General features: G+C 42.5%; 4 long non-coding RNA genes and 1 pseudogene across 7 annotated transcripts; 1 reads left to right on the plus strand and 4 right to left on the minus strand.

The window, feature by feature from the left end:
- Positions 1 to 2,819: 2,819 nt before the first annotated feature.
- LOC147577088 (uncharacterized) lies at positions 2,820 to 4,091 on the minus strand. The gene is made up of 2 exons (XR_015256009.1): positions 3,640 to 4,091; positions 2,820 to 3,289 (listed from the first exon to the last, which is right to left on the minus strand). It is a non-coding gene; the product is annotated as an uncharacterized LOC147577088 (long non-coding RNA).
- Positions 4,092 to 4,204: 113 nt separating this feature from the next.
- LOC147577089 (uncharacterized) lies at positions 4,205 to 17,075 on the minus strand. Of its 3 annotated transcripts, XR_015256007.1 has the most exons (4): positions 14,775 to 17,075; positions 11,639 to 11,725; positions 9,885 to 9,993; positions 4,205 to 4,441 (listed from the first exon to the last, which is right to left on the minus strand). It is a non-coding gene; the product is annotated as an uncharacterized LOC147577089 (long non-coding RNA). The 3 variants fall into 3 exon arrangements; XR_015256008.1 differs by lacking the exon at positions 9,885 to 9,993; XR_015256006.1 differs by lacking the exons at positions 9,885 to 9,993; positions 11,639 to 11,725; positions 14,775 to 17,075 and adding an exon at positions 8,510 to 9,229.
- On the plus strand, positions 7,490 to 9,854 carry LOC147577090 (uncharacterized). Its single transcript, XR_015256010.1, has 2 exons — positions 7,490 to 8,608; positions 9,103 to 9,854. It is a non-coding gene; the product is annotated as an uncharacterized LOC147577090 (long non-coding RNA).
- A 10,176-nt stretch (positions 17,076 to 27,251) lies between the features above and the next one.
- LOC147577091 (uncharacterized) lies at positions 27,252 to 42,778 on the minus strand. 2 transcript variants are annotated; one of them, XR_015256005.1, is made up of 5 exons: positions 42,591 to 42,778; positions 38,356 to 38,457; positions 35,958 to 36,019; positions 34,113 to 34,232; positions 27,252 to 27,399 (listed from the first exon to the last, which is right to left on the minus strand). It is a non-coding gene; the product is annotated as an uncharacterized LOC147577091 (long non-coding RNA). The 2 variants fall into 2 exon arrangements; XR_015256004.1 differs by lacking the exon at positions 27,252 to 27,399 and having other exon boundaries at positions 34,010 to 34,232.
- Positions 42,779 to 57,547: 14,769 nt separating this feature from the next.
- On the minus strand, positions 57,548 to 57,785 carry LOC147577092 (NADH dehydrogenase [ubiquinone] 1 beta subcomplex subunit 1 pseudogene; annotated as a pseudogene).
- Positions 57,786 to 72,089: the final 14,304 nt, after the last annotated feature.

Here is a 72,089-nt window from a genome sequence, read left to right on the forward strand (position 1 = left end):
AATTTACCTCTACTTATCAAGGTTCCCTTAGCTGGTTTGAGAATTTAAGTGATATGAAACAGATTAATAGAAGACAAAACCACAAAATTTAACTATGTGTGAATGGAGGCTGAATGCTAAATTTGAGAACAAAAGGCAAACAGCTTTTTCACTTATTATTATTATTTTTTACTAAAAAAATGTTTTTATGTTTATTTTTGAGAAAGAAAGAGAAAGAGGGGTGGGTGGAGGGGCAGAGACAGAGGGAGACCCAGAATCTGAAGCAGGCTCCAGGCTCTGAGCTGTCAGCACAGAGCCCGACGTGGGGCTCGAACTCACCGACTGGGAGATCATGACCTGAGCCAAAATCAGACACCCAATCGCCCAATTGACTAAACCACCCAGGTGCCCCAGCTTTTCCACTTTTTAGACAAAGGAACAATCTGTGAGGAATTAACGTGACAAAGAAAATGAATGTTTGGGAGCTTCAGTTAGTAAGGAAATCTAACAGAATTTGGGCTGGGGAGGTAAATTAGTAAAAGTAACAAGATGGGTTTCTATAGCTTTCTTGGCTCTGAATTCTGTTATCTCTGGTGACAAGGATGACTCCTTACTTCTTGGTACAGGGAGGGTGCATTTCACATGGGAGATTTATTTCCTGCTTTCTGGAAACAAAGAAGGCAGGTCAGGGAGTTGTCTTGCCTGGGCTGTTTCTTAAGTACTTTTAATTCCAAACAATCAACTTGCCAATGTGGTCCATTTACAGTCACCTACCCTTGGCCCCTCCATGTTCATTTGTGGAGATTTGGGCTTGGGAGTAGGCAGATACCTTTGGACCTACAGTAGTCCCACCCATGACCCAGCCTGTCCTGACACTTGCCCTGTTCCAGGTCTCTGGCTACCCTAACCTGTGGATGCACCCATGTACAGACTGCAATTTTTCAGCCAGCCCTTGGCTACGAGGACCCTGCAGGTCTGTGAAACTCAGGCCATTCCCAACCACCATTAATATCTCCAGGGGGTAGAAAGCCCACCCTGAATATCTTTCTGAGGGGTCAGCTTTCAACTGGCCACAGTCAGTCTCCATTTAGACTGGCTGCCTGCTGGGGTCCCAGACTTACCAGTAATTAAAGCTCCCAGGTATCTCTTGTTGGAATATACCCTGGTCAGTCGGCCTGCCCAGCCCAGTCCCAGGCAACAAAATGCAGATTCCCCCAGCTTTGCCTTCAGAGGGAATAAACACATTTGTGTAGGTTAAGTGTTGGAATTAGGCAAATGCTATGGACCCCCATCATTCTGCTTCTGAGACCTAGCCTTTCCCAACTCTTGCTTATTTCATTTCCTGGCTACCCTAAACTGTGCTGCCGAGGCATGTCCAGTTCAAAACACTTGAGCCAGCCTGAGGTAACCGGGGACGACCACAGGTTTAGTGTGGAGGGGACAACCCTGAACTGGAGCTCACCAACCGTGAGATCATGACCTGAGGCGAAATCAAGAGTCAGATGCTCAACTGACCTAGCCACCCAGGCAGCCAATTCTTGAAAAGGGAGGGCACTTTTATCATAGGATTTTAAGAAAAAGGAAAATCTCTCAGAGCCCCAGCAATAATGCACTATCCACCATTTGCAGCCAACGAAAAACTGTCGCGATCTAAGCTTCTTCAGTGAACTTGTGTTCAAGCAATCCTCCCCAGTTTCCTCCTAACACCTAATCAAACCCGGGGTGCCTGGGTGGCTCAGTCGGTTAATCGTCTAACTCTTGATTTCAGCTCAGGTCATGATCTCATGGTTCGTGAGGCGGAGCCGCACATCAGGCTTTGTGCTGACAGCTCAGAGCCTGGAGCCTGCCTACGATTCTGTCTCCTCTCTCTGCCCCTGCCCCCTCACACTCTGTCTCTCTCTCTCAAAAATAAAATAAACATTAAAAATAATATAACAACGGGGCGCCTGGGTGGCTCAGTCGGTTAAGTGGCCGACCTCAGCTCAGGTCGTGATCTCGCGGTCCTTGAGTTCGAGCCCCACGTCGGGCTCTGTGCTGACAGCTCAGAGCGTGGAGCCTGCTTCGGATTCTGTGTCTCCCTCTCTCTGACCCTCCCCTGTTCATGCTGTGTTTCTCCCTGTCTCAAAAATAAATAAACGTTAAAAAAAAAATTAAAAAAAAATAATATAAAAACCTAATGAAATCTGACCTTCCCTTTGTCTCTTCAGACTTGCCTATGGCTTGCCATAATTTGCCTGTCCCAAATTACAGTGCCTCTGTTATTCCCAAATAAATTCATTTTGCTAGTAAAATAATTGCCTGTTGTATCTTTAAGGTTTATATTAAATGATGTCGGAGAAGTGGATCCAGAGAAGATCCCCAGCAACTCAAAGGCCTGTGAGCAAACAGGAGTAGGTACCCACAGAGCCCACTAGGCTAGCTCACTACTTTCTAGTCGACCTTGGAATTGGTATTGCCAAAATTAAGTTGTCAGGACCTCTATTTAATGGTCTTAAAGAAAATTAAGTGTTTATATAAGTCAAATATAGTCCCAAAAATATAGCAGTGAACCTAAATGTTTTTTTCAGTTCATAGGATCTGAATCTCTGATAAACACTAATTTAAACTTGTTGGTTTAAGAAAAATAGGCCTGTCTTTAGAGTTCAACATTAATATAATGCAGAGAAACAGCTTTTTCTACCTGGGTTACTAATCAAATAAATCCATACTATCTTTATAATACAAAATTTGTCAACAAGAGAAGTAAGATGATGGTTAGCTGTTTAGTGCCTAATCCCGAGTATATTTGCTGAAAGCAAATAATGTTAATAAATGTTAATAAGACCAAATTTTATACTAAGTTAAACTAAATGATGGATATTTATTGAATACCCAAACCATTTCCAAATAACATAAACATTAAATGCTAAACATAAGTGCCTATACTCTTGGCTTTTTAATTTTCACAGAGACACAAAAAATATTTGGATCTATCAATAAACATGTTTAACCTTGAAAAGACTGAAATACATTTACAAGTTTGCTAATCCTACTGCAGGGTGCTAACTTATGATGGCATATGATTGCCTGCTTCCTAGTTTTCACTGAAAAACCCCCAAGATTACAAATACTGTAAAATACTGGAAGAAGAGCTGAGAACACATAATGAACAACGACAAAAAGAACACAGAATAATTAGCATACATTATAAACTCTGCACAAACTGCACATTTACTGCTGAATTCAGGCAATGCAGCAGGCGTCCCTTGGAAGATGAGAAACCACGTGCTCCCATGAGACCTTTCTCCTCCTCTGGAAGGGTCGACCAATACTTCCTGTTTTTCAAACAGAGCATTGATGAATTATGATTAACAGCTATGTAGAAAATACCTGTATTATGTATATCCACATAAATAATAGATAATATACTTTCGGTTTTACCTACTTTATATTGTAGATTACAGTAAAACCTTGATTTGCAAGCATAATTCATTCCAGAAACATGCTTGTAATCTAAAGTACTTGTATGTCAAAGCAAATTTCCCCATAAAAAATAATCAAAACTCAGATGACTCCTTCCACAACCCAAAAATATTCATATAAAAATGATTACTATACTGTAATATAATACAAAATAATAAAGAAAATAAAAAATATAAAGAAAAATAAATTAACCTGCACTTGCCTTTGAAAACCTTCGTGGCTGGTGTGAGGGAGACAAGAGAGAGGAGGGTTGTTGTGCAGGACTTTCACTGTCACTAAGAGAATCGCTGCTCTCTGTTGGCTCAGTGGAATCCTTTTCTTTTCTTGATTTCAGCTCTTTTCTTGATGCAGCTTTAATAAGGAACCTATCCAACGCGCCTGCTTTTGCCTCCTTTGGAGGAGTTCGTGGAAATGTGACATTGGCGTTAAACAGATTCATCGCTCGCACTGCAACAGCCTTATGCGGTGGTGCCTTTCTACAAAATTCTGCACTGTTCCCCACATTTTACACATCTCCCTAATCTCCTCTGAAGTGAGGGGTTCCTCCATCTTTTTTTCCTCTCCCTCTGCAGACGAAATGCAGACATAGACTTATAAAATCCCGCAATTTCGGCCATGCGCATACCTCGTTCGTACTTCTCCATGATTTCCTTCTTAACTTGCACCATAATCATCTCCTTCTTACTGCCTTTCTTTTCACCCTTTTTCTGCATGGGGGCCATTGTATATGCTCACACGGATGTTGACTACAGTACAGCATTAATAAACTATTGTCATATACTGTATTTAATGTAAGTGGCAATAAAGCAGCAGAGGAAAGGGTCTGTGGAAAAGCAGACCCTAAGGAAAGCAAAGGACTGTCCACAGGTGCTTTGAAGTGACAAAAATACACTAGTGCCAGTGGTGGGCACCTTCCAATGTTCTGAAAAATTACTGATTTCTGCCAAACACTGTGGCCTGAGACCGAGGATCCAAGCATGGGAGATGATCACCCGCAATCCTGCAGAGAGAAAGAGAGAGTGAGAGAGAGAGAGAAGATCCATTGGCTCAGTTGTGATCATGTGACATTCAGCATCACATACTACTCGTATGGCAAGACATTGCTCGTTTATCAAATTAAAATTTATTAGAAATGTTTGCTTGTCTTGCAGAACACTCACAGAACAAGTTACTCGCAACCCAAGGTTTTAATGTATCTCTAAATTAAAAATAATTTCATAAAATACAGAACAGTATATTCATGGCATATACTGAATATAGGAAATACACATCAGTTTATTAAACTTCTATTTCAGTTATTTAGATGGTTTTCTTTTTTTTTAATTTTTTTTTAATGTTTATTTATTTTTGAGACAGAGACAGAGCATGAATGGGGGAGGGTCAGAGAGAGAGGGAGACACAGAATCTGAAACAGGCTCCAGGCTCTGAGCTGTCAGCACAGAGCCCGACGCGGGGCTTGAACTCACAGACCGCGAGATCGTGACCTGAGCCAAAGTCGGACGCTTAACCGACTGAGCCACCCAGGCGCCCCTAGATGGTTTTCTATATACAGGTACATGCTGGACCATAAAGTAGACTAATTTCTTACTTTGGAATGATCCAACATGTTAGAAAGCCCCCACTCTTATATCACAGTTGGCTGAGGAACAAAAGTGTCTGAGCGCCAGCTGAAGAGGCCAGAGTGAACACCACCACCCACCTGTCCTGTCCGCCCACAGTGGGAACTCCTCATGACCAGGCTGTCATCGCTCTGGGATAGGCTCAGACTTTATTGCCTGGTCTTTTCAGATTGGCAGCCAGGCAGCAATCTTTGTTTAAAGGACCTTACTTCCCCCCTTTCTTACAGCAGTTTGCAGAGCCGGGAATTCTGTTGATAGCTTCCCGGCTACTTATAGCTCCGTCACCAGTTTAGAAGTGGTTCCATTTTTCAAATCTTTACTCTGCCCATGTGACTTAAGAGAAGCCTCTTCCACAGTAACGTGGGGATCCTGTTGCCCTGGCCTGTCCTATCACTCCCAGTCTAACGGAGCACTGTCAGCATGAGCCCACAGATGCCAATGAATCTCATACTACCATTTCCAAAGAAAAGCCTGTGTGTGTTTTGGTGTTTGTTTTTTAAACTATATAGGGGCGCCTGGGTGGCGCAGTCGGTTAAGCGTCCGACTTCAGCCAGGTCACGATCTCGCGGTCCGCGAGTTCGAGCCCCGCGTCGGGCTCTGGCCTGATGGCTCAGAGCCTGGAGCCTGTTTCCGATTCTGTGTCTCCCTCTCTCTCTGCCCCTCCCCCGTTCATGCTCTGTCTCTCTCTGTCCCAAAAATAAATAAACGTTGGAAAAAAAAAAGAAAAAAAAAATTAAAAAAAAAAAAAAAAAAAAAAAAAAAAAAAAGGGGCGCCTGGGTGGCGCAGTCGGTTAAGCGTCCGACTTCAGCCAGGTCACGATCTCGCGGTCCGTGAGTTCGAGCCCCGCGTCGGGCTCTGGGCTGATGGCTCAGAGCCTGGAGCCTGTTTCCGATTCTGTGTCTCCCTCTCTCTCTGCCCCTCCCCCGTTCATGCTCTGTCTCTCTCTGTCCCAAAAATAAATAAATGTTGAAAAAAAAAAAAAATTTTTAAACTATATAGAAATTTCTATTAACCTCGGGTAATGCATAAGCAATTAAGCTATCCTCTGAGAGTAAATCTGTAACAACCATCGCACATCATATCTAGATAAGCTATGTAAGTTTTTGAAATTTGGAAGCTGATAAAGTTGAAATTGTCGGCAAAAAAAAAAAAAGTTTTTAAACAAAACCACTGGAAATAATAAGCATGAAAGAAAATGGGCATATATGAAAAGGAAAACAGGATTTTTATTTTTTTATTATTTTTTTTTTTTTTAGATAAGGAATGGTATGAAGGACATCCTTGTGTGTGTGCATTTTGGGGTGGGAGTGGGGGTAGAAAAAAAAGTAATTTTTTCCTCAAGTAAATACATTGTTCCAGAATGAGAAAAAAGATAGGACAGATCTAAATAGATATAGAAAGTTGTAGGGGCACCTGGGTGGCCCAGTCAGTTGAGCGATTGACTCTTGATTTCAGCTCAGGTCTCTGTCTCCCCTCTGCCCCTCTCCTCTGCTCATGTGCACTCATGCTCTCTTTCTTGGTCTCAAAAAAAAAAAAAAAAAAAAAAAAAAAGAAGAAAAAGAAAAAAGGTGTAGAAGGTTTGTGTAAAAAGAATCTTGAGAAAGGACTTTTATATCTGGTCAAGTTGGCTAAAAGTTAAATTGTTATTATAAGGGTTTTAAAATTAAGCCTTACTACCAATAACATACTTATGTAAAACTAAAAATGATCTCTTATCTGTTAAAAGGACAAAGTTTTCTTGGACTATTGGTCTGCTTTTGATAAAATATTGTGAAAGGTTTTACCTTTTAAAGAAATCTAATTAGAAAGCAAAGATTTTGTGTTTTATCAAAATAATTTCTTGTACTTCATGTGAATCTTTACCATCAGGTGTTTGATTACTCAAGTAAACTAAGTCTTCTGGATATTAAGAGAGCTAAGTTTTAGCAACAATGATGTAACAACCCATTGTATTTGCCTCTGAAATCTTTAATTGTCACTTTGATCCAATAGGCAAGTAAATATTGTTTCAAAATGGTCTGTGATCCTACCCGGTCAAGTGTCCAAAACCTTTTGATACTTTTTGACAAACTTCCCCAAATCAAATTCTAAAATTAAGTTCTTTTGACCTAAAAGTGACTTGGAGAATATAAAAGGGGAGATGTTACGCTAATTAGCATTATTTGATATGTTATATTACATGGGCAGCAATGTGAAATAAGAATACTAAGCCTCCTTTTTGTGGTATTTGTATATGCATACATTATAAGTGTTCCAGAAATTCTATAAAATCCTGAAATTTCTAATGTCCTGCTACAATGTTATCAATCATAATTCTGGTTCTCTTGAGATGTTTTTCATGGAAATAACCAAATTTCTTTGTCAGTGATCTAACGAACTCTCCTCAGAACTCTAACCGTTGCTATTTGTACGTCTTTTGTCAGCTACAGATGATTGTTTCAAGAGCTTCCTCCTGAAAGCGACTCATGACGAAGACTTTGACAAATGCTCTGGAACACAGGTTTTGATCAACTGAAGATCACAGCACTGCACTGATAAGAATTTCTAAAACTGTCATGGAAAACTGACTGCTTTCATATTCTGCTTTCCAGAGCTAAAGGTCCCCTTTTCTCCTCTCCTTTAAAGCTCTCTATAACGTAGGGTAATTTGGTAAAGTGTACCTTTACAACAAAGGTTGAAACACCTACCCTACCCAATCCCTCCGGATTCTGAAACTCTTCTCCAGTGTTCTCATGTTTCACGACCATGCGTGTATTTGCAGAGACTTAGTAAGAATCTTTTCTCCTTGTAACAGAGCTCCCACCCCCACCAGGCCCCTGCTCTTTGACCTGCAGTCGATAAAAGGAGATACACTTCGACACTGGAAAGGCCTAATTGCTTCTACTAAAAGGACAGCACTTTGGTCGTCATCACACTGCTGCTCCCAGGAGATGGGGACCTTAAACATCGCACCTTGCAACCTGGGGACTTCATCTACTGGAAAAGACATCTCCGCAAAGACACTCTTCAACTCCACTGGGAAGACCCATAGCAGCTACTGTCAACCAATGCTTGTGCCACCAAACTTCAGACTCTTGGATTCATGTGTCACATCTAAAGACAGCACCAAACCCTGGCTGGACCTGTACCCCAACTGGTGACCTGAACGTAAAGATTTCTAGGAATTGAAGCCAATGACAGCTGAAGGAGACAGCTTTCCCAAGATGGCCAGGCCAAGCCAGTATACCTTTTTCTCCCCACTGCTTCTTACTTTGTTATTTCCCCCCCACCCCCCTTACTCTTGAAAACGCAATGCTCTTCTCCATATTTCTCTGTCTAGTGCAAAAGGCAGAAACCTCTGAATGTTGGATCGGTTGCCAGAAATTCCAATCTGTTTATGATGTCAGAGGCCCCTTGGCCTTACCCGTAATTATTTTCTCTTCAGTCCCCAGGCCCACTGCTGACTTACCTATAAGCCCATGGAGGTTACCTGTCGGGTTAGGCTGTTACGGCCAGGTGTTCTCATGCTGGTTTCAGCCTTTCCCCAGTTGTAACCGTGCCAGCTCAGGTAAACACCTCAGCCTCTGTCAGCCCCCCTTCCCTCACTCCCCGCATCTTTTCCTTACCTAAATACAATCTGTTTCCCTGCACCCAGGGGGAAAAAACCAGGTCTAGACTCCCCTGTGAGGTTTTTAGAAAAAAAATCCCTTTAGGAGGGAATAATCTCTCACAGAATGTTACCTCAAACTTTCTGAGCCATAACTTGAAAGGGTCAGTCAGGACATTCGGCTAGTGAATCTATCAATAACCAGACCTGAGCTGGCGTCCCCGAGGCTCCACCTGGTTCCATTTGTGTTTGTTCTGGACAGCACTTCTCAGGGGCATATGAATGTTGGCAGCTGGCCACTTGGAGGTCAATGCTCACTGGAACATTTCACTGTCCCTGTTAATATGCATACCAAATCAGAAGCCTCCCCTCCTGTCCACTCCATTGAGCCTCCATGGCCGCTACATGGGAACTTCCAGGACACATATATGACTCTGGTTTTCCTCCCTGGGCAGAGACTTTCTCCCATACATTGGAGGAAATGCCAACCAATGCAAGATCGGGAATCTTTCCCAAACATTAGGAGAGCTAGCTGGCCCCACAACCAAAGCACTAACAGCCCAACGATGATCACTGGACTCTTTGGCTACAGTAATTTTGGATAATGGCACAGCCCTTGATTATCTACTGGCTGAACGAGGAGGAGTCTGGACAAGAGTGAATACCGCCTGCTACACGTGGATAAATTCCTCTGGGGAAATAAATACCTACCTGCATAAAATCAGAGAATAAGCACTTTGGCTGCAAAGAATTCTGCCTAATGACCTATGAGCCTTAGACCTATTTAACTATCGATTTCATCTTTTTGAAACTAACAAATTTCTGGAACAGGAAAAAGAAAGAAAACTCCAACTGGCCTAGACAAATTCGAGCTCAACCACCAGGGGGACGCCTGCACAGCTGAGCCATAAAGTGCTGGACAGTTACCTCAACTTCATTATAAGGTTAGAATCTCTGCCCTGGGGCAGGAACATAAGCTTCGTTAACATAACCTATGGTGCATATATAGGTATGTTTTCTAAGTGCACATGCACAAACCTATGTTCGCCTTTTATATGCAGTGATGAAACTCCCCCTCTGAATATTCATCTCAAACCCCCAAGTTAAAAGAATTGGTTCAACCCTTCTTGGAGAGTCATGGCTTTGGAAGTTATTCCCCTTGATCTCCTTAGTTGCTGCAAATAAAGTTTCCTTTGTGTGACAACTCCATCTGGTGTAGTCCATATCTGCAACTTACCAAGAAGCAAATGTACATCATTAATTCGGTCACAGGATGGGACACCAGTCCTTCCGAGGAATTCAAAATCTCCCCACTCTCTTTAGGACAAGATCCAAAAGAGCTAACTCTGGAAAAGAGAATGCTAGTGTATGTGGATGACATCTTAACAGCCAGCCCCACTCACATTCCTGACAAAAATACTGTGTTTATGTTAAAGTTCCCAGCCAGAAAGCGATAGAAGGTATCAAAAGAAAAGGCCCACATTTCTAAGCTGTAAACGACCTGGGGTTTATTATTTCCAAGGGACAAGGAGGCCTTCCCCAAGAAAGAAAAGTGGCAATATGCTAGCTAGCCCCACCAAAAACCCTCCAACAACTGCATGGGTTTTGGGGTATGGCTGGGTTTTGCTGTATCTGGATTCCTAATTTGGGGCTAACTGCAAAATCCCTTGATGATAAACTCCAGGAAGCTGAGACAGATCTGAGTGGGATAAATCATGTGATCAAGCCTTCGATACAGTGAAAGCCATACTTACGAAAGCCCCGGCCATAGCATTACCAGACTATGACAAGCTGTTTGATTTGAATGTGCATGAAAGACAAGGAATAGCTACAGGGGTGTTAACCCAAAGCTGGGCCCTCAAAAAGAATGATAGTTTATTTCTCTTAACAGATGGACACAGTGGCAAGTGGTTGGCCTCCCTGCCTGAGAGCCATAACAGCCACATGCCTCCTGATGAAAGGTGAAAAAGCTAACCATGGCTCAGCCTATGACAGTTTGGACCCCATATCAGATCTCTGGTTTACTGGCAACCAAGGGGCATCAGTGGCTGTCCCAACACAGAATACTGCAATATCAAGCCATGCTGACAGATACCCCTCAGATGCAGCCGAAGCCGGGTCATACTTTGACACCAGCCCACCCTACTTCCTGACCTTGATCAACCAGCCACCCATAGTTGCCCAGAAGTAACTGATCAAGTTTACTCTAGTTGCATAGATCTCCAAAGTGAACACCTGTCCAGTGCAGAAGTCTGGTTTATAGATGGCAATACTTTTATAGAGAACAGGCAAAGAAAGACAGGTTATGCAATGGTGTCCCTGAACACCTTCGTAGAGGCAAAGAGCCTGCTCCCAGGCACCTCGGCCCAAAAGGCAGGATTGCACTAACCAGAGCCTTGGAGTTGGGTGAAGACCGAACACTAACTATCTACACTGATTCTACCTATGCCTTCTCCACAATCTGGGCCCATGGAGCCATATGGAAAGGAAGGATTATTGCATAGTGGAAAGAAAGAAATCAAACACAGCAAAGAAATCCACACCCCACTAAAAGCAGTGCCCAAGCCAAAAAAAGGTGGCAGGAGTTCACTTTAGGGGCCACAGGAAAGGAAATTCAGAGGGAATAAAGGGAAATAAATCAGTTGATGCAGGCACTACCCACTCTGTGCCTTTATATAAATTCACTCCCATACGTTCTTGCAGGGAGATAAAGAGCTATCAGCAGTCCCTAATAATCAGAGGACAGATGGTAAATAACAAATCTGGATACCTAAGCAAACTGCTTACGGGTTTCTTCAGAGTGCAAGTGACTCAATTTGTTATGGCAAAGAAGCTTTACGCTCATGGTTGGCAAAGGTTATAAACACTCCAGGGATAAAAGAGACTACTGAGAAAATAGCAACCAGTGCATCTACTGCAGGACAAACCAGGCCCCTCTAGTCAGGGCAGCTCAGATTTGTGGGACACTACCTGGGGAAGACTGGCAAATACCTTTTGCTGTCATGTCCCTGGTCCCTGGGGTTTCAAATACATCTTGGTATTTGTAGATACCTTCACTGGATGGGTTGAAACTTTTCCCTGCAAGACAGAGAGGACAAATAAATCACCACGGCCTTTTGAAAAGAGAATTTCCTGACTTGCGTTACCCAGGTTGGGGTTCTAAACTCACTTCTAAGGCAGCAAAAGATCTGCACATTCAATGAAGTTTACATTCCACCTAGAGACTTCAGTCCTCTAGAAACACAGAACGGGCTAACAGAACCCTCAAAAAAAGACCCTGGCAAAGTTATGCCAAGAAACAGGAAAAATGGTTAAAATCATTACCGATAGCTCTCAACCAGGATAAGAGCCACCCGAAAGGGTAAAGTAAAACATAGCCTGTTCGAGATGACTTACGGGAGGCCCTTTCCTGAGAGCTCCGTCTCTTCCTCACCATCAGACCCCCAGGTTTCTCTGGCCATGAAACATGTAACTAATCCCCAATGCATGGTGGAGGCGCTCAATGCGTAGGGAAACTTTTGCCTCCCTCTACCTACTAAAATTAACCTCTCTCCTAGCAACCTGGGGATTGGTGTACCTCAACACTTGGAGGAGTGGGTCACCACAGGACCAACGACACCCAGTATGGACAGGGCTCCGCTTGGTACTAACAACCACACTTTCTTCTCTAAAACTAGAAGAGGTCGTGCCTTGGATGCACCACTCCAGAGCAAAAATGGCACCCACACCAGCGGCTTGGGAGGAGACGCCACCAGCACCAGATGACAAATACAAACACACCTGGGCGCCATTCGCTGACCTGGCACTTCTGTCCCAGCGGCACCCATGGGACGAATAGGGGTCCTCACGTCTGTCCTGGAACCATTTTACTCTGCACTAGCTCTGCTGTTCTATTTCTTCAATCCTATTGTCCATTCAAAAGCCCCTCGAGTGGATGAAATCATTTCCTCTGCTGTTATTCACCATAAACACTCCAGCTCATTGTTCCTACGTAGGAAAACAGCTGATAGAGATAGTTTTCTAGTCTTCTTTCCTCTGCCCCCACTAACAACACCATCGCAGCCTAACTTTTTTTGTGGTATTACTGAAGACATACAAAAACTATGGAATTTTACTAATTATTGGGATTTCCCAGAGCAGTCTGATATGAGGCTTAGGGCTTATACTTCCCTCATAGGAACACCTGCTCCTCTGGATGAGTCCTTCAGGAGTGAAGCTCATAAATGAGATCCAGAGTCCCAAACCCACTAACAGGTGTCCAAATTGCACCTTCAATCCCGTGAAGAACACAACAAAGGAACCCGATAAATCTGGTTTAGGGCCGTTCACAAGGTATACCAATATTGCTCCTCAAACACATTAATCCCTAACATTAACTGCGAATCAGATAACAGGGACACAGACTTTCAGTCCCCATTTGGCCTGATGGTGTCCGGGTTTCCTCCAGCCCTCAAGGCCTTCCAGGGTGTCTCTCATCCCAGGGAACCCAACATCATCGTGTGCGGCCCCATCCTGCCAGGGGCAGTCCAGAGTTCAGATTTCTCCACCTCTGTCCTGGGCGGGGGCGTGCCCATTGGTGTCGAGTGGCACTCTGCATCACACGGGTGCCCTGTATGCCCAACGACCCCCTGTGACCCAGTCTTTCCAGACCCTTGCCTTGTTCCAGGTCCCTGGCTCCCCTGAACCCTGGGGCTGGCACATAGTAGGCATCCCTTCAGCCTGCTGAGGACAGCCAGTCCCCTTGGGCCATCGGAGCTCTGGTGGGTCCAGAACCCCCAGCATGTCCCGGCCATGGAAGACGAAGCCCACGTCAGGAAACTTTTCCTGGGATGGCAGCTTGAACTTGGCGACCGGCAGTCTTCATTTGGACTGACTGCAGAATAGGTTCCCAGGCTGACTGGTCAGCCAGGCTCTTTCTGGAGGCCACCCAGGCAGCCCTCCGAGAAGGTAGGGCCGTGGGCAGTCCACACTAACTCCAGCTCTACCTAGAGGGGGAAGGGCGGCTGTGCCCCTCAGCCCTTGGAAGCCGGCAGGTGTCTTTTGCCACCCACCCAGGGCAGATACCACCCCAGGGCTTCTCCACACACCCGCCAGGGTCCAGGTCCCGGGCTCCCCTGAACCTGCCTGGCCTGAGCAAGTGCTGCACGCACCGCACCGCGGCAGCCCCCTTCGGGCACCTGGACCCCCGGGGCAGCTCCCAGAGCACCTGCATAGCCTCTTGCCAGACAAAAGCTGCCCCTCAAGTTCTTGCCACCGCCATGGCCACAGCTCTCAGCGGGCCCCGGTCGGCCTCCATGGGAACTGGCTCCCTCCCCCATAGGGGCCCTGGCGCCCAGAGCAACCAAGGCCCCCGGGGGCTCCTGCTGCGGGAAGCCCAGGCCACTCACCCAGGCCCCTCGCTCTCCCAAAGTAGTCGTCTTTCCTCCAGCCTGGCCTTCAGGGGCAATACAGGCGCCCTGGGGTCAAACACGGTTTGGAACCGGGCAGAATCCCGCTTCCCCGCGGAGGCCTGGCTCCTGGCACCCTGGCCTCGCCCTACGGCGGCCCTGTTCCGGGTCCAGGGCTCCCTGGCCCCCGTGACCTGCCTCCGAGCGCCAGTGCAGTGCCCCGGCCACACCTGGCGCGCCCGCCTCGGGCGGCAGGGGGCGCGCCAGGCCTCCGAACAAGGGGCCAGTCAGGAGGCGTGTGGCGCGGCAGGGGGCGCACGGCTCCAACCAGCTCGCTTGGACTCGGGGTGCAGGGAGCCCACGGTGGCCAACGCTTTGCGCGGCCGAGGCGGCACGATGACATGGACAACAGGCAGTTTCCGTTTGGCTTGGCCGACCGCTGGGGTCCCAGGTGTGTGCTATTCCAGGGCCCCTTCCGCCCCGCCCCCAGCCCCCAGCGGGAAGGGAGCCCGGGCTCTCCCGGCTCCGCCCTGGGCGCGAGTTGGGGGCGGGGGGGCGGGGGGCGTTGGGGACGGGGACGACGTGTGCCCCGCTGAACTGTCGCGCTTGGACTCAGGCACGTGACTGGTTCCAGCAACAGCCCGCTCCCGTGACCGGCTCTGCCCGCATTCCTGCCCTGTGCCAGGTCTCTGGCTCCCCCTGAACCGTGCCCGTGGGCCCGTCGGTAAGGCAGCACTCACCCCATCAGCCTGCTCGGGCCAGCGGGGAACGTCCGGGCCATCGGAGCTCGGGTGGGTCCACAACCGGCCTCATCGCCCTCAGAGACGTGGCAGCCTCCCTGCCCCCAAGTCTTGCGGGGGTGGCAGCTTCAGATGGGCCGCGGGCACACCCCATCCTCCTAGGCTGTCTGACCGGGTCCCACGCTGACCAGTCGCCCAGGGCCCAGGTGTCGTCTCTGGACGGAGGCCAGCCAAGCGGCCCTTCAGGCAGGTCCTGCCAAAGGCAACCCACGCACGCACCCTCCTCCAGCTCTCTGTGTAGGGGGGAGGCGCATGCGTAATGGAGGACGCGGAAGTAGGCAAATGCCCTGAGGCCCGGACAGCCCCCCAAATGGGCCAAGGCCTCTCCACACCCTTGTCCTGACCCAGGTCTCGCTCGCAATGCCCTTTAAGCAGGCCGCTTGCGCCTGCACAGTAAAGGCCCCAGGACCTCACCAGGGCAACCTGGGTCCTGCAGGCCCACGGAGCTGGGGCGAGCCCCAAAACACCTACATGGCCTTCCAGCGAAGAAACCTCAACTCTGAAGTTCCTTCTGCCATGGGCAGCCTTCAACCGGCCACACTCAGACTCCACTCGGGCTAGCTACGTGATAGGGCCTGGCTTCTCAGCAACCAAGGCTCCAGGTGTCTCCCATTGCTGGAAGTCCTGGCCAGTGGTCCAGGCCCCCTCCCCGGCAAGGCGACCCACTTTCCTCCGGCCTTGCCTTCAGGGGCGAATGTGGGCTTTGCTGTCAAAGGAGGCATGGCACCAGGCAGACACCGGGTATCCAGATAGCCGTCTCCTGTGCCCCTGCCTCTGCCTCCATCAGCCCTGTTGCAGGTCCCGGGGCTCACGCGACCCAGGCGGCCAGCGGCGCGTGCGCAGTCCACTCACCTGCCCTTGGGACCGGCCTTGGGCTATCCCCGGGGGAGGTGGGGGAGCCCCAGGCCCAGGAAGCTCCTGGACTGACCCACCGCCTGTTCCGCGTGGTCTCAGGGTGCAGGGAGCTCAAGCCAGCAAGTGTCTGCCTCATGCGGTCCCGGGCTCCCCCCAGCCATCAAGGCTCCCCGTGTCTCAGGGAAGGCCAACCCAGACACCTCGTGGAACTTGCAGGACCCCAAACGCCTAAATGGCCTCGAGGCATCCAGAGCCCACACACCTCAGGGCTTATATCCCAGACCTTTGGGGACTTTCAGTCCCCATTTGGAGTAGCTGCTCGATTGCCTCCAGGTTTCCTCCAGCCCTCAAGGCCCTCCGGGGCGTCTCTCATCCCAGGGAACCCCAATATCATTGTGTGCGGCCCCACCCTGCCAGGGCAGTCCAGAGTTCAGATTTCTCCACCTCTGCCCTGGGCGGGGTGTGCCCATTGGTGTCGAGTGGCACTCTGCATCACACGGGTGCCCTGTACGCCCAACGACCCCCTGTGACCCAGTCTTTCCAGACCCTTGCCTTGTTCCAGGTCCCCGGCCCCCCTGAACCCTGGGGCTGGCACATAGTCAGTAGGCATCCCTTCAGCCTGCTGAGGACAGCCAGTCCCCTTGGGCCGTCGGAGCTCCGGTGGGTCCAGAACCCCCAGCATGTCCCGGCCATGGAAGACGAAGCCCACGTCAGGAAACTTTTCCTGGGATGGCAGCTTGAACTTGGCGACCGGCAGTCCTCATTTGGACTGGCTGCAGAATAGGTTCCCAGGCTGACTGGTCAGCCAGGCTCCCAGGTGTCTCTTTACTGGAGGCCACCCCAGCCGCCCCCCCAAGCAGGTCCTGCCAAAGCCAGTCCCCACTCCTCCACCTTTACCTGCATAGGGGAAATCGTGCGTGGTTTGTTGTGTTGCACTTACCTTTATTTTGCTGTGGGATATTGGTTCACTTGATCGAGAAAGGTGTAGAGGTTGAACTGACCAGATTTAGTTTTCCAGAAGATGTGGGTTATGATCTCTCCGTTTGACCGCTTTTTCTTCCCAAATGGCTTCATTCCTATACGGTCTGTTCCTCCACTGTCTCCGAATGGACCACATCTACTTCATGTTTCTTTGCTATCAGCAAGGTATCCCCAGCAGAGAGGCGCTATTTCTCAGTAATTTCAGCAGTCAGAAATGAGGGAGCCTTGTGTTTTTCTAGATTTGACTATATACTGACATACATATTTGAGTATGTACTGACATATTAATAAACAAACAAACACTGGGGGCCCCTGGGAGGCTGTCTGTTAAGAGTTCGACTTCAGCTCTACGCATGGGACTTGATGCTGTGGATGCAGATCACTTCAGATCCTCTGTCCCCCTCTCTCTTTGCCCCTCCCCCATGCACACTCTCTCTCAAAAATAAACATTTAAAAAAATAATTTAAATTTAAAAAAATGTGTCTCTACCGGGTACATTTCTGACACTAAACGTGTGAGTGTTTTCCCCCTACGCCAACAAATTTTCCAAGTCTCCAGATTCCAACATGGTGTTTTAATTCTACCCTATCACTACCCAGAGTGTTAGACTCTCTTCAAATATTGGTCACAAGTAATGGGTTCCCAGGCTATTCACCTTCTGTCTGACTTGGTTACAAAGTCAGGGATTTGCACAATCCCAACCCCTCAGGTTAGGTAATTTGCTGCAATGGGTCACAAAACACAAGGAAACATTTTGTATGTTTACCAGCTTATTGTAAGAGATATTACAAAGTATATAGGTGAACAGCCAGAAGAAGACATGCAAAGGATGAGATCTGGAAGGGTCCTGAGTGCAGGAACTTCTGTCCTCATGGAGTTTGGGATATACCACCCTCCTCCCAGGTGAATGTATTTGCAATCCAGAAGCTCTCCAAACCCCATAGTTCAGGGATTTTTATGGAGGCCTCATCACTAAGCCTGATTAACTCAGTCTCCAGCCCCTCTACCCTCCAGAGGGGATAGGAGGGGGTGGGGCTGAAAGTTCCAAGCTTCCGATCATGGCTTGGTCTTGATCTGGCATGGCTTGGTCTGACCAGCCCCCATCCTAAAGCTGACTAGGAGCCCACCAAGAGTTGCCTCATTAAAACAAAAGGCTCTCCTACCAGGAAATGCCAGGATATTTAGGAGCTCTGTAAAAGACACTCCAGTCACCCCCATCACTCAGAAAATTACAGGAGTTTTAAGAGAGCTCTGTGTCAGGACCCGAAGGCAGAGACCAAATGTTTTTGTGTGTGTCACACATATGTATATTTTTGTACATGTATATTTGAGGCCCTCCCTCCACATAGATATGATGTTGCATACTCTACACACTTCTTTCCTTCTCTTTTTTGTGTGGAATCATATGTTTTAGATATCATTTCATAGCGCCTACAGAAATCTTTTTCATTCCTTTTTATAGCCACATAGCACTCCATCATATAGATGTATCCTGCCTTGTCTTATAGACATTGGGTGGTTTCTCATCTTTTGTGTGCAGTGAGTGGCTTCATGCCTATGTCTGCTCATATTTTTGCCAGAGTGTTCTGAGAAAGAGTCGCATAAGTTGGACTACTGGGGCACAAAATAAACTCCTATGTAATTTTACTGAACAAATTTCCCTCCATATGGACTTTACCAGTTTGCATTTCCATGAGCAAGATCTGAGTGCCTGTTTCAGCACAGCCTTGCCAAGAGTGTGTTGTCAAACCTTTGAATTTTGTTAATATGGGAGATGAGAAATTGTATGTCAGGATCAGTTTAATAATCTATTATTACAAATGAGATTGAGCCTCTTTTCATATGATTAGAAGACACCTGCATTTCCTTTTCTTGTCAACCATCTTCCCAAAGTTCTAGTGCATTTTTCTGAGGTTGTTGGTATTTCTATTCTGTATTTCCTAGGTCTGCTCATTCAAAGGGTCTAGAAACAAATGAGCACCCCCTAGACCCAGAGCGTGGCTTTCAAAGACCATTTCCCACTGGGAAATAAAGGCTCTTTGAAGGAAATGGCTGCTTCCAACTCTGGGATAAAAAATACAAGGTATAAAATAAGCCTGGAACATCTTGTCAGATGAGCTAGTAAGGAAGTTATCAAAGAGATTGATGTCAAAAGTGTTCAGGAGCCAAAGTAAAGAGGAGGCACGGGTCAAACAGAAGACAATCTGAGCCTCTAAAAATTCAACGGATCAAAACACATAAAATAAATTAAATGCCCAAGTCCACAGTGGCACTTAAAATATTATTTGGTGATTGTTGCAAAGCGTTAGGAAACAAATTCATTTGGAAACCTTGAAAATAAAAGTAAAGAATCAGCTATGTATGTTGTCTTTCCAGTACCTCTACTTGGGGAAGTGAGGTATATGAGAGGAAGTGTTCTGTATAGAGGTATTCCAGCCAATACATCAAGAAGAAATGACAAATTTAGAATATCACTAATTTTCAGAGCCTAATGGAATAATGGATCTATTATTAATTAACAGCAGCTGATGACAAGAGGGGCAACCAGTCATTACGAGCCTGCTAGTTGAAGAAGACAATACGATTCATGAAGTAGTCTGGCCAAACAAACAAACAAAACCAAACACAAAGCAAATTGAACCTCTAGACCCAACTATAGGAGTTGGCAAAGGAAAATGTTAAATACACCATGAAGAATGCAATCAGCCAGATCTAGCCAGCACTAATACACTTTCTGCAATGACAGATATATTTGCAATGTCCAGTACAGCAGCTGTTAGTCAACATTTTGTGCAGACCAATCTGTAAACCAAGAATGAGCTTTTTCTTGCTCCAAAGCTGCTCCTAGGAAACTCTCCATGAGGCAATGGGTGTGGACTGATGCAGGGGCAGCAATGCAGCAGGAGCAGGTGTCGAAGGAGGAGCAGGTGTCTACCAGGTGTGAGCCACCTGCTTACACATCTTGTTTATGCCTTCTAGACCCGCTTCAGTCTGACCTCACAGAGACCACCACCCTCTGACCATGGACTGATGCTGCATGTGACTGACCTCATGCCTTGGCTGATCAGAGAGCATCCAGTTCGTAGGCTTACTTGATTTCCCATAGTCAAACATTCAGCTTCTATCAGGGCTTAGTAGCAAACTAGAAACCTTTCCTGGAAAGAAGAACAATTAAAAGCATAAGAGGGCATGGCTTTGCTCCAAAACCGTAACCATCCATGCTATGATGTTCCTACTGTGGCCACCCTGGAGGCTCCGTCTGGTACTTTTACTTAGCAAAGAATATTCAAGTGTTATGACAAAAGGACCAAGTGGCAGGATGGCTTATACCACAGCCTGGGTTTGCTGCATAGTGTTTTATTGCTGGGAGAGACCACTCAAAACCGACTTCTTTACAGCCAGTGGGTTGGAGTAGCACACTCAGATATGGTATAGTTTTGCCTTCAAAATCCAAAGAAGCTAAAACTATAAAACTCTTAAGAGAAACCGTAGACACACATCTTCTGGGCCGTGGATTAGGCAATGATTTCTTAGATATGACGCTTAAAGCACAGCAGCAAAAGGGGGGGGGAATGATAAATGTGACTTCATCAAAACTAAAAACTGTTGTACATGGAAAGACACTATCAAGAAAACGAAAAGACTACGCACAGAATGGGAGAAAATATTTGCAATCATTTATCTGGGAAAGGTCTAGTATTCAGAATATAAAAAGAACTATTACAATTCAACAATAAAAGAACAATAAAAAGACAATTTAAAAATAGACAGAGGAGGGGAGCCTGAATGGTTCAGTCGAGTTGAGCGTCTGACTTCAGGTCACAATCTCGCAGTTTGTGGGTTCGGGCCCTGCGTCAGGCTCTATGCTGACAGCTCAGAGCCTGGAGCCTGCTTCAGATTCTGGTCTTTCGTTTTCTTGATAGTGTCTTTCCATGTACAACAGTTTTTAGTTTTGATGAATCTGAAGCAGGCTCCAGGCTCTGAGCTGTCAGCACAGAGCCTGACGCAGGGCCCGAACCCACAAACTGCGAGATTGTGACCTGAAGTCAGACGATTCTGTGTCTCCCTCTCTCTCTGCCCCTCCTGCACTTGGGCTCTGTCTCTCAAAAATGAATAAACATTAAAAAATTTTTAAATGGACAGAGGATATGAACAGAAACTTCTCCAAAGATATCCAAATCTCCAATAAGCACATGAGTCATTAGAGAGAGGTGAATCAAAACCATAAAGAGATACCACTTCTCACCCACTAGGATGGCTGTGATAAAAAGACAGACAAGGCAAATGTTGGTGAGAATGTGGGGAAACTGGAATGTACATTTGGGGAGGAAATGTAAAACGGTGTAGCCACTTTCAAAAGCAGCCTGGCAGTTCCTCAAAACCTGAGTTACCATAGGACCTAACAGTTGCATTCCTAGATATATACTCAACAGAACTGAAAACCTATGTTCCGGCAAATACTTATACATAAATGTTCATAGCAGCATTATTCATAACGGCCAAAAAATGGAAACAACATAAACGTCTGTCAAGTGATGAGCGGATGAACCAAATGTGGCTTCTCCACACAACATAACGTCATTTGATCATAGAAAGGAAGAAAGTCCTGATAATTGTGATGCCACGGATGAGCCTTGGGCACAGGCGAAGTGAAAGAAGCCAGGCATAAAAGACCACATATTATAGAATTCTGTTCATAAATGTCCAGAATAGCAAATCCACAGATACAGAAAGTAGATCAGTGGTTGCCAGGCACTGGCAGGGAGGGAGGGAGGGGAGATGGGGAGTGATTGCCAAGGGGCTTGGGAGTTTCTTTCTGGGGTGATGATGACGTTCTGAAATCAGAGAGTGGTGATGGTTGCACCCTCTGTGAATGCAGTAAAAACCACTCGGTTGTAGTTCATACGTCTTTAGTCTGAAAACAGTTCTTCAGTCTTTGACTTTCATGACAGTGACGCTTTTCGAGAATACGGGCCAGTTATTTTGTAAAATGTCCCTCAATCTGAGTTAATCTGAAGTTTCTTCAGGATTAGATTCAGGTTATGCATTTGGGAGGAAATGGTGTCTCTGTCTCAGGGAGGCACCTGATGTGTTTTCCCGATGTTGGTTTGTCCCGATGTTGGTTTGTCCCGATACTGGTGACATTAACTTGGGTCACTTGATACAGTTGGTGTGTGCCACGCTTTGCCATGGTCACTTTGCTCTTCTCCACTTTATAATCACTATATAATTTGTGAGGAGAACTCTGATACTATGTAAATAACCTATTCTTCATCAAACGTTCACTCACTAGTTTTAGCATCCATTCACAGTCTTTAAAATGATTTGTTTCTACTCAGACTAGAGGCTGTTTAAATATATTATTGTCTGATTCCTAACACCAATTCCTCTCCAAAAAGACTTTCTCGGAAAGTCCTGATCCTCTAACTATATATATCTCCTGATCACAAGAGAAGCATCCAGGCTGAGAAAAAGTTTGACACAGAGAATTAAAAAGCAGCAGGATGCTTTCTCTTTTCAGTTCTCTTTTGTTTTCAAATGTGAGCTCTGTGTCTAGACGTGGAAATAAACACACGATTGTTCAGTGTAATTATATCTATTGTTTGTGGGGCTGAATCAGGCTGGTGGGGGAGGACTGACTAATGAAGGTTAACACTATTTCTTCCTTCCCACTCTGGTGCAGATTAGAGCAAATACAGCTTTGGAAACATAAAATTATGTGTTCTATGTCTTTATTAAAGCCGTCATTTGACTTCCTACTATTATGGTCTTGGCGATAGTTGGGTGCAGATTTATGGTGAAGCTAGTGCCTCAGGAGGCATTCTGGAAAATAAAATGTTACAGGAGCTAGCGATGGGGCTCCTCTGATCTCTCAGCAGCTTCCTAGCCACCTTAACGTCTGTTCTCCAAGCCTCAGTTTCCTCATCTGAAAAATGGGAGTGTGGGTAATAACAAGACCCTGCTGATTGTTTAGCCGATTAAATGAGATAACACATGTGAAGCACTTAGTACAGGGTTGGCATCTCGTAAGCACTCTGTCATGTTTGGTCTTATTATCATTATTATTGAGCAGTCTTAACTGGGAGGGAGGGGGATGCTTGCTGGGACAATGTTTTTAGGAGGAAGATGTTGCCAGGCTGAGTGCTTAAGCCTAAAATCTTAATACCACTGCCCACTATTTATATCCATATAGCTTCATTCCTCTGGGCTTTGGGGGCCTTCATAGCTCCACATGTTGCCAATTAAAAGGCAAAAGCCTGAGGATACGTTCACCCTCCTGCCCTGCCTTAGACAGCAGGGCCCTGGGAAGGACAGAGGCACAGGCAGCAGAACGTGAGTTCTAGAAACAGTGGCACCAAAATGCCTGGGTTGAAGTCTCACCTCCCTTAGGGTGCCTGGGTGGCTCAGTCGGTTGAACGTCAGGTCTTGAGATTTCAGCTCAGGTCATTCTCCCTTGGTTGGTGAGTCAGGAGCCCCACATCGGGCTTTCTGCTGTCAGTGCAGAGTCCTCTTGGTATCCCCTGTCCCTCCCTCTCTCTCTCTGTCTCTGTCTCTCTCTCTGCCCCTCCCTCTCTCTCTCTCTCTCTCTCTCTCAAAAATGAATAAGCATTTATAAATAATAATAATAATAATAATAATAAAAGAAAAAATGAAATAAATCTCACCTCCCAGGAGCCAGTGGTGTCAGTTTCATTATTTATATTACTCTGGTGCTTCAGCTTCGCCCTTTGTTGTTGTTGTTATTGTTGTTGCTGTTGAAAGCAATATTAATTACAGCATTTTTATATGTTGCCCTGGGGGAATTTTTGAAAGACAACAGCTTCTAGCTTTGTTAAATCCTCCAGAGCTAGAAGTGGACTCGTTTTTCCTCCCATCCAAGGATGGCAGCCGGACTTGACTCCATGTGCACGCATGAAACGGGACTCTTACCAAAGGTAGGTGGTGTTAGTAGATATAAAATAGATCTGGGTTCACCTGGACCAAGAGGGAGAAATCCCAAGTGGCCTTGATAATAATGGCCAGTATTTTTTCTATCCCTTATTAAGTGCCAGACATGGGTTAAATACTTTACAGAATTAACTCGTGACTCTCCACTAAAAGCCTTCTGACGCAGGTTGTATTCTAATCTTTGTTTTACAGATGAGATGTCTCAGGCACAGAGAGGCCACAGCTGGTAAGAGGTGGAGTGGATTCAAACTCAGGCAAGTTCGCCCTTTTCATAAACAGGTTGGCTTTTAATATCCAGAAATACAAGAAGGGTAGACCCCAACATCACTAGTTAGAGCATCATAGATGGTGTTAAAAAAAAAAAAAAGAGAGAGAGACAACAGGCCCCATATGGCGTCACTTGTGCTAAGCCCATGTCACCAAACTGAGACCTATTACCCAAATTAGTTACAGTTTCAGCCTCTTCCAGGAGTAGAATCTTAAATCGGACAATCTGGAATTACCTGGTCGGCACTAGAGAGGCAATCAGCCTGATGCACCCCCAAGGGTCCCCCAAGGGAAGGTGACCTTGCAGCAAACAATCCACTCTTCACTAGTAACTTCCTCATCTCACCCCCTTCTGCCTATGAAAGGTTTTCATTTCGTTCAGCTCCTTGGAGCTCCTGTTCTCTAGATGGGATGCCGCCTGATGCATGAATCACTGAATAAAGCCCATTAGATCTTTAAAATGTACTCAGTGGAGGGGCGCCTGGGCAGTTCAGTCTGTTAAGCATCTGACTTCTGCTCAGGTCATGATCTCACAGTTTGTGGGTTTGAGCCCCGCAACAGGCTCTGTGCTGACAGCTCAGAGCCTGGAGCCTGCTTCAGACTCTGTCTCCCTCTCTCTCTGCCCCTCCCCCACTCGAGCTCGCGTGCGCGCGCGCGCTCTCTCTCTCTCTCTCATTCTGTCTCAAAAATAAACATTAAAAAAATTTTTTTTAATTTACTCGAAATTTCATTGTTTGGCAACAGTCAGCAGGCACTTGTGTCTTGGTTTATGGAAGCAGGAACTTCCTACAGGGTCTTGGCATCCTGGGAATTCACTGGCTGCTTATGGAGCTTGAGGAAGCTGTAGCCTCTGTGCAGGCATCACCCATCGCTGCTCTTTCTGTGAAGGCGTGTGCAAGCAGCGGGAGAACAAGCTCCTGGTGCTTTTTTTTTTTTTTAAGTTCACAGCTCTGAGTACATTCTCACAGATGAAAACAAATTCACCACAATTTGCTAAATCTGACGACCATAGGCAGTGGCCGTCCAGCTTTTCCGCCCCATGTCCTCTCTTTTCTTCCGGCAGTTGCTGCAGAAACCTGCTGTCAGTTAAGTGTAACCTGACACTACCACCGGGTCCCTCTCGCTTTCTGTCCCAGGGCAGGTGCCTGGTCCTCCGCCATTTCACCTGCACACTCCCACAGTGTGCACACTCAGACCGTCTCTAGTTACCCGGCAACACAAATCAGATGATAATCAACACTCTCATCCGCGTTCCCATATGGGCCAGTAGGAAGATTCCTTTGGGACACATAACCAGGGATAAATGTTGTGGTACAGGGTATGCATATTCTTAGTTTCACTAAGAAATGCCTGATCGCTCTCCAGAATTTCTGTATCATTCCTGCCAGCGGGGCCTGTAAGATCCTATGCCCCAATTCCCACCAACACTTGGCATTATGCATCTTTCTAATTTTTGCCTAAAAGGTGTAGAGTGAAATCTCAGTGCTGTTTTACTTTATATTTCTCTAATTCCTACTGAATTTGAGCATCCCAGCATATGTCTGTTAGCCTGCTTGGTTTTGTCTCTTAGAAATTGTTTATTTTCCTGCTGGGGTTCCTCTTTTTCTTGTTGGTTTGAAAGAGTCTGTTGTACATTCTAGATATTATTCAACTATCAGTGTTAGACACTACAACTATATTCTCCCATTTTATTTTTCTGTTAATTTTTTTCCATACTGTTCTTCATTGAACATAAATAATCAGTTTTTTAAGCTTATTTATTTATTTAAAATGTTTATCTATTTACTTTTGAGAGAGAGAGAGTACACAAGTGGTGGGTGGCAGGTAGAGACAGAGGGAGAGAGAGAATCCCAGAAGGCTTTGTTCCATCAGTGCAGAGTGGGGCTCAAACTCACAAACTATGAGATCATGATCTGAGCTAAAATCAAGAGTCGGACGCTTAACTGACTGAGCCACCCAGATGCCCCTATTTATTTATTTTTAAGAGGGAGAGAGACAGAGAGAGAGCCTGCATGAGCAGGGGAGGAGCAGAGAGAGAGAGAGACAAAGAATCTCAAGTAGGTTCTGAGCTGTCAGCACAGAGCCTGACTTGGGGCTTGGACTCACAAATGGTGAGATTATGACCTGAGCTGAAATCAAGAGTCAGATGCCCAACTGACTGAGCCACCCAGGCGCCCCTAGTTTCATCCATTTTTTTTTCCTATGGCTTGTACTTCCGAGTTTCACTGAAGTCCTTCATGATACAGACTGTTTCCTATATTTATTTTAACTTTATATATCATTTTCATGTTTAGGTCTTTAATCCATCTGGAGCTCACATGTGTATGTGGCATTGATGTGGCAGGCCAGGTCCGAGGACCCAGAGGGGATCCTACAGAACCAGCCAAGAGGGTCCCTGAGGATGGAAATCAAATGCGAGCCAGCAGGAAGTGAGAGTTTATTGATGACACAGAGAGAGCAGATACAGACGGAACATCTGAGAGACTCAGAAAGCAAATGCAGGAGAGTCTCATCTTTGCTTGGGGGTCTAGAGTTTTCACTGAAGATGGTGGTCTGGTGTACGTGTCCTCTCTGGCATCCAGGAACTGGTCGAACAAGGACCAGTGCTCAGGTGTCCTCCATAAGTCACTTATGCCTAGAGCCCGGGGGTCTTGGTGTTCAAGGTGTTTGGAGTCAGAGGTCTCGGACAACGTTCATGAGGACTCCACCCAGTCCTGTATCTATTGCTCTGGAAGGCTCCAAAGAAATCATTAACTCCTTGACCTTTACAAGGAGGACATACATGAAGACATATGTAAGGCAGGTCCTAGCAGGAATAGAGGCAGGGAAAGGAGCAAAGAAAAAAAGCTTTTTTTTTTCTTCATGGAGTTCCTTCACTTTCCCTTTCTCAGTATTATGTAGGGATCCAGTCTTTTTTTCTCAAGTTTATTTATTCATCTTTAGATTGAGAGAGAAAGCGTGCTAACACAAGCAGAGGGAGGGAGAGAGAGAGAAACCCAAGCAGGCTCTGCGCTGTCTGCACAGAGCCTGATGTGGGGCTGGAACGCACGAACCCTGAGGTTACTGACCTGAGCTGAAATCAAGAGTAGTCCGCTTAACTGACTGAGCCACCCAGGTGCCCCTGTAGGGATCCGGTTTTATTTCTCTCCAAAATGCAAGCCAGTTTTTCTAAGACCACTCTTTCTCCACTGCTGTGTGGTGCCTAAAGATGCCATGTTTGTTATGACTTGGCCGAGTCTTCTTGAGACTATGGATAAGCCAGAAGAAAGCCCAACTGAGATTGGAGAGAGGGAGAGATGCTACAGTTTGAGCTCCAGATATTTTTAAAGCCAGAAATCTCCTATTTTTGTTTTTGCTGAAATGATGCTCTAATATAGTTGCTATCTGGAAGTTAATTTCATATATTGCTAAGATTCAAATGATAATAATTCCAGTCAACATAATTTATTCTCACTTGTATCAATTAGTTGAATCTGTGGTTCATTTAGTTGGGATTCTTTTGTTCTCTTTGAACCTGGGGTAGAAGAATATTATACAGTCAAAAATGTGCTTTCATTCTGACATAATTGGAAAAGATTTTGAGAAACTGACAGTGAAAAAGTTCACAGGGAAAACAGAGTGGGGAAAAATCTTTGGGCTAGGCAAAGATTTCCTACATACAAACCGCAAAGCTTAATCCATAACAAGAAATAGGTAAGTGAGAGTACCTCAAAATTAAAACTTTTCTCTCTTTGAAAGACACTATTGAGAGAAAGAAAACACAAGCAATAGCCTATAAGAAAATATTTGCAAAACACTTATTTGATAAAGGGCTTGTAGCCAATACATAAAGAACTTTCAAAACTTAATAATAAGAAAACACTCAGGGCGCCTGGGTGGCTCAGTCGGTTAAGCGTCGGACTTCAGCTCAGGTCATGATCTCACCACTTGTGAGTTTGAGCCCTGTGTCAGGCTCTGTGCTGACAGATCGGAGCCTGGAGCCTGCTTCAGATCCTGTGTTTCCCCCTCTCTCTGCCACTCCCCTGCTTGTGTTCTGTCTCTCTGTCTCAAAAATAAATAAACATTAAAAAAATTTTTTTAAAAAAGGAACAGAAACCCATTCTCTCACAGTTCTGGAAGCTAGAAGTCTGAAATCAAGGTACAGGCACATTGGTTCCTTCTCAGGGCTGTGAGGGAGAATCTGTCCCCTGTCTTTCTCTTAGTTGCTGGGCATGGCCTGCAATCCTTAGCTTTCCTTGACTTGCAGATGCATTATTCCAATCTCTGCCTTTGTCTTCACATGGCCATCTTCTCCCTGTGTTCTCCATCTCTGCATCTTTCCTACTCTTCTTACACCCTAATCAAGTATGGCCTCATCTTAACTTTGCAGATTATATCTACAAAGACTTTATTTCCAGATAGGGTCACATTCACAGGAACGTGAATGGGGTTAGTATTTCACATATCTTTTTGGAGGACACAATTCAATCCATAATATATGTGAGCTAGAATATTCATAGAAGTATTATTTGTAAAAGTGTAGAACTAAAAACTATTCAACTGTTCATCAATAGTCAAACAAGTAAATAAATCATGGTATATTCATGCAATGGAATACCATAAAGTAATGAAAATTCACAGCCTACAACTACAGACAACAAAATGGGTGAATTTCACAAGAATGATGCTGAGGAAAATAAATGAAAGACAAACAGTATATACTGTATGATTCTATTTGTATAAAACACAAAACCAGGCAAAACTATTCAGTGAGAATGGGTACACATGGGGGAGCTAGTGACTGGAAGGGAATGTGAGGAAGGTTTTCTGGGGTGCTGGAAATCTTGGTTCTGGGTACACATGGGGGAGCTAGTGACTGGAAGGGAATGTGAGGAAGGTTTTCTGGGGTGCTGGAAATCTTGGTTCTTGATCTGGTTGTTGGTTATGTGGGTGAGTTTAGTTTGTGAAAATTCACTGGACTCTACACTTATAATACATGCCCTCCTATGTCTGTTATACTTTGGATTAAAAGATTTTTTTAAGTCATGGTTATGACATGAGGTTTCTCTAATATATCTAGATTTAATTTCTACACTAAGACTGTTGTGTTTTTTTTTTTTTCCCAAAGAAGCCATCAGGATTGTTAATAAGTCTACCAGGAATCAAGTGACAAATATTTATTGGCATTAACTATGCTTACTTTGTTGACTTTGAAGATTACTAAGAATTCAAAGGGGGAAGTAAAACTTTTACAATTACTATTTATTTTTTGATCAGATAATTCAGACACATGGTACCCAATTCAAATGGTCAAAAGGGCATTAAATAACTTTAAAAGTATCCTGGGTTCTTTAGCAATAACAACCATTCTGGTTGAGGTGAAGTCTAGGAAACTACAAGTACTACAATGGGCATAAACTTGGCTCACAAGAAAATAACTTTTTCTCACAAGAATTCTTAAGAGTCCTTTAGAGATTAAGAAAGGCCCAGGCTACCATTTTTTTGAGGAGATATATACATATATATTTTTTTAAATGCCCAAACAGGGTAACAAATATTGTACGATATATTTTATAATGTGTTTTATGTTTTTGCACTTAACCAATTTAATAATTCTAACACAAAATAATCCCAAACAATGTAATGGTGCAATTCACTATAGATAATGTAACAAGTCCTAACGTAGGTTTTTCCAATGATGAAGGTACTATTCTGGGCACATTAGAGACACATTAGAGAACAGAACAGACAAAAATCTCTGCCCTCATAGAGCTTGCCTTCTAGGTGGGAGGAGATAGACAATAAACAATAAATATAATAAACAGCTAATTCCACGGTATGGTAGAGGTGAAAAGTTTCCATGAGCAAAAACGTAGAGTGAGATAAAAATATTGGGGGGAGGGTGGGGTGGAACTATAATTTTAATGGGGTGGGCAGGTTAGGCCTCCTTGGGAAGGTGACAGTTGGCTGAAATCTTGAAGAAGGAAAGGACTGAGCCATACGGATATCTGGGGGGAAATCACTTCAGGTAGAGGGCACAGACGTTGCAAAGGCCCTAACATGTAACCACACTGGCATGTTTTAAGAATAGCAAAGACAAATGTCTAGAGAGACATGTGTGCAAGGGAGAGTATTAGGAGATGAAGTAAAGAAGTACAGGGGGGCCCAGATGATACAAAGCCTCTTGGGCACCATTAGCTTTCATTCAGAGAAATGGGAAGTCATTGGAGGAATTGGACTTTAACATGATCCCTCTGGCTGCCATGATGAGAACTGACCTTAAGAGGCAAGAATGAAAGTAGTGAGACCGGAAAAGAGCCTAATTAAATAATCCATGTGAGAGTTTATGGGGGTTTAGGTCAGGATGATAGCATAAGTGGTAAGAAATGGTTGTACTTGAACATACTCTGAATGCAGAGCCAGCAGGATTTGATGACAGAATGGATAGGGGTGGAGGCTGTATGAGAGAAAGACAAGGGTCAAGGAAGATGCCAAACCAAAGACTAAGAGGTGAAAGATGGAAGGCTGGGTAGGTTTGGAATAGAAGGTAAGGAGCTAAGTTTGAATTTGATAAGACTGAAATGTATATCAGTCTTAAATACAGATGTCCTGTGGGTGGTTGGGCACAAAGTTCTGGAGCTCAGGGAAGAGGTCTCAGCTAGAGATACTTGGGGAGTTATTAGCATGCAGTGGTATTGAAAGCTATGAGAGTGGATGAGATTGCCATGAGAGAGTGAGTGTAGAAAAGAGGAGCAGGTCGGGGCGCCTGGGTGGCGCAGTCGGTTAAGCGTCCGACTTTAGCCAGGTCACGATCTCACGGTCCGGGAGTTCGAGCCCCGCGTCAGGCTCTGGGCTGATGGCTCAGAGCCTGGAGCCTGTTTCCGATTCTGTGTCTCCCTCTCTCTCTCTGCCCCTCCCCCGTTCATGCTCTGTCTCTCTCTGTCCCAAAAATAAATAAACGTTGGAAAAAAAAAAAAAAAAAAAAAAAGAAAAGAGGAGCAGGTCAAGGTCCAAGCCCTGGAGACCTCTATTATTTACAAGCTAAAAGGACCGGGGAGAGAACCCCTGGACACAGGAGGCAAATCTGGGCACTGTGGAGTCACAGAAGCCAAGTGAAACAAGTGTTTCCAGGAGGTAGGAGCAAGTCCTATTTTGCCAATAGTTCAAGAAACATAGAGTCCAATAACCATTGGACTGACAATGTGGAGGTCATTGTTGACCTTGACAAAGGCAATTTCTGGACAGTGATTGGAACAAGAATTTATCTAAAGAGGGTTTAAGAGAGAATGAGGGGAAAGGAACTGATACCATGCCCTTCTGTAAAGTGGAGCAGTGAGTTGGGACAACAGTGAAGGGGAAGAGTCCCTGAGAGGGATTTTCAAGATGGGAGAAATAACAGCACATCCATTGGGGCACCTGGGCTCTATCCCTCCCTGCCCTGAAGGCATTGTATGAACTTATATTACAGTAAAGATGAAATACTTAGGGAAACTCCACAAATTTTAGATATCCTTGATATTCTAAGTCAGAATCCAGGAAATATTATGTATTTCAAATTTCAAGTTTGTTCAGATAGCCAGATTGGGTTTGGGGGGATTTTTTTTTTTTTTTTTTTTTTTGGCAAAAAGCCTATAAAACTGTAACCATGAGTCCTTGCTTCAAAATTAGGACCAGTTCTGCATTTTTCTGAGGATTTATGGGGAAAGACTAATTTCAGTTTAAAGTAATTATTTTAAAAGCATACCTTCTTGGGACACCTGGGGTTAAGCATCCGACTTTGGCTCAGGCCATAATCTCTTTGTCCGTGAGTTCCAGCTCCACGTCGGGCTCTGTGCTGACAGCTCAGAACCTGAAGCCTGCTTCTTCAGATTCTATGTCTCCCTCTCTCTCTGCCCCTTCCCCGCTCACTCTCTGTCTCTCAAAAATAAATAAACATTTAAAAAAATGTGAAAGCATACCTTCTTGATTAAGGCTGGCAGGGCTGTAGTCCCAGCTCCCCCATGAATTAGCTGTGTCATTTTATCAGTTACACAATCTCTCTGGGCTTCAGTTTCCCCATTGACAAAAAAGTTAGTAATCATACTTCATCCATAGGATTACAATGAGGATTAAATAAAATAATACTTTAAAACAGAACAGTGCCTGGATGTGGCCAATAATAAAAGTTCTTCACTCCTCATAATCCTGTATTCCCAATGAGCGGTGAGTAAATCACGTTTTGGTGTATTTTAATTACACTGGAGAAGCCATTTAGTAAGATAAAATTTTGGCATTCAAATAAATGACTTCTTAGTTGATCTGCTTAATTTTTAAAAACTGTGCTTTTCCGGAGCGCCTGGGTGGCTCAGTCGGTTAAGCGGCGGACTTCGGCTCAGGTCATGATCTCGCGGTCCGTGAGCTGGAGCCCTGCGTCGGGCTCTGTGCTGACAGCTCGGAGCCTGGAGCCTGTTTCAGATTCTGTGTCTCCCTCCCCTGTTCATGCTCTGTCTCTCCCTGTCTCAAAAATAAATTAACGTTAAAAAAAAATAATAATAATAAAATTAAAAAAAAATAAAAACTGCTTTTCCACAAAGGCCTTCTTGGGGACTATGACAGTCCCCGTCAGTAGGTGGCACCTGAGTGGCTCCAGGACAGCGGAACAAGGAGGCTTCCAGAGCATCTGACCCAGCAGCAAGCGGTGCACTAGCTGTCACATGGATTCACACGGAAGGTTAATGTGTCCTCTCAGGAATTCACAGAATGTTTCAAAATGTGTTTGCCAATATTCAAAAATCAGATTTCTTATAAAAAACTGATTCCTGGCCTCTGAGTAAATTGGAAGATCTGGAAAGTCCAGGCCTGTGGTGGTGTCTCCTTCAGGCTGGGCGGTTATCTGCCAGTCAGGTGCAGACCGCATCCCCCTCCCCCAGCCCACCTGCTTCTCTCCTCTGTCTCCCCTTAGTTCCTCCAGGCATGTGAGTTTGTAGCCTCTGACTAGTCCAATCCTTCCCTTTTCAGATGTGGAGGCTGAAGTCCTAGGGAGAAGTCGAGGGTTGGTACTGGAATCCCTACTCTCAGGCCAGGATGCTTTTTTTTATACCTTGTGTTGTTTCTTTTACATTTGGTTGTGTTTGGAGAAGGACTGGAGCTAAAACATGTAAGCCATACTGGGAGAACTGAAATTTGGAGACTTGGGGGCACTGCTGAGATGATTAAAATGAGGTGTGGGAACAAGTAGAGGTCATTGGATTCTTTTTCTTTTCTTTGTGAAAGATGACCTCATTGTATTTGGGGGGAAAAATATATGTTCAGTGCAAAAGATTCAAACAATACAGACAAATACACAGAAGAGGAAAAAGATTCCCCCAAATTCCACTTTCATTTATAACTTCCATTTACATTTTGGTAGATATCCTTCCAGCCCTCTCCCTGTGTATTTATAGATCTACTTAACATAGGCACTGGATGGGCCAAGGAAGGCCTGGGAGTGTGGGGCTTTCGCATTCATCAGTGGGGCTTTAATCCTTCATCAGTTTCCCTTCAACCAATTCTATGATGCGGCCAACTGGGAGTTTCTTCAATCATATTAAAGTGCCATGCAAATGCAGCGTTAAGCCTGTTTGTTCACCCCAACTCCCTTCCAATCAGACTGTTATTCAGCTCACTCACATAGATAGAAATTCTATATGAAAATTCTGGAGCTGCCACAGTTCAAAATTTGTTTGAAATTTTCCTAAAGGAGAACATCCAAGTTGTTCTGTAAACTGTTTTTTCCACTAATAGTATTCCTAGAATATCTGTCCCTAGTTTATAAATACAGATTTTAAAAAATACATATCTCACCTTCCAGAACATCCTTAGCAACCTCAAGATAAGCTAATTGGTCTCTCTCTCTCTCTCTCTCTCTTTCTCTCTTTAAGTAGGCTTCACACCCAGCAACAAGCCCAATGACACAGGGCTTGAACTCATGACCCTGAGATCAAGACCTGAGCAGAGGTGAAGAGTTGGACACTTAACTAACTGAGCCACCCAGGTGACCCTTAGCTAGTTGTTCTCTTAAACAGACTTTGCTCCATCTGATTGGTGACTGGAAAGATGGGGCCCACCTAACTGGCACCTAGAGTGCAAATTGTCAAGTCTGTATGATTGCTCATGGTAGGCGTGAATAGGAACAGTTAGTTTCTCAATGATTCTATTGGTCAGGTTTTGCTGCAAAAATGTTCTATAACAAACAAGCCCCAACCATCAGTGATTTACAATGACAGATACTTTTTTTCTCTCACTGGTCTGTGTGCTGCACGTGGGTTGGCCAGGCTTGCGTTGGTCTTAGATTCTGGTCTGCTCCACTTGATTCCCTTCCAGGAGCCCGGCTGATGGCGCAATGGCTACCTGGCAGAAATGCACAAGGTTAAGCCAAATTTCATAAATTCACATACAGCCTCTGGTGAGACATGGCATATGTTACATCCACACACACTCTATAGACCGAGTCCAAAGTGAGTGACATAGAGAACTGTACTTTATCTATAGTATACCATGGCAAAGGTGGAAAAGGAACAAAGAATTGTAAACAAAAAAATACCACCTGTCACAGGAACTAACCATGATGGAATGAAATTTAGATTAAGACATACCTTGAACCTTACTTTTTTTTAATGTTTATTTATTTTTGAGAGAGAGTGTAAGCGGAGTAGGTGCAGAGAGGTGGGGGACAAAGGATCCAAGCAGGCTGACAGCAGAGAGCCCAATGTGGGGCTCAAACTCGCTGACCATGAGATCATGACCTGAGCTGAAGTCGGACCCTCAACCAACTGAGCCACCTAAACGCCCCTACTCTTGAGTCTTATAAATGCAGTTTGAACCCACACTGCTTGAGAATCACAACAGTTTTGTCTAGTATGTTCCTTAATCAAAGACCTTTTGTCATTGGAGATCCATAATGAGAGTCGTCTCTGATCGTACTCACTCTGCCTTTATGTTTTACATGCTCTATGCTCTTCTATCTATGCTTCTAATGCTCTTTAGAGTTATGCACTTGGGTCTTTAACAAAGAAAAAGATTAAACTGCCCTATCAGTTTCTGAATGTAGAGAGAAGTATTTTCTCCTTTGTCTTTCCCTGTCAAAGTTGTACCAATCAGCAAAAAATACATTTTCCTACGAATAAAAACAAAGAGAACTGTTGCCAGGCAACAAATAACAGCATTATTTTTATATTTGTTTTGGAAGGTATAGCATCTTGCTCCACTGTTTCCATGGAGAATCCCAATTGTCGAGATTAATTAAATGCTGGGAAATTGAAATGTATGCAAAGAGGCCAGCTTAGTAAGCAATCACCTATGCTCCAGGGTAGGAGAAATATTTAGATAAAACCTCTTCCCACAAATGAAGTGTTATCCCCTGGCATCAAATGACTCAAGTTAATGCTTTCATGTGTGTCGACTGCTTTTCTAAAGGTACTGCAAAAATATTTCATTAAAATCACAAATTACATGTGTACCATTCCCAGGATAAATCACCACTGGATGTTTAGAATGCGTATGAACTGCATCAGAATAGTACAGGAAAGAGATAACCAATGGTTGTAAACAAGGTGCCTCTATTTTGTTAGCATGTCGGCAATGTGCCAACGTGGAAAGGTCTTCCCAGTAAATCGATAAGAGAGGATATCCAAGATCATTCAGAAGAAGTAAAGGAAATGAAGGGAGGGCAGAGTTCAGAGAGTAGTCCTATCAGATATTAAAACATGAAAAATAAAGAGAGAAACGTGTGGTTCTGATGAAAGAACAGACAGCCAAGTGGAATGGGATAGGTAGGGATACTGATTTAAAAAAAGACAAACAAACAAAAACATACAATCAGGGCGCCTGGGTGGCTCAATCTGTTAAGCGTCTCGACTTGGCTCAGGTCATGATCTCACCTTTTGTGAGTTCCAGCCTCGCATTGGGCTCTGCTATCAGCGTGGAGCCTGCTTTGGATCCTCTGTCTCCCTCTCTCTGTGTCCCTCCCCTCCCTCCCACCTCAAAAATAAACAAACGTTTACAAAAAAAGACATACAATTAATTGTGTAATAGAAGATATACAAATAACCAATAAGTACATGCAAAGATGCTCACCATCACTGGCCATCAGGAAATCACAACCACAATGAGATACCACTCCACACCCACTAGGAAGTCTGTAATAAAAAAGAAAATAATGAGTATCGGCAAGGATGTGGAGAAATCATAACACTGTTGGTGGGAATGTAAACAGTGCAGCCTGTTTAGAAAACAGTTTGGTAGTTCTTCAAAAGATAAAATATAACTGCTTGACCCAGCAATTCCACTCCTGGGTATATCCTCAAAAGAAATGAGAACATATGTCCACACAAAAACTTGTACGCAAATGTTCATAGCAGCATTATTCATAATAATGCAAAAGTAAAAACAACCCAAATATCAACTAATGAATAGATAAATAAAATGCACCATATCTACACAATGGAGTATTCTTTGGTGATAAAAAGAAATAAAGTAAATAAAGTACTAATACATGCTACTTCCTGGATGAACCTTGAAAACATTATGCTGTTTAAAGAAGCCAGTTACCAAAAGCCACTTATTATGTGACTCTTATATGAAATGTCCAGAATACAAAACTTTATAGAAATAGAAAGTAGATTAGTGGTTGCCTAAGGCTGGGGTGGTTGAGAAATAAAGGGGGGGGGGGGTGGCTGCTAAAGGATACAGGGTTTGCTTTGTGGGTAAGGAAAATGGTCTAAAATTGTGGTAATGGTTGCACAACTCTGTGAATGTACTAAAAACCAATCAGTTGTAAACTTGAAGTATGTGATTTGTATGGTAAGTGAATTATATTTCCATAAAGGTATTGCAAAATAGTAATTGGGAAAAGGAAGGATATTGCTTTGGAAAATGGGTTAGCAACTTGAAAATAAAATTAGCTTAGACTTTAATCAGTATTAAACTTAAAATCATTTCCAAGCAAGCCAGAGTTAAAGAAAAACAATGGAGTGCCTGGGTGGCTCAGTTGGTTGAGTGTCCAACTCTTTACTTCAGCTTAGGTCATGATCCTAGGGTCGTGGGGTCGAGGCCCATGTTGGGCTCCATGCTGAGTGTGAAGTCTGCTTGAGATTCCCTCTCTCTCTCTCTCTCTCTCTCTTTCTCTAAAAAATTAATTGATTAGTTAATTAAAAAAATAAAATTAAGGGGCGCCTGGGTGGCTCAGTCAGTTGAGCGTCTGACTTCGGCTCAGGTCATGATCTCATAGTTTGTGATTTCAAGCCCCATGTTGGGCTCTATGCTGTCAGCACAGAGCCTGGAGCCTGCTGTGGATTCTGTGTCTCCCTCTCTCTGTCTCTGCCCCTCCTCCACTCATGCTCTGTCTCTCTCACTCTCAAAAATAAATAAATATTTTAAAAAATTAAAAATATATAAAATTTAAAAATTTTAAGACAAAAAGGTAGAAGAGGAAAACTGGATATCCACAAGCAAAAGAATGAAGTGTGGTCCTTACCTTAATTAAGTCAAAATGGATGAAAGATCTAAATGTAAGAGCTAAAACTATGAAACTCTTAGAAAAACATATAGTGGAAAGGCTTCATGACAACTGGATGTAACACCAAAAGCACAAGCAACAAAAGGAAAAAATAGATAAGTTGGACTTCATCAAAAGTAAAATTTTCATGCATCAAAGGACACTGTCAGCAGAGTGAAAAGGCAACCCATTGAATGGGAGAAAATATTTGCAAATCATATCTGATAGAGGATTAATACCCAGAATATATAATGAACCCCTAAAACTGAACAACATGAAATCCTGATTTAAAAATGGGCAAAGGGGGCACCTGGGTGGCTTAGTTGGCTAAGCATCTGAGTCTTGATATCAGCTCAGGTCATGAACTCACAGTTCCTGAGTTTGAGCCCCATATCGGGGCCTGCGCTGACAGCACAGAGCCTGCTTGGGATTCTCTCTTTCCCTCTCTCTGCCTCTCTCCCAACCATGCACATGCATGTGTGCTCTCTCTCTGCCTCAAAATAAATAAATAAACTTAAAAAAATGGGCAAAGGACTCAAATAGACATTTCTCTAAAGAAGGTATATGACCAGTAAGCACATGAAAAAACGCTCAATAGCACTAATCATTAGGAAAATGCAAATCAAAACTACAATGTCATACACTTCATAGCCATTAGGATGGCAATTATCCAAAAATTTAAAAAACAGAAAATAACAAGTGGTGAGGATGTAGAGAAATTGTAACCCTTGCGCACTGCTGGTGAGAATGTAAAATGGTACAGCTGCTGTGGAAAACAGGATGGTGGTTCCTCAAAAAGTTAACCATAGCATTATCATATGATTTAACAATTTCACTCTGCATATAGCCAAAAGAATTGAATAAATATTTGTACACCCATGTTCATGGCAGCATTATTCACAATAGCCAAAAAGTAAAAACAACCCAAATGTGCACTGATTAATGAATGGATAAACAAAAAATATAGTACATACATACCATGGAATATTATTCTGCCTTAAGAAGGAAGGAAATTCTGACACCTCCTACAGCAGGGATATAGGACCTTATGCTAAGTAAAATAGCCAAACACAAAAGAACCTGAAAAAAAATTTTAAATCCTAAATCCTGCTGCTGTGCTATTGCAATATTATTACAATCATGGGTTGTTTTTTCTTCTACAGTCAAATTCTCCTCCCTGGCAAGCTGCAGACTTTTTTATTGGAGTTAAGCAATGTTTAGAAGGTGAGGTCAGATAATTACCTGTTTCAAAATTGGAAAGAGTTATGTTGAATGAAACACAAGATCCAATATACCTACTAGAAATATATGTGAACTGAAAAAACAAAAAGGAATCCAACAAGCTGTGGGTGAAGTTTCCTGTCCCCGAGAAATGAAAAGGAGTGGTGGCCGCATACCAGCCTGGCAGCTGGCTATGAACCACCAGTGCTTTTGGAAGGAAGTTGCGTGAATAGAACCTCCAGCAGTAAGTTCTTCTCACGGCTAGGGAGCCACAGGAAAAGGGAATCTTCTCTGGATCCTTCTTATGGGAGTCAGTAAGGGCCCATCACTGGCAGCAGGCAACACGAAACATGTTGATCATTCAAGAAGAATGACTCTGGACAGATGATATGCGGCACAATAGCTCAGAGCAAAAAGTGAAACCTTGAATGTTCCCCAGGATCCACTGATGAAGTAAAAGGAAAGGCTCAGCACTTGACTAAGGTGGGACCAGAAGGAACCAGCCATCGATCTCCTCTAAAATATTCCCTGCCACATGTGATGGACCAGATTCTGCTCTAAAGAAAAAGAAAAACTGGAGACAGGATCCTAGGTGGTCTCAAATATATGTACCACAGGCTCACTGGAGACTTTAATGGAAGACCCAGAGGGACTCAAATGCCTTTTTTAGACAATCTGCAATTCTTCCACCTGCTGGATACTTCTTGGGCCAACAAATACTCAGGGCTAAGTGTTTTGGTAGTGATTTAGCTGTTGACACCACTTTTTTTTTTTTTTTAATGTTTATCTATTTTGGAGACAGAGGGAGACAGAGTGCAAGTGGGGGAGGGGCAGAGAGAGAGGGAGACACAGAATACAAACAGGCTCCAGGCCCCGAGCTGTCAGCACAGATCCTGACACGGGGCTTGGACCCATGAACTGTGAGATCATGACCTGAGCCAAAGTCGGACGCTTAACCGACTGAGCCACCCAGGCGCCCCTACACCACTTTCTGAGGATCAGTTTAACAATCTATTTTCCTAAAATTGAGATGGGGTTCAGTGAGGGAAAGGGAATTTTGAAGGGCACGGAAAAGAAGGCAGGGCAAGAGGAGGTCAGGAAATGAGAGGGAGGATAGAAAGATGTTCAGAGGGGGACATTTGAAAATAGGACCAGGAAGGAAGTTGGGAAGAAAAGGCAAGATGGGATATGGAAACGGTGGGGAAAAAAGATTTTTGTTCAAATGGACCTGCCTTACGACCCTCACACAGCAAGAATATTATTCAAACCTTGACTTGTGTCTATCACATTAGACTTAATATGGATAGACTTAATGTGGATAGACTTAATGGAGCCTGGATCCCATAGTGTCTAAAGTTGTATCAGATCTACAGAAAATAGATTTCTGTGTCTTTTAGCTAGACAAATATTTCAGTCCCTAAATGTATTGTTTTCACTTATATGATACGAAAACAAAAACAAAAATCTTGTTTGACCTCATTTTTTTCCTCATAAAATAAATGTGATTTTCCAAAGGTCCAGGCATCCATGATGGTCTAGAAACTGTCACAAACCTGGATGAAAGCAGAAACTGGCTTTGAAGCAAAAGGGATACATCTACACCAAACAGCTTAAACAATCTTGAAAAAGTACAAAGTTGGAGAATTCAAACTTCCTGATTTAAAAACATATTACAATGCTACAGTAATCAAAATAGTGTGGTATTGGCATAAGGATAGACAACAGACCATGAATAAACCTAAATATTTGTGGCCAAATGATTTTCAACAAAGGTGTCAAGACCATTCAATGGGGGAAAGGATAGCCTCTGCAGACTGGATATCCACAAGCAAAAGAATGAATATGGATCCCTATCTCACACCATATATAAAAATTGACTCCAGGGGCGCCTGGATGGCTCAGTCAGTTAAGCATCTGACTTCGGCTCAGGTCATGATCTCTCAGTTCATGAGTTCAATCCCCACATTGGGCTCTGTGCTGACAGCTCAGAGCCTAGAGCCTGATTTGGATTCTGTGTGTGTCTCTCTCTCTGTCCTTCCCCTACTTGCTCTCTCTCTCTCAAAAATAAATAAACATTAAAAAAATTTGTTTTTAAATCTTTAAAAAAAATTAACTACAAATGGATCTATGATCTAAATGCAAGAGCTAAAACCACAAACCCTTAAAAGAGAAAAAGGGATAAATCTTTGGGACCCTGGGATTTGGCAATGGATTCTTAAATATCACACCAAAAGCACCAGCGACAACAACAAATTAGATAATTTGGACTTCACCAAAATCAAAAACTTCTGTGCCTCAAAGGATGTTATCAAGAAATAAAAAAACAACCTAGAGAATGGGAGGAAATATTGTGTGACAAGAGGCTAGTATCCAGAATATATGAAGAACTCTTATGATCCAAAATTAGAAAGACAACCCAATCTTAAAATGAGCAAAGGACCTAGACATTTCTCCAAAGAATATGTACAAACAATCAACAAACACACAAAATGATGTTCAACATTATTAGCCATTAGGGAAATGCAAATCAAAACCACAATGAAGTACCACTTCGTACCCACTAGGATAGCTGTTAACAAAACAACAACAGCAAACAAACAAAAAATAAACAGAAAATAACAAGTGTTGGCAAGGATATAGAGAAGTTGGAACTTTGTACTTGTACTTTGTGGTAGGAATGCAAAATAGCTCAGACCTAGTGGAAAACTGTCCATTCCTCAAAAAAGTTAAATACAGAAATTTTACTCCTAGGTATAGACCCAAAAGAATTGAAAACAGGCACTAAAACAGGTACATGAAACATGTACCCACTCATAACAGCACTATTCATGATAGCCAATAAGTGGAAACAGCCCAAATGCCCATCAACAGATGAACAGATAAACAAATTTTAGTGTATACATACAATGAAATATCACTCAGCCATAAAAAGAAATGGAGTGCCGATACATGCTACAACATGGGTGGATGACCACCAACACACTATATACTAAGTGAAAGAAGCCAGACACAAATGGTCCTATATTATATGATTCTATTTTTTTGGAAATATCAAGAATAGACAAATTCACAGAGACAGAATGCAGATTGGTGGTTTCCAGGAACTGGGGATAGGGCAGGGGGGAGAGGAGACCGGGGAGAGGAGACCAGGGAGAGTACTTGGTGGACAAAGGGTTTTACTTTAGAGTGAAGGAAATTTATTACCAGTAGACAGAGGTAGTGGTTGTGCAATATCATGAATGTACTAAATGCCACTGAATTTTTCACTGTAAAATAGTTAATTTTATATAATGGAAATTTTACCTCAATATATATTTTTAAAAAGGGAAATATCCATTACAAATCACATATTGCATATTTTATCCTGAAACGTTAGAGCCAGTATCTGACTACAACCTATTAGCCTGAATTGTCAAAACTCTTTGATTTCATAAACTTGATTGTCTTTTCTCCTCATGCCACTTCAGTTCTTCCTAGGTCTCTGTGAGAGATTAGAATCACTATGGACACAATCCAGGGAAAGTGGGAGGGGAAAGAACTCTTGGTAAGGGCATTACTGACTGCTGACCACATTATCAGTAAAATCTCTGTGATTCTATAAGTTTAATGACAAAATGAACCCCAGAATGAAGTTTCATAAGTACAACTTCATAAATATGACATCTTGTATAAACGTAAAATTGTATGAGTATAATGGCATTCTATATTACCTAAGACATTCTGTCAGGATGTCTATAAATTACTTTAACATGCTGTGACCTAAGGTGTGATGTATCAGGTTGAACCATGAAAAACTGCAGATGTTCACATTTTTGCCCTACAAATTTGGCCATTTCATATGGTTACACCTAACAACTACGTGCATTAGCATTGATCTACAACCTGTGGAACCTTAGCCTTAGTCATACTTAAGGAAGGCATGCAACCATTTAATCAGAAAGTCCACACTTAGTGAGTTTAGTTTTAGACACATTGGGTTGGAAGTACTGTACCTGCAGAATATCCAAGGGGAGTTGTTCAGGAGGCCATTGGGTATAAGGCGCTGGAGCTTCAGAGAAAGACTTAGGCTGGAGACTAAGTTCTAGAAAAATCAGCACAGATTTGGTAACTGGAGCTGTGGGATTAGACGAGCTTTTTCAGAGAAAGCCTTCACATGGCCCTGTTGAAAAAGGCGAAGAAAAAAAAATCCAATTGTCTCTAGATACACAATTCACCAATCTGGCAAGGTAGTAAACTTAGTGAGTGACTCATATTTTCTTTGAAATGTTCTTACGTTTTTAATTTCCAATAAATCTAATCGCCTAAGCTACCAAATTGTCCATGTGATAAATTACATATATGTCATTCTGAGAAGGGCACCCAAGTGTTAACAGTGGCTGTGGCATAGATTCATAGGAGCCCCCTACAATCTCTCTTTTCTTCTTCTTCCTTAGTAATAGGTACTTTGATATTTAACTTGGCACATTGGTGTCCAAATTACTAATTCAACCCCAACAGAACTATATCATTAGAGTTCTATTCAGATTTTCCATTTCTTCTGAGCTAGTTTCAATAGTTTGTGTCTTTCTAGGAATTTTTCCATTTCATCTTGGTTATCTAATTTGTTCAATACAATAGTCCATAGAATTTCCAATACTTTTTATTTATGTTAGGTCTGTAGTAATGTCCTCTCTTTTATTCCTGATTTTAGTAATCTGAGTCTTCTTTTCTTAGTCTAGCTGAAGAATTGTTGATTTTGTCTGTCTTTTCAAAAAACCAACTTTTAGTTTGGGTGATTTTATGTGTTATTTTTCTATTCTGTATTATACTTATTTCTGCTTTAATCCTTATTATTTCCCTCCCTGCTTGCTTTGGGTTTAATTTGCTCTTCTTTTTCTAGTTTCATAAGGTAGAAGGATAGAAAATAGATTTGATACTTTTCTGTTTTAAAAATGTAGGCTATAAGTTTAAAAATGTAGGCTATAAAAACTTACAGCTATAAGTTTCCAACTATGAGCACTGCTTTATCTGAATCATATGTTTTAGAATATTGTGCTTTCATTTATATTCATCTCAAAGTCTTTTCTAATTTCACTAGAAATTAGTGAAAGAGTCAATTTCTTTGACTCTTTATTCATGTTAATTTCCACATATTTGTGAATTCCACAAAAGGTCTTCTGTTGAATTTAATTTCATTCCATTGCAGTTGGAGAAGATACATTGTAAGAAGTCAATCCTTTAAAATTTTTCGAGATGTGTTTTATGGCCTACCATATGTTCTATCCTGGGGAATGGTCCATGTGCACTGGAGAAGAATTTGTATCCTGTTGTTGTTGGATGGAGTGTTCTATAGTTGTCTATTAGGCCTAGTTGGTTTACAGTGTTGCTTAAGTCTTTTACTTTTCTTTTCGACCTTAAGTCTTCTATTTTCTTATTGATCTTCTGTCTAGTTGTTTTATCCATTATTGAAAGTAAGGTGTTGAAGTCTCCAACTATTATTGTTGACTATGATTGTCTATTTTTCCCCTTCAATTCTGCCAGTTTTTGGTTCATTTACTTTTTGACTATGTTGTAAGGTGAATATATATTTATAATCACTAGGTCTTCTTAGGGACCGACTCTTTGATCATTAGAAAATGGTCTTCCTCATTTCTAGTAACAATCTTTATCTTAAAGTCAATTTTTTCTGATATTAGTATAGCCTTTGCAGCTCTCTTTTGGTTACTCCTTGCTTGGTATATCTTTTTCCCACCCTTTTGCTTTCAACCCATTTGAGTCTTTGAATCTAAAGTGTCTCTTGTAGATACAATCCAACATAGTTAGATCCTTTTTTTTAAAATCCATTCTGCCAATCTCTGCCTTTGATTAAAGTATTTAAATCATTTACATTTAATTTTATTAAAATTACTAGTAACAAAGAAGTTATATCTGCCATTCTGCTATTTGTTTCCCATGTCATGTATTTTTTGTTTATTCCTCCATTATTGCCTGATCTTGCATTAAATATTTTTTATTGTACCATTTTTATTCTCTTGTAGTTTTTTTTAGTATATATATATATATACACATATATATGTACATATATATGTGTATATATATATATACACACATATATATTTAGTCATTTTATCAGTGGTTGCCTTGAAGGCTAAAAGTAACATCTAAACATAATAATCTAGTTTGTACTAATAGCAACTTAATTTCAATAGTATACAGAAACGTTTCTTCTATATAAGTTCATTCTCTCCCACCTCCCCTGTGCTATTATTGACATACAAATACTTTGTTTTACATTATATGCCCAATGACCTGTATTTATAAGTATTGCTTTATGCAGTTGTCTTTTAAATTAGATGGCAGAAGAAAAGGGCTTCAAACAAAAGTTACATTTATACAGTCTTTTATATTTACCTATGTGTTGTTACCTTTGCCAGTGGGATCTTTGTTTCTTCATGTGGGAAGAGGGAGATGTAAATAGGGTAAAATAAAATGCCCCAAAGTTCATTGTTCTTACCTTGATTCACAACTTTTCTTGGATAAATGCTTCTTGGATTATTCCAAGTCTTTGATTTATATCCAGCATTCTGAAAAACATTTGGACAATTTTTGCCTGTGTTCTCATTACTTTTATGGAGAAATGGATTTTTAGAGATCTTTATTTTGCCATTCCCACTGATGTCACTCTAGTGCCTAGCTAAAAGTCCTGTATTCCCTATCTTTCCTTGTAACTATTGTGACTGTGTGACTAAGTTCTGGCCAATGAGTTATAAAAAGTAATGTGCGTGCTTCTGAGGAAACCAACTCGAAAGACAGCTGTCATGTGCCCTTTGCTCCCTTCTTGTTCCCTTCCTCCAATCTGCTACCTGGAGTATGAAATAAAGCTGGAGCCCTGGCAGCTATCTTGGACCATGAGAATGAGGGCCACACCCTAAGAATGGTGAAGTGGACAGCTATAAATAGCTGTGGCATGATGATTTTAGAGCCACCAGATACAGGCCACCAGCCTGTTTCCAGATATATTAGATAAATATGTAACTTAGATAACTTTGTTTCAGTTACTATTATTTTTAATATTCTTACCCCTGATACTTGCAGCTGAAGTTAATTCTGACTCCTAGAGTACTTATCATTGGATTGTAGGAATATTATCTGCTTTTACTTTTTTAAAATATTTTTTATATTATCTGGTTTTTCCTTAGTAGCATTTATTATTTTATGTGAGAAAAAAGCTATTTACATGTAAATAAATATACAGTGATACTAATGTATATGCTAAAACATATGTATATGAATTTAATGTATAAAATATATATATAAATATATATATAATATATAAATATATATATAAAAATATATATGTCACATTTGTGTGTGTATATCTATGTATATACATATGAACATACACATACATACATGTCCATCTTTTTATGTTTTGGAGGGTTGAAAATTGTCTTCTATCAGATTGATGCATTTCCAAAGCAACTGGAATGCAATCACAACTAGTCAATCAAGTAAATCAAGAATTCTATCCCAACACTCTGGTTCAGTTGCTACGGTGGGGAGAGATGAGGATGAGTTAGAGCGGTGGGGATGAGATTACAGTTTGTGGGAGGGTGAATGGAGACTGGGGAAAGACTAGTGAAATAAGGAGCACTGACACACATCAGCAAAACAAGATCTGAAACACACCCTCCTGTGTTTTGGAGGGAGACAACCTCAGGACCTAAAGACTAATGTTATTTCAATGTTCATATAACCTTTGCCTAGTGTTTTTCCCCGTCTTCTCTGACTACTACATAATTAAAACCAGGTAAGCCAGTTCTCCACCCAGAACCATCACAGAGGAGGCAGCCTGGAGTCACCTTGAAACAGAAACAGACACATGATTTAAGCTACATGATTGCCACACTTACCTGCTGGGTAAAATATAAGAGTAAATGGTTTAGATGGGATTAGAAACAAAAGACCAGAATAAGTACTTCTTTAATCTCTTTTGAAAAATAAGAATTTAAGCCTCTCTGAAACTTTCTATCTAGCAATAGAATGACTGAGTCTTTTATGTTCTCTTTTCCTAGTATTGTTTTTAATCAGCCAAATACATATAAATTTTAAAAATAATATTAAAAAGTTCAAAATCATCCCTCCTTGCCCTCAGTCCTACTCTCTAGAGCCAACTGCTTTCAATACTTTTGTTTATTCTTTGATTGGTTGCCTATTTCTAAACAATATGTTTATTACATTAATATTTGATTTATCATATTTAAATGTTTTTAACATTTATTCATTTTTGAGAGAGAGAGAGAGAGAGAGAGATAGAGAGAGAGAGAGAGAGAGAGAGAGAGAGAGCATGAGCCAGGGAGGGGCATAGAGAAAGGGAGACACAGAATCCAAAGCAGGCTCCGGCCTCTGAGATGTCAGCACAGAGCCCCACACAGGGCTCGAACTCACAAACCGTGAGATCATGACCTGAGCTGAAGTCGGCTCATGATTGATCATATTTAGACACTGTCTATTGCTTTATGAATAAAGCAGTTTCAAGTTAGAAAAATAAAACCCTCATCAGATTATTTAGTATAGAAAATGTGATATGGCTATAAAGGGGTTGGAATTGTCATCCTCAATTCTTGGGGGGGGTGTGACTTTGCCCTCCCCCGCCAAGGAACATTTGGAATGTTCTGATGATGTCTGGAGATATGCTGTTGTCACAAGTAGGTAGAGGTTACTGGTATCTAATGGATAGAGTCTATGGATGCTGCTAATCATGGATGTTGCAGGACAGCCCCTGCAACAAAGAATCATCCAGCCCAAAATATCAATAGTGTTAAGGTTGAGAAGCAACTGTAGATTAGAAGACCTGTAAAGAGCCAGGGGGAGGGGGACAACACTAAGATTAGCAACTGCAGAAAGTCACTACCACTGCCAGAGCCAGTGGGTCAGTGGGAGAAGGCAGTGCTAACTAAAGCCATCACAGGAAGTAACAAACCAGGTAGGATGGCCTGGCAGTATCAGGGAATGTTCAGAGGAAAATAAGGACATAGAAGAGAAGCAGCTACTACCAGAGATGTTGCCCAAAGCAGAGAGAATGGGAAAGAAAAATATCCTGGCTTCTCCTTGGGAGCCCTCCAATCTCCTGGCACTTCCATGGGTTGAACTTAGCCGGAAGCCAGTCATTAAGGTCTGGGAAGCATAGCTCACAGGAATAGCCTTTGCAATAGAAGCCCAAAAGAGTGAATTAGAGAGCAAATAGGCATATTCCCAGCACACCTTTCTATCATGGAAGATGGTGATCAAGCTCTGATGGTCACTTCCTCGCTACCCTCCTCCTCTGTCTCTCTCCATATATATATGGAGAGTATGTAAGTATGTACTCCATATAATACTTACATATACTTATATATATACACATATATATGTACATACACATATATATATATGAGCATATGCTTATATACTCTCTCACTTCCCTCAATACCGTCCTCTCTCTATAGATAGATAGATAGATAGATAGATAGATAGATAGATAGATATAGATATATAGAGAGAGAGAGAAAGAGAGAGAGAGGAAGAGAGAGAAAGAAAGCACACGAGGGAGAGGGAGAGAGGGAGAGAAGGGCAGTTTGTTGTCACAAACTGGGTGGAGATACATCTATATCCCTAACAATTTTTATTTAAGTTTAGATCATTAAGAATGTAGAAATATTGTTTACACATTATTGTTAATCATAATGTAGTGAATAATGTTTATTCATGTTATAAATGTTATTAATCAGTCATGCTTTCATTTTTTACAGCTCTTTGTTTTTCTTAGGATATCTAGAGTTAAAATAGTCTCTTTTTTGTTTGCTTAGTTTTCTATGCATGTACCATGAATTAGTCACAAACTCCCCCTTAGGTCTATAAGGCTCCCTTAATATTTTGTTTGGTACCTTTCTTCAAATGCATTAGAGAGTCTATCCATTTCTCTTTTTCTTTTCAGTGATCTCCTTCCTGTGATCCTCTTTCCCTTAGGTATATCCTTTGAATATATCCCTCAGTTTCCATATATTTTCCTTTTAGAGAAACTTTACCTCTTCTTACTCTGTCTGTTGGTATCTGTTAATTATATTACTGTCCCTAATGAGACAGCCACACAATAAATAATCACTCTCTTTCATCTGACCTGTCCCTGTCCCAGAATTAGTGGTAGTCGCAGGATGCTTGTGCCAGTCTACAGATGGGAAACCCTGGACTTAGTAAATCAAGTCCAAGTGTCTTGCCTGTATTACTGTGGTAGTAGTAGACACTGCTGGTGCCCTGCCCTGAACCCCTGTATTGTGCTGCTGCCCCAACCTCAGCTACTGTAAGTGTTGCTGCTAATGGCTCAAACATATGCCTTTCCCTGGAGAAGAGAACTGTTCTTGGCCAATGGGAGCCACCTTATGAGGAGACTCCCGGGAGGCTATATCTTCCCTCCGGGCGTCATGCAGCCAATGATTAACTGATACGGGGATACAAAAGCCGAGCCCCCTCGCCTCAAAGAGGACAACTCTGGTATCATTCACACTCCAAAACTCCCCATGAGATCAGGCGTGAGTCAGACTTCAGCTGAAACCTCATCTTTGTTTAGCCACTTCCCCCACTCTATTTGCTTCCCTTACCTTCTTCCAAATTTCCCCTGAAAGCACAACTTCAATGGGTGTCTTGAATAAGAACCCTGCCTCAGTCTCTCCTTCTGGAAACCCAATCTAAGACAGTGGTGAACGTCAGACACTTTTGGGCTTCCTAGCATGAATTCTCCCTTCCTGATAGCACCAGAGCTCCCTTTCGGGAGATGATCTCCCCGCCCCCCACCCCACTGTGAACAGTCTTGACAGGAATGAATCTAGGTACATGGTCTGTCATTGTGGAAGCTGCGGGGGCTTGTGGATGTTCCTTCCATTAGACCCTCCCTCTCACTGCTTTGGTACAGCAGGCCCAGGCATCTGATCTAAATTCAGCCAATTTGATGTTCTCTCCTGGGATTATGAATCTTGAGTGACTAATACAAAGATAGAATGGCTCTTTGAGGTTCATTTATTCCATTACAGACTTCTGCGAGCCTGTTTCTCCTTCACAGTCTTTCTGTGCCTTTTAGCTTCCAAAACCTTCATTCCTGCCCATTTTCAACCTATTTGGTTAGCCTTTTGTGAGTACTCCAAATCATTCCAGTAATTTCCATTTTGTGTAAAGACTGTCACCCAGGTTCTTTTGCTTATCACCAAAAGAATCGTAAGTAACATGATTATCTAAGGTCTTTTGCCTAAGTGCAAGGTGAAAACAGATCTGGGACAGGACCACTAATTCAGAAGAGGGTAGACACACAGGGCTTTTGAGCTTGGTGAGTAACAGCCTACCTGGACAGCTCTCCTGGCTTCAGTGAAGACGCAGGAGTAAACAGAGCATTTCTCAACTGGGTAAAATTATACTTTGATCCCATGTGAGATGCTGAATTACTCTCTTTGAGAAAGTTACTGTCTGGCTTTCAGCATCCAAACATACATACACCTCAATCTGAAACCTCCCCTCAGTTGACACTTTTCCTTTTCTCATATGTTGATGCCTTTCTTTTTTCTTTTTTTAATGTTTGTCTATTTTTGAGAGAGAGTGAGCCAGTGGGGGAGGGGCAGGGGGGACACAGAGGATCTGAAGTGAGCTTCATGCTGACAGCAGTGAGCCCGATGCAGGGCCTTAACTCAAGAACCGTGAGATCATGACCTGAGCTGAAGTAGGAAGCTCAACCAACTGAGCCACCCAGGCACCTCTCCATTTCTTTTTTTTTTTTTTCAATGTTTTTATTTACTTTTGAGAGAAGGAGATGGAGAGAGAGAGAAACAGAGAGTAAGCAGGTGTGGGGCAGGGAGAGAGGGAGACACAGAATCCAAAGCAGGCTCCAGGCTCTGAGCTGACAGCATAGAGTCCGAAGCGGGGCTCCAACTCACCAACTGTGAGATCATGACCTGAAGTCAGACGTTTAACTGACTGAGCCACCCAGGTGCCCCTGTCCTCCATTTCTTTTCTTATATGTTCATACAACAATCCTGAAAATAGAACAATTCAAAGGCATGAAGACAGCTGTATTCCCTAATAAAAATATCTTCTGGAAGAAAAGAGTTTTTCTCATGAGTGGAATTTTCCCCCTAAATTGTTCAGTTTTTGGATTATAGGGAAGGAAATGAGCTCGACAGAAAAACCAAAATAGACACACATGATTCCAGAAGAATATAAAGACACCCCTCTGGTCTGAGTTACCAGGCAACTGCCTCTCGAAGGATGCTGTCATTTTGATCTCATAGAATAATTGGGTACTTGAATTTCTAATTCAAGAAATCTTGGGGTAATAAATTTATCTTTAATGATTTTTTAAAAGTATAAGCAGAAACCTCTCTCTTTCTTGGCACACATGTTTCACTGTTTTTGTTTTTTGTTTTTTTTCCTCTGCAGTTTCTTTGTTGTGTATCTTCAAAGCAAACATTTTCATCTGTTTGGGATGTTTTTGTTGGATCCTGGTGAGAGCAGGGCTGAATGGAAGACCACTCAAGATACTGATTTCTAGCTGCTTCAGATTCTGATCTTATGGTCAGTAACATGTTTTATCCACAGGAAGCAAAGAAAAAATTGCACATAAACATCACCTAAAACAACAGTCATGGGAAACTCAGCTTTATGCCTAGAAACAGTATCCCTGCACATAGGTAAACAAATGGTTATTGGATAAAGAGCTAGACAAAGAAACAGGCACATAGAAGAGTGTTTTCATTAATATTTGGGAAAAAATAATCCTTCCAGGAACATAGCTGTCTGTTCAGGTAGTTGTGTATAAAATCTCAGAATAGAGTTTTAGGGAAAAATGCATACTAATTTTCCATTTTCTTTTTGACTGTACTGTAATATCTTACTTTTTACCCATTTTTTCATGACTAAAATCCTAATTTGTGCAAGGGTTTCTGCTAGACATGAGTCTACTCCAGTGGAAGAGTCCACAGTCCCAGCCTTCAAGGTGCCTTCTAGAGATGGAAAGAGACATGTCAACAACTCTTGACCTCAATGATATAGGAGTGAAAATAGTAGGACCTACTGTCTGTGCCATTACAGTGGCCTGCTACCTAAGGCCTTTCAAAGTTATGAAATATATTATTTCTAGTGTGAGCCTGTTGTACTTTCTCAAGGTTCTCGGCTACAAACAGTAGAAAGTAACTTAACAGAAAAGGAACATAGGAGAAGGATATCACGGGAATCATGTCGGCATGGCCAGGCGTGGGAAAGGTGTGGCCTCAGGGGCTCCAGGGGGCTGGGCATCAGGAACCCAGGTAGAGATCACATCCGGAAGAGTGTATTCAGTAAGCCACTGCTGCCTGCAAGGAATGACCTCCAAACCATCTCCACCTCCAGGTGTCACTCACTCCAAATTCTAAACTGGGAGAGAGTACCTGGGTGATCCAGAATGTTCAGGCCCTCTGCCTGTGTTGGGGCCAATCAAGGGGGCCTGGGTCCTTTGGGAAGCTGCCACTATTTTCACCAAGACCACGCATGTGGGGGATTTCCTCAAAGAGTGATCAGTGAATAGGAAATTAAGATTCAATTCTAGAAACAAAGAAAGAAAGCCAAGTGTCTACTACATGTATTATTTACCATTGAATCTCAAAATCTAGGTATAGTCTAGACGCAACAAAGATAAGTCTTAGTTATTAGGGGAGAAAGTATCTATGGAAGAGTGGAGGTAAAATCATCTACCTCAAACCTTTTATTTTATAGTTAAGGAAACTTATGCCTTAGGTGACTCACTTTCTACTGTTACCCAGCTAGTTCTCCTGGGTCTCACTCAGGTCTTCAGACTTGGACTGGAACTACACCACTGGCTTTTCTGGGTCTCCAGCTTGCAGACAGCACATCACGGTACTTTTCAGCCTCCAAAATCATGGGAACCAATTCCTTATAATAAATTTCTAACTTCAGATATATATATATCCTATTGATTCTGTGTCTCTAGAGAACCCTGACTAATACAGCATCCTTGCTTGGCTTCCTCTCCTTCCCCATCCTGCTTCATTCACTTTCTAAGTGGCTTTTCCTAGAAACATTTCCTTAATAAATCACTTCCACATGAATATGCATCTCAGAGCCTATTCTGGGGCACCTAACCTTCTAGGACAATTCTCCAAATCTCCCCCTCTTCAAGGCTACTCTGGCCCCTCCCATAGGATGCCCCACATCTTCCCATGATCTAGTAACTACAGGGTTAATGCTTGATCTAGCAGGGGTCCTCATGGAACCTGTTCCTGGGCTATGACCAGAATTTGCTCTGCATAGTCATAGCCTGGGCCATGGCAGTTGTTAAATATTTTGAACACCAACCCTAGGCCTATTTAAGTGTAAAGGCTATATAGTAGAAAAACTAACTAGAAGGTCTGTTCCATTCATAAAATCTCCCAGTTTTCAGGAAGACTTAATACATAGGGGAGGTCCTCCTAGCCATGTTTGAGCCACATGAGCCTGTCATTCTGGCCATGATTGATTGGACCAGGGATAGACACCTCACCCAAACTGGGCCAACCAGGTTCTCTCCCCAGAAACTTGATACTCGAATTGAGGGACAGAGGGCTGGTATTTGTTGGGGCTGAGTCATTGTAATGGCATCATCACCCTAAGGGGAAGGTTCATGAACACCTGGGCTTGCCCTATCCAGGGCCTGAATGTTGAACTCTCCCATTAGTAGCTTTCCAATAAATTACCATTTTTGCTTACATTTTCTAGAATAGCTTTCTGTCTCCTGTAACCAGAAAACTCTTAACTAATATCCTATAATAACAGCTGGAATGAACACTACTTACTTGTCTTGTTTGCAGCCTCCAGCATTTAGCACGAAGCCAGCATGGATTAGGCACTAACCTAAGAAATATTTGCTGCCTCAGTAAACAGCTCTCTGTTTATTTATCGTGTTATTGTTTCTGTAGGAAGGAGAAGAGCACTTTATATATATGTAAATATACAGGCTTGAAAATGGGAAAATTTCATCAACATCACTCGAGTAAGTGTGATCTCTGGTGGAAAAACAAATTTAAATGCCTCCTGCTTGTGTTCATACTTTTTCTTCATCAGAGTTTCCTTCAACTAATTAGCCTATCTCACGACCTAGCTTTGTTTCCTAAATGTGACATAGTTAATATACTAATTGGTGTTAAAAAGCTTTAAGGTTACAGGGCGCCTGGGTGGCGCAGTCGGTTAAGTGTCCGACTTCAGCCAGGTCACGATCTCGCGGTCCGGGAGTTCGAGCCCCGCGTCAGGCTCTGGGCTGATGGCTCGGAGCCTGGAGCCTGTTTCCGATTCTGTGTCTCCCTCTCTCTCTGCCCCTCCCCCGTTCATGCTCTGTCTCTCTCTGTCCCAAAAATAAATAAAAACGTTGAAAAAAAATAAAAAAAAAAGCTTTAAGGTTAAAAATCTTTTTTAAAAGATTTTTTTTTTAATGTTTATTTATTTTTGAGAGAGAGATGCAAAGAAAGAGGGAGAGAGACAATCCCAAGCAGGCTCTGTGCTGTCAGTGCAAAGCCCAACATGGGGCTTGAACCCACAAACCACGAGATCATGACCTGAGCTGAAGTTGGACACTCAACCAACTAAGCCACCCAGGCGCCCTTAAGGTTAAAAATCTTAACCTGAATTTAGGAGGTCTCTGAAATCACTCTCAGGTTGGTGAATGTGTACTCAACTGTTGCTGAAGTAAACCATTCGGGCACCATCTCTGACTTTCTGAAGTCACTATTCAAACTTACTCCGTTTCTTTTCTTTCTTTGTTAACTCTATATTCTACACCTCCCACTACTCATTTTTGATCTCCTCAGTTAGAAATTGTAGCAACTGCAGGTTAACAATTTTCCCTAGGAACACCTGGGTGGCTCAGTCGGTCAAGCATCTGACTTCGGCTCGGGTCATGGTCTCACAGTTTGTGAGTCTGAGCCCTGCATTGGGCTCTGTGTTGACAGCTCAGAGCCTGGAACCTGCTTCGGATTCTGTGTCTCATTCTCTCTCTGCCCCTCCCCCATGTGTGCTCTGTCTCTCTCTCTGTCTCTCAAAAATAAATAAAAATGTTAAAAAAAATTAAAAAAAATAATTTTCCCTAAATGATGAGAAAATGACTGTGCTCAAGATACCGTCTTTTATACTCTGCTAAAATGAATTAGTCCTGTCCCTCTCTCTCTCTGCCTGTCCCCTTCTCACACTCCGTCTCTCTCTCTCTCTCAAAAATCAACAAACATTTTAAAAAATTTAAAAATAAATAGAAAATAAATAAAATGAACTAGGTCTTTAAGGAAGGGGAAGTAAATTTGGGAATATAAGTTAACAGGTTAACCATACATGCTGTTGAGAGAGAAAACCAGAAATTTCATCTCCACAAATCAGGTTGATGTCATCATCGTTGCCAGAGAATCAGGCCAGCAAGAGGGTGTTCTCTGGTGCAAAACTGGTTTTGTTTGTAGTGGCTTCTGCTGAATCATCAGTAACAGTCAGACAACATGTGCGTGTCAACAGCAACAGTCAAAACAGGCAGAAACACACAGAGGGAAAAAGTTGAGTTCTATCTCCTGCTTGTCAGCAGACCCAGTCTATAGTTATTTTGAAGTAATTTAAAACTTCAAGCAAACAGAATAAGCCTTTAAAGGATTTGTAGGTATTGCTACTTAATCAGGAAGTCTGGGCAAGCCAGAGGCTTAGGAATAGAGCATATGGACCCAAAGAAAATGCTTTTGTGTGTACAGGACAAGAAAATGGACTTGAACCCATAGGAACTAGGAAATGTTTTCCCTTTCTGCTATTTGAGAAAGACCTGTGACAAAGGTGTCACATGAACTTAAGAATAGAAAAGTTTATGAAAGACACCTTAATATCTGAGGGTGTGACGGCTAATAAGAAAGAGGCCTTCTCATCATGATTCCAAAGCATTACCTCATTCTGCCCTAGGGTGATTCCGCTGTACCCATCAAAGCGGAGAAACTGTCTGAACATGGGGAGCACACCCACTAACACTCCTGTTTATTAACTCTGGGCACACGAAAACAAAGCCAAGTCCTCACCCTGAATATAGAAAAGCTGAAGACAACAGGCTCTTACTCACAATCTCTCGGTTTCATCCTTGCAACAGTGAGAAACAGCACCATTTACGGAGGGCCTAAATGTGCCAGACATTCTGCTAGGCCATCATACATACTGTGTCACAAAATCTCTGGGACCACTCAGAAGGCAGATATTACCTCCACTCTCTGTTTTACAAAAGAGGAAACTGGGTTTTGAGGTAACTGACTTGCCCGTGACCACAGCAGGTGGAAAGCAAAGATTACAACAGAGCTTTGTCTGTTCCAAAAGCCCAGGATCTTTGCTACAAGGAAATACCTGGAAAAACCAGGAATTGGCTGCCCCTCCAGGCTGCCCGAAGATTTCCATAGCCAGTCCCTCCCTTCCTCGTTACTTAGTAGCATTTCCTTGCTAAGTGTGGTCCCCAGATCAGCATATCAGCCTCAGTATCTTCTGGAAGCATCCTAGATATGCAGAAACTCGGGTGCCACTCCAGACCTACTAAGGCCGAATCCACCCTCTAAAGTTGGAGGACTGATCGCCTTCCTCGCTGGCACTTTAATAACAGACTAATGATTCTGTGGCAGAGAGGAACCCTGAGAAACAGTTTCTGTGCCCTTCATCAAACCTTTGACTTTTAAAGTGTGTTCCTTCTACTGAAAAGGAGTGGGGGGGATGTCACTTCTACTGACCCCTTGCCAGAACAGAAATCTCCGTGAAACAAGCAGGGAAAAGAAGCAAGGGAAGCATTTCAACAGATTCTGCCGGTAAGGCTGTGGGCAGCTGCATTCGGCACCTGGGTAATACAAGGTAATGCTAAATATTAACACCTAAGAAGATTAGTGGAGCTTGTAGGAGGAGAGTCTCACTGGGTTAAAGGTCATTTGCTCACAAATCCCAGTTCAAGGGAACCTCAAACAGTACTTGTAGCGGGGGCCTCACAGTTAAAGTGACCTCCTGTGGGGTATGAGTTCTGCACGGTGGTAACCAGTTATGGGAACTAGGCCTAAAGGCTCTTGTCTTGTATAGGGGAGAGTGGATGACCATGCCCTTTGGAGAGAACAAGGGATTACTAGGCAGAGGAAATTAGTAAAAGAGAGTAAATATGAAATAGAGTGAAGAGGCCAGTAAATGAAAAGTAACTCAAGATGGAAGAGAGAGAAGAAACTCTTCACTCTCAGAACCATACAATAATATCTATTTTTTCACTGAGATTTATTTTATTTTATTTTATTTTATTTTATTTTATTTTTATTTTATTTTATTTTGAGATTTAAATAACATTGGCTCCAACTTCTGGATTCTTGGAGAACTAAAGCCCTCCCAAAGGTGTCTTCAGATTACCAGGAGCTCATTTTCTCATGGGTCCATCAGGTTTGCAGTTTGCACATCCTGTTTTCAAAAAATAATGAATGGGTTGGGGCGCCTGGGTGGCGCAGTCGGTTAAGCGTCTGACTTCAGCCAGGTCACGATCTCGCGGTCCGTGAGTTCGAGCCCGGCGTCAGGCTCTGGGCTGATGGCTCGGAGCCTGGAGCCTGTTTCCGATTCTGTGTCTCCCTCTCTCTCTGCCCCTCCCCCGTTCATGCTCTGTCTCTCTCTGTCCCAAAAATAAATAAACGTTGAAAAAAAAATTAATGAATGGGTTTTTATTTCTCTCCTAATTTTTATTTTATTTTTTTTAATGTTTAATTTTACTCTTTATTCTTGGAAGAGAGAGAGAGCACAAGCGAGGGAAGGGCAGAGAGAGAGAGAGACACAGAATCCAAAGCAGGCTTCAGGCTCCGAGCCGTCAGCACAGAGCCCGACGCAGGGCTCAAACGCACGAACCGTGAGATTGTGACCTGAGCCAAAGTCAGATACTTAACCGACTGAGCCACCCAGGCGCCCCTCTCTCCTAATTTTTAAAATGTGAACATTCTATAATTCAGTCATAGCCTTTACTTCCAGGTGACTTCTTCACTGGGTCTCAATTCCCTCTTAAACAACAAACTCTTATTCCAGAAGGCAGTTAGCTTTTCTTCATTCTTTCTGTCTAGATAACATCCAAGGACAAATCCCATTGGCACAAGTGTATGTACCCAGTGGTCACAAGCAATGTGAGTGACGTTCGTCATGAGTGCTGCAGCCTTGGTGCCAAAAACGACCCCACGACCAGTCTGCCCATCTTTCTACCGCTCAAGTCCCTTCTATGAAACACCATGTAGTGACTGCATCTAGCACAATACTTAATTATGTTATTCGGTGCACAAAGTGATTCTGCCTGGGTGGAATTATATGCTAATTCTTTTATAGATGCGGAAAGATATGATGGCTCTAAGAGGTTAAGAAATTAGGCCAAGGACCATAGCAATATTTTTCTAGATATGTCTCCTCAGGCAAGGGATACAAAAACAAAATAAACTGGCATTAACAAACGCCAACAGACACATGAAAAGCCGCTCAATATCACTCATCATCAAAGAAATACAAATCAAAACCACATGAGGTATCACCTTACACCTGTCAGAGAAGCTAGGATCAAAAAGACAAGAAATAACAAGGGTTGGTAAGGAATGGAGAGAAAGAAATCCTCATGCACTGTGGTAGGAATATAATTTGGTGCAGTCACTGCGGAAGACAGTATGGAGGTTCCTCAAAAAATTAAAAAACAGAAATACCGTATGATCCGCTAATTCCATTACTGAGTCTTTTACCCAAAGAAAACAAAAGCACTAATTCAAAAAGATGTATACACCCCTATGTTTACTGAGGCATTATTTACAATCGCCAAGACATGGAAGCAGCCCAAGTGTCCACCCACAGATGAATGAATGGGTAAAGGAGATGTGGTACACACACACACACACACACACACACACACACACACACACAGGAATATTAAAAAGAATGAAATCTTGCCATTTGTGACAACATGGATGGACCTAAGTGAAATAAGTCAGAGAAAGACAAATACCATACGATTTCACTTATATATAAAATCTGAAAGACAAAGCAAATGAACAAACAAAGCAGAAACAGACCCATAAATAGAGAAAACAACAGAGCGGAGCGGAGACAGGTGGGAAGATGGGCAAAAAGGGGTGAGGGGAATGGGAGGTACAGGCTTCCAGTTATAAAATGAACAAGTCAAGGGGTGCCTGGGTGGCTCCGTTGGTTGAGTGTCCAACTTCGCCTCAGGTCATGATCTCACGGTTCATGAGTTAGAACCCTGTGTCAGGCTCTGTGCTGACAGCTTAGAGCCTGGAGCCTGCTTCAGATTCTGTGTCTCCCTCTCTCTCTCTGCTCCTCCCTGCTCGCACTCTGTCTCTCTTTCTCAAAACAAATAAACATTAAAAAAAATTTTTTTAAAGATTAAGTCAAGAGGATGAAATAGGGAATATAGTATATTGTAAGTATTGTGTATATTGTGTATTGTATAGTATATTGTATAGTGTATATTGTATAGAATATTGTAATATCCTATACTGTGGTATATTCTATATTGTGTAATATTCTATATTGTGGTATAGTGTGGTATGGTAGCTACACTTGTGTGAGCATAGTATAACATATAGAGTTCTCAAACCACTATACTGGATACCTGAAACTACTGTACTAATGTGTTTTAACTATACTTCAAAAAAATAAGTATATAATAAACAAAATGTTATGTGGCTAATTTTGAGAATTGTGCTTGCTCATATTAAGCTCCTTTGGAAGACCTGCTTATAGATTCAACTGCCTATAGATCAAATATTGATCTGTTTCCTGGATTCTGAAGATGCATGGTACAGGCCTGCAATGTTTGGGTTTACAATAGTTAACCTAAAAGCTTTTCTAAAGGTAGACTTAGAAATTATTGAGTGGTAAATATCAAGAGCCCTTTAACCATGGAAACGTTTTCATACCTACTATCGTGTGTGAGTGTGTTTGTGTGTACATCATTTGATATTTGTTACAATGCCTCTATATTTCAAAATCCAAGAGAGGGGCTAATGCTAAAAAAAAGTATAGTGGTAAAATAGAAAAAAATGCATAATGATGATGTTGGTTTTATTTCTGTATGTATATTAATGTGATGAGTCCTAGGAGAGGGGAGGAGGGGAAACTTGTCTTCTATGTCAACTTGAAGCAACTGGACTTTGTTTATTTTATAATTTATAATATTAAGGAGTAATGCTCATTTGCCTTTACACTTAATGTTTACATTTAATAAATGTTTTCCACTCCAAAATAAAAAAAAAGAAAGAAAGAGGGGGCACCTGGGTGGCTTAGTCAGTTAAGCCTCTGACTTCAGCTCAGGTCATGATCTTGCACTCTGTGAGTTCGAGCCCCATGTCGGGCTCTGGGCTGACAGCTCAGAGCCTGGAGCCTGCTTCAAATTCTGTGTCTCCTTCTCTCTCTGCCCCTCTGCCTCTTGTTCTCTCTCTCTCTCTCTCTCTCTCTCAAAAATAAATAAACCTTAAAAAAATTTTTTTTTAAAAGAAAGAAAGAAAGAAAGAAAGAAAGAGAAAGAAAGAAAGAAAGAAAGAAAGAAAGAAAGAAAGAAAGAAAGAAAGAAAAAAAGAAAGAAAGGAAGGAAGGAAGAAAGAAATCAGGCCAAGGAAATACAGTTATCAAGTCAAGGAGCCAGGATTTGAATTCCATCTGACTCAGTGGTAATCTGTTACATTGGTGGCCCCCGTGACCCATGCCTCCTGGTGGAGGCATCTGGACCCACGGAGGAATGTGGACTGGGCCTGTGGCTTGCTTTAGACAACAGAATGCAGGTAGAGTTTTAGGCCCAAGTTCCTGGGAGCCCGGAGCTGCCTTGCAAGAAGGATGGCTACGCCCCTGGCGAGACCATGTGGGGAGGGAAAAGCTCTGAGACCACATGGAGAAGCCAGGCCCCCAGCGGCCGAGTTAAGCTGAAGCCCCAGGCATACGATCACAAATAAACCATTCCCATCGACGCCCACCTGCCTTGCCGGGGATCCCAGCTGAGGCATCAGACATGATGGACATTACGCCTCGGCAGACGTCATGTGCAGCAGAGATGACAGAGCTTTGCCCTGTCCAAATTCCTGACCAGCAGAATTGTGCAAAATGATAAAAATGGTTATTTTAAGTCGCTAAGTTTTTGATTAGCTTGTTATGTAGCAATAGCTAATCAAGACACAACTCTGTCCTGTGGTTGAGGAGACAGAGACAGAGATGAACTCATGAAGTCCTTGAACAACACAGAAAAACGGGCAGGGAAAGAGCAGGTAAAATGCAGTTGTCTGGGCTGGAGAGGAAAAAAAGACAAAGGGTATAATTATGCAGACCTCTAAGTAAGGGAAACAAGAGGTAACAGAATCTTTAGGTCACATACCTTTGCCAGGCAGCATTTCTGCCCACAGCAATTCTCACAGTAGTTAATGCAAGGAAAATAAAAAGGCAAGATTCAGAACTGTCTATTTGCAACAAGAAGGTAATAGACCAAAATGTTCACAGCAGCTTTGTCTGGGTGATGATACCACAAAAAAAGCCTTGATGAGTTAGTTTTTTGCTCTCTTCCAGTTCTTCAATATTGTCTACAATGATAGTTCTTATTTTTTTCAAAATTTTCATGTCAGAGATTAAAAAAAAGTACATGGGTTTAAAAAATCTCCCCAACAAGTGCCTCAGAAAAGCACTAACCATCCATCCCCCATTTCCTCTCCCTATCTTGTACCCCAAAGGCAACCCCTTTAACTATTTCTATTTTTAGTACTTTGAGTGGTTAGGTCCACATCCTTAAATAATGTGCCTATACTTCTGTTACTTGGTTTATTAACCTGAGGCATCCATTGGTTCCCTGCTGCAAAAGTCTTACTATTTCATTCAACAAGTATTTAAACACCTACTATGTGCTGGCACCATTCAAGTACCAGTGACAAGGAAGAGAATAATAAAGAGAGGGTTCCTGTCCTTTTATGGCACATATTCTAGTAAAGGGAGATGGCTGATCAAAAGCAAAGAAATAATATCCAGTAATAAAAAGTACTATGGAGAAAACCACATAAGGCAGAATGGTTGAGTATATTTTCCAAAAACTGGCCACAACAATGTTTTCCATCCCACATGCTCATCTAGACTTAACACTCACTTATCAAGAAGTAGTATATATTTTCCTTACCTTCAAATTTGGCTGGATTAGTGACTTGCTTGTAATCAGTAGAAAATAGAAAAAGCAGTGCTGTGTGATTTCCAAGTCTAGGTCATAAAAAGTGATAAAGTTTCCTCAGTTTGCTGGAATACTCTTGAAACTTTCAGCTGCCATAGAAAGAATCCAGCTACCCTGAAAGTGACATGCTGTGAGGAAGCTCAAACCAGCACACAAAACAAAACCACATGGAGAGACCCTGAAACTATAAGAAGAGAGAGATGCTCAGCCAGCTCCCAAGTGTTCCAGCCCCTCGCCTATCCCCCTTCACCTTTATCTGACAGCTGAGTCTTGAATGGTGAAAGAACCAGCCTTGCAAAGGTCAGGAGGCAAAACAGTACATGTAGAGGAACAGCAAGTAAAAAAAGACCTGAGTTAAGAATGAAAGTCACTGCGGGCGCCTGGCTGGCTCAGTCAGTGGCACATGCAACTCCTGATCTTGCGGTCATGAGTTCAAGCCCCTCCTGATCTTGCAGTCATGAGTTCAAGCGCCATGTTGGGCATAGAGCTTACTTTAAAAAAAATAAAATAAAAATAATGAGAGCTATTGGTTAGAATCAAAAAGACAAGAAATAACAAGTGTTGGTAAAGATGAGAAAAAGAATCCTCACGCAATACTGGAGAGAATGCAAACTGGGGCAGCCACTGTAGAAAACAGTATGGCATTTCCTCAAAAAATTAAAAATAGAATTAACATATGATCCAGTAATTCCACTCCTGGGTATTTACCCAAAGAAAACAAAAATACTAATTCGATAGGTACATGCACCCCTATGTTTACAGCTGCATTATCTACAATAGCCAAACTATGAAAAGAGCCTAAGTGTCCATCCACTGATGAATGGATAAAGAAGATGTGGTGTGTGTGTGTGTGTGTGTGTGTGTGTGTGTGTGTGTGTGTGTGTTCCATTAATAGTAGTGGAATAGTACTCAGCCATAAAAAAGGAATGAAATCTTGCCATTTGCAATGACACGGATGGAGCTAGAGAGTATGATGCTAAGTGAAATAAATCAGTCAGAAAAAGACAAATGCCAGATGATTTCACTCATATGTGGAACTTAAGAAACAAAACAAACAAACAAAGAAAAAAGAGACCAAAAGAAACCACTATTAACTACAGAGAAAAAACTGATGGTTGCCAGAGGGGAAGGTAGGGTGGAGGGGATTGCTTAAATAGGTGAAGGGCTGGGGGGGCTGCGTGGCTCAGTCAGTTAAGCGTCCGACTTTGGCTCAGGTCATGATCTTCCAGTTCATGAGTTCAAGCCCCAAATCGGGCTCTCTGCTGTCAGCATGGAGCCCACTTTGGATCCTCTGTCTCCCTCTCTCTCTCTGCCCCTCTCCTGCTCATTCCCTCTCTCTCTCTCTCTCTCAAAAATAAAATAAGCATTAAAAAATAATAAAATAAATAGGTCAAGGGGATTAAGAGTAAATTTACTGTGATGAGCATTGAGTAATGTATAGAATTATTGAATTATTATATTGTACACCTGAAACTAATATAACACTATTTGAAGTATACTTCAAAAAAAAAAAAAAAAAGGAATGAGATCCACACCAAAAGACAAATAGAAGAATTTTCACAGCAACTTTTTCCCAATGGCCAAACTAGAAACTAAACAGGATATACTCTGGTATAATCATACAATGGAATACCACACTGCAATAAAAAGAATAAACTGATGCATGTAGCAACATAAATGAATCTCATATTGAATAGAGGACAAACACAAGAGTACATACTCTATGTTTTCATGTATTTGAGGTTCAAGGATAGGAAAAACAGATGAATGGTGACAGAAATCAGAAGAGAGGCTATTTCTGGGGAGTAGATTGGAAAGAAGCATGAGGGAACTTCCTGGGGGTGCTGGCAATGTTCTCTATATCAATCTGGGTAATGACTGCAACACACATATAAAAATTCACCAACTGTTCACTTAAGATTAGTGCACTTCATACACACCACTGTATTTTATATTTCAATTAAAAAAAATTCAACTTCTTATGCTAGAAGAACAGAAACAGGTAGTGTTCATTTAGTTCAGCTTTTCTACCTCTTCCTCATCACTGGTTTCCTTTGCAACTTTAAATAATATACTTAAATCTCTGGTTTCCGTTCCATCAACTTCTGCCAATGGCTCTTGCTTCTACCAAGTAAAATGAACATATTAGGGCTACTATGCTTACTCTCCCCTCTTCTTCAGTGCCTCTTTCTCATCCCACTTGTTTTCAGCTGTCCTTTACATTCCTTAGAGCAATAAGAGTTACGTTCTGTCTGTAACCACAATGAAGTCTTCTGGGTTTTAAGTTATTCCTAAATGTTGAAATCCAAGAAACAAAGTTTACATTATTGTGATGATGTACATATCATTCCTGGTTGAGTCAAGTGGGATGGACAGAAAGACATGTCCTTGACAACAGGGCCAATGCCATGCCCTCTTTATAATTTGAAAAAGAATATTCTTAGCATCTAAGTCAAATCAATTCTCTTTTATTTCTGTATCAGTTAGCTACTGCTGCATAATAAATCACCCTTAAACTTAATCCTTTAAAAACAAAAATGATCTATTATTTCTTATGAGACTATAGATCAGCTGAGTGGTTCTGCTCATCTGACTGGGCTTGGATGATGTCTCATGGACTCACTCCCATGGTTGTGTTTGGCTGCTGGATTAGGCTAGGACAGATTGGTCTAGAATTGCCTTGGCTTTGATGACTTAGTGTTTCTCATATCCTTCTAACAGGTGAACCCGTGTTTGTACTCATGGTGGTGGCAGGGCTTCAAGAGAGAGAGCTGAAACATGAAAGTACCTTTTCACATTTCCTTCTTGGATCATTTGCTACTGTGCTCTTAGCTAAATCAAGGCCTATGACCCAGAGCTGGGGTGTTGGTAGGGAGGCTACAGAAAGTATGGATACAGGACAGCCCTTAACTGGGCCATTAATGCAAGTCACTAAGTCTGCTACACTTATATTATCAATGCCTCAAAATTATACCACGTTTTCCTTTGCTTCACTAGTATATTTATTTTCTAGTGTTTCTAATTGGTTCTTTTTTTGCTATTGAAAGAAGAAACATATGTTTTCTTCACTACATGACTATTATTATTGACCTTCTTATTCCTTTTTTCTATTGTTTGAAAATTTTTCCATGCTTCCTAAAAACATTCTTGTGAAAGTCCACTGAGTTTTTGATCTAATGTGAACTGATTGTGTTTAGGTTGGTTGAGCAGTTGATATGCTAGTTTCTTTTTACAGCATGCCTGGGGGATTCCACTGTGTCATATATATCACATCTTCTTTCTGCAGAAAGGATACATGAGGGGTGAAATTTCTAAACCCTTTCATGTCAGATAATAAGTTTGATGACTTAATCTTGTTCCTTTATTGATGACCTGCTATTTCTTAACCTCCATGATGTTCTAAGTTTCACTTTAGTACCTCTAGACTTGCTTCTTTTTAAAACACGTAGCAAGAAGTCAGAAGTCTCTTTCAACCCCCCACCCACCCACCCACACACACACACACAGGTTCTTGTTTTATAAATGTAATAGCTTCTCAAATCTCTTTGAAGTCATTTAAGGTTTTTTGTTTATTTGATCATGCTTCTTTCTGTTCTCTGACTTATCTCCATTTCCTCTGGGATTATTGTTCTTTTGACTTCGTCTTTCTTTTCCATTATTCAAATTTTTAAAATATTTTTTATAGTCATTTGTTAACTGTACATACCTAAGAATAAGGGATGGATTTTTTAAGATAGTTGATACTGATTTCCTCTGCTAGTGTATGTTTTTGTCTCTTTCTTTTGACCTCTCCCTCAGCTGAGAGTTCTGTTTAAGTGGCCAGGGCTTATTTCTTAGCAGACTTTGCTTTAGAATGAACAATAAGGGAGAAGGTTTGAGGTTATAAGATCCAAAGATCCCAGAATGGGGAAGGCTTCATTCCTAGAGCCCTCTAGATAGTAAACTTTCTTTAGAGAGTCTGTGGTCAATTGTTAACAGTATGGTTCCCAATGAATCACATCTCCCTCTGTCCCTGCCCCTTTAACAATGGCTTTGCAGCATCCTCATCAAAAGTTGAAGTCTATTTCTCATCTCTTAAATCTGGTCTGGCCTGTGACTTGCTTTGGCTAATGGGATGCAACAGAAGTAACATTATGCAAGTTCTGGAGCCTTGGTCTCAAGAGGCCTTGCAGCTTCCACCTTCCTGGTGTTAGAATGTTCCCACCATAATGTGAGAAGGCCTGAGCTGGATAACTGAGTGATGAGACACCATGTGGAGAGGCACTCAGATGACAGCCATAACTAAGGCCCTGGCCACCTCAGACTCTCCAGACCTAACAGAGCTGCCAAATGACTACAGCTGCATACATGACTCTAGGCAAGAGCCTGGCCAACCCATAAAATTGTGAGAAATAATTATTTTTTTTTAATTTTCAGCCACTAAAATCTGTAGTGGTTTGTTATGCAGCCATGATGGCTGATACAGAGCTTTTAAAATTTTGTTTTTGTTTTTGTCTGGATTGCCTGTGTTCTACATGTGTGAGGTAGATGCTAAGTGAAGATTTAATTGGTTCAGTTATTCTGAAAACATAAATTCAACTAACACGTTTTCTATCCTTCTCATTCTAGCCCTCACACCAAACATCTTATAAGCAATCAGAGATTGCTGGCCACCTGACCCAACAGCCATTCTTTCCTCCCTACTTAGTAACACAACTCTGATTTTAGCAATGCATCCAGCTAAGACAGTATATTTCTAAACCTTGCAGCCAGGGGCTGCCACATGAAAAAGGATCTAAGTGGAAGAGTTCTGTAGGATTTCCAGTCTACTTAAATGGAATTAACCTGCTAGGCAGGGTCTCTTTTTGCTCTTCTATTCTTCCTTCTTTGTGTTGCCTGGAATGTGGAAGTAATGGCTGGAGCTGGAGCTGCCACTTTGGACTATGAGATGACTTTGAGGATGAAAGTTATGCACAAAGGGTAGTAGGGCTGAAGAGGAGACTGAATCTCTGATGACACAGTGGAGGTGCCCTTTCAGCTATGCACTGCCTACCTCCACAGATTTCTTTTACATGAGAGAAGAATCAGCTTCTCTCTTGTTTAAGGTACTGCTAATTACTTATGCCCCCCTCCACACACACACACACCATGCTTTATGTACTGAACCTAATCCTAACTATAATAATTTGGTTTCTGCCTGTCAGCCTGAGATCTTCCTCCACTGCATCCATCAGCCATGGTATCTGGGGCTGCTTCTTTCTATTTTTAGAAGGTCCATTGGGCTTTAAAGTGTCTTCCATGTATCACCTTAATAGGTTCAATCTTTCCTCTATCTTTCTGAAATAATAATTTTCAAAAAGTTATAATAATGGTTTTAACATCCTTGTCTGATAATTCTAACATCTGTATCAGTTTGTATCTACTCCACTAACTGAGGTTTCCCTTTTTGGGATTTCCTACAATTAATTCTGAAAGGGCCCTATTATGTCTTAGGTTGGGCTCCCCTAGAAACAGACACTGATATAAGGACTTGAGTTGGGGGTGATGCCAGAACCAGGAGGGGAGTAGGAAAGTAAGGCGGGGAGGGGAAGTAAACCAGTACAGGGTGTGATAAGAGCAGGTTATTGCCATGGGCTTTTGGGACCCACTCGCACTGGTGAGATGGTATAGAACAAAAATGTCCTCTCCAGGGGCAATGGAACAGGGAGATTTAATTTTTTTAATGTTTATTTATTTTTGACAGAGAGAGACAGAACATGAGCAGAAGATGGGCAGAGAGAGAGGCAGACACAGAATCCGAAGCAGGCCCCAGGCTCTGAGCTGTCAGCACAGAGCCTGACACGGGGCTCGAACTCACAGACTGTGAGATCATGACCTGAGCCTAAGTCGGACACTCAACCGACTAAGCCACCCAGGCGCCCCTAATTTTTTTTTAATGTTTATTTATTTTTGAGAGAGAGACAGAATGTGGTGGGGGAGGGGCCAAAAGACAGGGAGACACAGAATCTGAAGCAGGCTCCAGGCTCCGAGGTGACAGCACAAAGCCTGATGTGGGGCTCAAACCCACGAACTGCAAGATCATTACCTGAGCTGAAGTTGGATGCTTAACCGATTGAGCCACCCAGGCACCCGGGGAACAGGGTTATTTAAACACTGACTCCCATTGGTCATTGGTTGAGGGTTGCTGGCCCATCTGTCCAGATGGGCCTGAGCAAGGCTCCTTTAGCCTGTGAAAGCCCTCAGGCAAAACTTCTCAGGCGCTTGCAGTAGGAAGTGGTTGACATATCTGGGAATGGTGCGTGCTGAGGGAATATGAGCAGGACTCTGACAATGTCTGCAAAATACATTATACCTGGAACCCCAGTCTCCATTCAAAAAACAGGGAAAGAACTACCTGCCCTCTCGAAAGTGCTTTGCCTTTCCTAGTGTGTTTCATTGACTTGCTCTGATTCAATGGACTGTGTTCCTTCTGGTTTATTTTTATTCCTAGGCACTTCACCAAACCTTGTGGCTCTTCCAAATGTAGGAAGAGATATTTTATCCTATTATGTGTAGTCAGCTGATGGGGAAGGAGGTGCTCTTTCAAGCTCCAAAGCAGCAGAAGAACATAGCCTCCCTCCTGGCTGGGCAACCAGCCGTCTAGCCATTCCATTTTCTGTGTCATGATGTAATTTAATTTCTAAAAACAACCCAAGTCTGGAGCCTGATGGCCTGGCCAAATCGGGCAAATCTTTGCAACTCAGTTTCCTTATCTGAAAAACAACAAAGAGGGCGTGGGAGGAGGTTATCTTGAGGGTTTCTGCAAGTTCAGGGACTCTGATCTGTATGTTGGCAGGCCTGGCCTACACCACCACAGCTAAAGACAGTCATCTTCGTATGTCACAGATTTCCACCACGGACTGCTGGTAGGAGGCTTCCCCTTAACCCTGTCCCCAGACTTCTGGTCTCATTCCCTTTTAACTCTGTAATCCCACACCTGAGAGTACATTCCAATGAAATACCCAGAGGTCATGTGGTCAGCACGGACGGGCTTACCACAAAGTCATAGAAGAATGGCCAAATGGTTTATGGCATAGCCAGGTGATGGAATATAATTCAGGTAACAGAAACATTTTGAAGAACTGTCAGTGACATACAGAATCACACAGCACATGATACACTATATGAAAAACAGACACCAAATCATATATGTAGAAGGATCCCACTGGTTCCAATATATGGTTATATTATAAAAGATAGGGATTGTATTTATATAGGTGTATCTATTTTGTTTACATATTTGTAAAAGATTGGAACATGGACTTACAGTTGATCTCTTTACATTTTCCTGTATTTTCTAAGTTTTTTACAATTACCAGAATTATGTATTACTTTTATGAACAAAAAGAAAAGAAAAGCGTTTTCTCTTTTCAGAAGAATTAGAACATACTTGAGCCTTCTTATTTGTCTGCAAGAGCTCTAATATGGGCAGTGGCACTCTGCTGGGCGTCTTTAACTCACTGGACTTAATTGTCATGATCATCGTGGGTAGTTAACATTGCTACCTGCATTGTCTACATACAGATAATGGAGTCTGATACCCTGTTCTTTCCTGTGTCTTGCAAATGCTGCTGTCTCAGTTTTCAGCTGAGTGTCAACGGCGTCATCTTCTGCCCAGACTTGTGCTGACTCTACAGGGAGAGAGTGACCTCATTTATTCTGGGTACAGTTATAGAAGGGGGTTGGGAATTGCAAATGGTGAAGGCTTCAATTCCAATTTGCTTACGTGCCACGGCCTACAGCTACAGCTACATTTTCTGCTACTTTTCCTTAAAGGCAAACAGATTCTGCAAGGCAAAAATGTGTCTTTCAAAAGACCACGCTGCATATTTTAAATATGAAACACACAGCTCATTTATGGATCTGACTTTGACTTTTGTAGCAGTGGCTGTCAGTACCCCACCCCTATGTTCTTTGCCTCCCTGGAGGACTGCCCATATCTCCCTGTTGGAGGACATCCTCTGACCTTGGAAGTGGGTGTTGTTGGTCCACTCTTGGACAGGCCAGAAGTGTAAGAGTGCTAATTCCCTGGAACAACCCTGAGACACTGAGGGATAAGAATTGATGTATAAATATCCCAACTCCCCCTCAGTGGGACAGTTTGGAGGCACATCCCACCCAGCACACTCTCAGAGAGGCCTGGGTGGATTAAGCCCTAATTGCTGACAACAGAAATCTGCTGTTTAATATCTGCCTTATTGGCTCTCCACCCTTCCCTCTTCCCTTATGCATTTCCTCACTATGATCCTGAATAAACTACTTGCATCAAAATCCTTGCCTTGGGGTCTGCTTTTGGGAGAATCCAAACTAAGGAAAACTCACATTTTGTGTACCTGACAATGCTCCGGGCCATTTGGAAAAAAAAGACATCCTCTTTTTTGATGGAATTAAGGATATTATGTCCATCTATTGCAGGAAGGTGCCCTAAATTCCTACAGTTTGAAAGTCTCTAAGTTGGCTATGTTTAGCACCAGTTAAAACCCTAGGTGCCAGTAAGCAGTGAACTGTTTCCTGTTACTACAAAGGCAGAAGAACTCATTCTGGACACTGACTGCAAAAGAAAAGACAGAACCCACTTCGTTTCCCTACAGCACTGAAGACATTTCTCCCGAGGCCAGCAAGAGCTTTTAAATTACTGCACCCTAAAAATAACATTCTCACTCCTGCATGGGTTATAAAAACTGAAATGGCAGGTTACTTCCATCCACCTCCAGAGCAGCTGCTCAGGAGCTCTGAGTGTTGGGACGGATTATGCAATGACATGGTGCTATCTCCAACTGGGCAAAACAAATCACTCTTCTGTGATGGACTTTCAAGGTAATGCAACAGGATGTTTGAGGATCTATGCAAGGAGGGAAGGGAAGGGGTGAAGAGGGATGAGAGGATTAGAAATTCTGGATCACAGTAAGGGCCTGCATACCTCCCTGCTCGCTTTGGTGAGCCTCTTGCACTCTCCACTGTCACCATGCTCCACAAGGCCCTGATCCTCTCTGCCTGGTTCTTCCTAGCTGGGAGTTTCCCCACACTACATCTGGAATTGACCGCTGCCCTAGTCTTGACCACTGACCTGGAGTTCACCACTGACCTAGAGTCAACCACTGACGGTATTTGGAGGACACACAGGCTTTTGAGTTGTCTACTGATAAGGAGTCAAACACTATCAGCTTTGTGGAAGAAGCCAGAAGCCACAGTTGATTCCAATTCAATTCATACTATGAGTTTTTTGAGTGACAATTATGCCCCAGATGTCACTGCTATTTATCATGACTGTGGAGCACCAGACCAGAGCAGCACCTGCATGGGAAGTCCTTTTCAGAACTTGTTTAAAATGAAACACATCACCATTAGCTGTGACCATCATTCTGCTATCCATCACTTTCTAAAAAGATTATGAACTTCTGAACAAGTCTGCCATTACACTATAGGACTGCGTAATTATAGGTTGCATAGGTGTAGAAAACTAGTGGACATAGGATGTACTCAACTAAGGAGAAATAGCAGGGTGGAGGGGATTGTACACAGATGGGGAAGGGGCACTTCTTAACCATGCCCTATTTAATATAGGCTTGATAAATGTTCATTTGAATTGAAAAAGAAAGTCTGGATACAACTACAGCTTCCTAAGGCACTGAGCATATGATGACCCAGGACTGAGCAGATTTACGTCTGTCACCCCATTGTAACTATTAACAGCATCCCCTTTCACTCTGAAAAGTACCCGGGTCTGGAATAAATTATATGGACACTCAACCTAAGAATGACAGCTCAAAGAGGCAACTGACTTATTTGATACCATCCATATATGTATTTCTGGGGTAACTTCTGCTCATTGCCCAAATCTGTGAGCACATCCAGAAATTGCTCATCCTTCTTATCCCTGGTACTTTACAAATGATGGATAAATAAAGACATTGGTTGAAGGAATGAATGGATGGGAGGAGGCCCTACTTGCTGCTGGTAATTGCGGCCTGGAATCACTGCGTTAAAATGGGAAGAGACCTTCACACTCCTCTTACTTTGTAGGTGAGGAAGCTCAGTCACAACTATAAAGTAGCTTGCTGACTTGAAATCTCAAGATTATTACTATTCAAAGTGTGGTCAGCACACTAGTGGCAACAGAAGTACATGATAGCTTATAGACACGCAGAATCTCAGGTCCCACCCAAAGCTCATATCAACTTCTGTGAAGGACTGGAGCTTTTCCCCCACTGTCAAGCTAATAAATGAGTCTGTTACTCTCATGGAT

This window comes from Puma concolor, chromosome C2, assembly GCF_028749965.1.
Source record: "Puma concolor isolate L17-30 chromosome C2, mPumCon1.1.hap2, whole genome shotgun sequence".
Lineage (NCBI taxonomy): Eukaryota > Metazoa > Chordata > Mammalia > Carnivora > Felidae > Puma > Puma concolor.